At 36.9% G+C, this 69,672-nt stretch overlaps 10 protein-coding genes, 1 non-coding gene and 1 pseudogene across 20 annotated transcripts; 7 read left to right on the top strand and 5 right to left on the bottom strand.

Annotated features, from left to right (window-relative positions):
• The first annotated feature begins 2,675 nt into the window (after positions 1–2,675).
• LOC122017129 (GDP-mannose transporter GONST1-like) lies at positions 2,676–12,224 on the top strand. 3 transcript variants are annotated; one of them, XM_042574639.1, is made up of 10 exons: positions 2,676–2,718; positions 4,605–4,775; positions 5,492–5,541; positions 5,840–5,979; positions 8,144–8,273; positions 8,616–8,714; positions 9,508–9,662; positions 11,106–11,222; positions 11,602–11,699; positions 11,780–12,224. In XM_042574639.1, the coding sequence occupies exons 3-10, from the start codon at positions 5,539–5,541 to the stop codon at positions 11,821–11,823; spliced, it is 786 nt and encodes a 261-aa protein (XP_042430573.1). In that variant the 5' UTR covers positions 2,676–2,718; positions 4,605–4,775; positions 5,492–5,538; the 3' UTR covers positions 11,824–12,224. The 3 variants fall into 3 exon arrangements, with proteins under 3 accessions (XP_042430573.1, XP_042430571.1, XP_042430572.1); XM_042574637.1 differs by lacking the exon at positions 2,676–2,718 and adding an exon at positions 3,928–4,109 and having other exon boundaries at positions 5,492–5,720; XM_042574638.1 differs by lacking the exon at positions 2,676–2,718 and adding an exon at positions 4,372–4,510.
• A 2,919-nt stretch (positions 12,225–15,143) lies between these two features.
• Positions 15,144–18,356, top strand: LOC122015924 (pollen-specific protein C13-like). Its single transcript, XM_042573031.1, has 2 exons — positions 15,144–15,418; positions 17,887–18,356. Exons 1-2 carry the CDS (start codon positions 15,238–15,240, stop codon positions 18,219–18,221), a joined length of 516 nt encoding a protein of 171 aa, XP_042428965.1. The 5' UTR covers positions 15,144–15,237; the 3' UTR covers positions 18,222–18,356.
• A 1,490-nt stretch (positions 18,357–19,846) lies between these two features.
• On the bottom strand, positions 19,847–20,674 carry LOC122013456 (NDR1/HIN1-like protein 13). The gene has a single exon (XM_042569742.1). It carries the CDS (start codon positions 20,507–20,509, stop codon positions 19,847–19,849), a length of 663 nt encoding a protein of 220 aa, XP_042425676.1. The 5' UTR covers positions 20,510–20,674.
• A 9,347-nt stretch (positions 20,675–30,021) lies between these two features.
• LOC122014240 lies at positions 30,022–35,549 on the top strand. Its single transcript, XM_042570413.1, has 3 exons — positions 30,022–30,314; positions 30,632–31,041; positions 34,614–35,549. The coding sequence occupies exons 1-3, from the start codon at positions 30,099–30,101 to the stop codon at positions 34,624–34,626; spliced, it is 639 nt and encodes a 212-aa protein (XP_042426347.1). The 5' UTR covers positions 30,022–30,098; the 3' UTR covers positions 34,627–35,549.
• A 3,754-nt stretch (positions 35,550–39,303) lies between these two features.
• On the top strand, positions 39,304–39,430 carry LOC122018337. The gene has a single exon (XR_006121749.1). It is a non-coding gene; the product is annotated as a U6atac minor spliceosomal RNA (small nuclear RNA).
• A 146-nt stretch (positions 39,431–39,576) lies between these two features.
• LOC122014966 ((R)-mandelonitrile beta-glucosyltransferase-like) lies at positions 39,577–41,930 on the top strand. Its single transcript, XM_042571537.1, has 2 exons — positions 39,577–40,259; positions 40,373–41,930. Exons 1-2 carry the CDS (start codon positions 39,740–39,742, stop codon positions 41,284–41,286), a joined length of 1,434 nt encoding a protein of 477 aa, XP_042427471.1. The 5' UTR covers positions 39,577–39,739; the 3' UTR covers positions 41,287–41,930.
• On the bottom strand, positions 41,566–46,799 carry LOC122014967 (GEM-like protein 1). The gene is made up of 4 exons (XM_042571538.1): positions 46,541–46,799; positions 46,284–46,385; positions 43,530–43,801; positions 41,566–41,925 (listed from the first exon to the last, which is right to left on the bottom strand). Exons 1-4 carry the CDS (start codon positions 46,734–46,736, stop codon positions 41,749–41,751), a joined length of 747 nt encoding a protein of 248 aa, XP_042427472.1. The 5' UTR covers positions 46,737–46,799; the 3' UTR covers positions 41,566–41,748.
• A 1,083-nt stretch (positions 46,800–47,882) lies between these two features.
• LOC122013422 lies at positions 47,883–49,848 on the bottom strand. Its single transcript, XM_042569701.1, has 2 exons — positions 49,430–49,848; positions 47,883–48,492 (listed from the first exon to the last, which is right to left on the bottom strand). Exons 1-2 carry the CDS (start codon positions 49,558–49,560, stop codon positions 48,057–48,059), a joined length of 567 nt encoding a protein of 188 aa, XP_042425635.1. The 5' UTR covers positions 49,561–49,848; the 3' UTR covers positions 47,883–48,056.
• A 1,054-nt stretch (positions 49,849–50,902) lies between these two features.
• Positions 50,903–54,747, bottom strand: LOC122015127 (transcription factor SAC51-like). Of its 8 annotated transcripts, none has more exons than XM_042571840.1 (6): positions 54,598–54,746; positions 53,799–53,954; positions 53,603–53,699; positions 53,392–53,516; positions 53,157–53,299; positions 50,945–53,065 (listed from the first exon to the last, which is right to left on the bottom strand). In XM_042571840.1, exon 6 carries the CDS (start codon positions 53,040–53,042, stop codon positions 52,128–52,130), a length of 915 nt encoding a protein of 304 aa, XP_042427774.1. In that variant the 5' UTR covers positions 53,043–53,065; positions 53,157–53,299; positions 53,392–53,516; positions 53,603–53,699; positions 53,799–53,954; positions 54,598–54,746; the 3' UTR covers positions 50,945–52,127. The 8 variants fall into 8 exon arrangements, with proteins under 8 accessions (XP_042427776.1, XP_042427774.1, XP_042427775.1 ...); XM_042571841.1 differs by having other exon boundaries at positions 53,830–53,954; XM_042571842.1 differs by having other exon boundaries at positions 50,903–52,366; positions 52,485–53,065; positions 53,392–53,954; positions 54,598–54,747.
• A 3,424-nt stretch (positions 54,748–58,171) lies between these two features.
• On the top strand, positions 58,172–59,503 carry LOC122013454 (annotated as a pseudogene).
• A 1,316-nt stretch (positions 59,504–60,819) lies between these two features.
• On the bottom strand, positions 60,820–61,156 carry LOC122017606 (dolichyl-diphosphooligosaccharide--protein glycosyltransferase subunit 4A-like). The gene has a single exon (XM_042575255.1). It carries the CDS (start codon positions 61,154–61,156, stop codon positions 61,043–61,045), a length of 114 nt encoding a protein of 37 aa, XP_042431189.1. The 3' UTR covers positions 60,820–61,042.
• A 4,410-nt stretch (positions 61,157–65,566) lies between these two features.
• On the top strand, positions 65,567–69,044 carry LOC122017279. The gene is made up of 8 exons (XM_042574848.1): positions 65,567–66,082; positions 66,764–67,005; positions 67,101–67,223; positions 67,436–67,552; positions 67,656–67,838; positions 67,942–68,083; positions 68,380–68,542; positions 68,647–69,044. Exons 1-8 carry the CDS (start codon positions 65,662–65,664, stop codon positions 68,660–68,662), a joined length of 1,407 nt encoding a protein of 468 aa, XP_042430782.1. The 5' UTR covers positions 65,567–65,661; the 3' UTR covers positions 68,663–69,044.
• Positions 69,045–69,672: the final 628 nt, after the last annotated feature.

The raw sequence follows: 69,672 nt of genomic DNA, 5'->3' as shown, positions 1-69,672 counted from the left end.
CAGTCAGCTCGTCGACCTAATTGGATTTCTTGTCAGATATCCGGTCAGCTCTTCGACCTATCTGGACTCCTCCTGCACACTTAGTTAATCATTATATCATATTAAATCTAACTTAACTTACTTTGTTATTCATCAAAATCTGAGTTAGATCGTCAGCGTAACATGCACCAACAATACATTCCAAGGAAGTCATTTACCTCACAATGTGATGCAAGCATTGAGCAAGAATGGAGTATATTGCTTTATTATGCATGCCAGTGATTAAATATGCTTTTCATTAAGTCCCTTCTCATCTATAATGTATATGTGAGGTGTACATGTGAGGCCTAAATCATCACTTTGGGCCTCACCTTCTTAGACTGATAGGATGTCGTAGTCATCTGAGATATTGAGACCCAAGAAGGTGAGGCCCAAAGTGATGTCATCTTCAGCATCTCGGAAGGCAAAGAAGACATTGAAGACCTTAACAAATCCATTCAAACCTTATGCATCAATGAAAATATCTTCATGCTTGGACAGGTGGATGGAGGATACCACCCCCAAGTCAAAGTTATTGATGAACAATACATATGTAATCATGCGTGGTGACTCGACGATGAAGTATATCCTCCACAACCCATCAAGTGCGCTTGCTGTAGAAGAGAGACTATTCAGAGGGCAAGGATCCACTGCCCTAAATGTTTTATTATGGCCTGCAATCTCTGCGGACCATATTACTTCGGCAAAGAGGTACCAGTAGCCCCTGCAGCCCTTGCTCAATTCTTACCTAATAGATTTGTACAAGAACAACAATACTACATTAACTGGTGCAATGGAGAAATTGAGCATCTCCAAAAGGAGGTTGCCTACTATAAACAGAGATATGAAGAATTGCTATTGGAAAAGGACTTTGAAAGGGACTTCTCATCCTTAGAAAAAGGGAAAGGGATCATAAGAGAGTATGAAGAGGTGGAAGCTGCCAGCATGCTTTATGAAGAAGTTACCGAAAAAATTACGATGGCCCAAGAGGTCCAAGGACCCATACTAGTAAAGAACATGCTCTACAATCTACAATTAGAAATGGAAATACAAGGTATTCCAAGGTTTTCTCTAAAGGCTATTTTGGATACATGAGCTACGACTTGCTACGTGGATCAAAACTCAATTCCTAAAGAAGCATTGGAATACAACACTTTCCTAGTCCACTTCAGCGGGATAAATTCCCAACAAACTGCAAAAATGAATCTGAAGCCTGGACGAATATATATAGGGGAAAATATTTTCAGGATTCCATATACTTACAATTTCCCTATAGTACTTGGGGACAAAATCTAAATGATAATTGACTGCAATTTTATTTGGGCCATGCATGGGGGAGTTCACATAAAAGGAAACGTGGTAACCTTTTATAAGAACTTAACTATTATAAATACTTTACCCTCCGTTACTGTAACTGTAGCCATAGAAGAGCTTGACTTAGAAGAGGAAGAATATATGCAAATAAAAGATATGGTATATTATTCAGTCAGGCAACCATCTTAAAGGATTAAGGAATAATTTGAGCTCCTAATAAAGGAGATAAAGGAGCAAGGATGTATTGGTGACAATCCTCTTCAGCATTGGTCGAAAAATAAGGTTCTTTGTCAATTGAACATAAAGAACCCAGATTTTACTATTGAGGATCGACCACTCAAAAAATTAACACCTCAACAAAAGGAGGCTTTCCCCAAACACATAAAGGCCTTACTAGAATTGAAGGTAATCAGGCTAAGAAAAAGCAGACACAGAACCACAACGATAATAGTAAACTCCGGCACCACAATCGACCCAAAGACTGTCAAGGAAATCAAAGGAAAAGATAGGTTGGTCTTTAATTACAAACGCCTCAATGATCTTACCAATAAAGATCAGTATATTTTGCCGGGAATCAACACCATCCTTCAAAAGAATGGCCGGAAGGTGCTATCAACAAATTGGAGCTCGTGGCACCCGCTCTCAAGGAGATACAAAACAAGCCCAACATGGAAGCCCAGGCCCGGATGACCCAAGTCCTCTGGACCCTATTATCCTTGCTCGGTAGTACCAACAGTTGCTTCAATCTCTCCGTCAGCAACACTCAACCTCGCTTGACGACCACACCAGAGTCAGACAGCAACTGCATTTACTACAACAATAGGTTGTAGTACAAGTAGTCAACTCCCTTCAGCAGCTCAGGCTGCTTCACTCTTTGAAAAAGGAAGAATGCCAATGAAGGAGTACCCATGACAATTTGTGGGCAGACTGGTACCCTGCCACCAAACAGATGGATGAACAATTGAAAACAGCTTCAAATCTGTTACATGACGCTTTTAGACATATGGACTCCTTCCAGCTGTAAAGAAAGGAATAGCAGGAGTGGTGGGTCCAACTAACTCAACCCACATAATCTTGTCCTAGAAAATCCAAAGCAACCTAGCTGTAAAGAAGATTCGTTCTTATCCTAGGACGACCACGTGGAATAAAGGCAATGTGCATGGGTAGAGTGTGCGCTGTAAAGCATATGTATGAGTGAAGTGTGTGCTGTAAAAAAGGATTCCTTCTTATCCATAGGAGACAAGGGAACGTGACGATGGGGCCTAATGAGCACCTGACGATTCTCTCCTCTTCTATATAAGGAGACCAAAACTCTCTGCAGAGTATTCAAGCAATAATTTGAGCTCTACTCGGGAGAATGTAAAGAGTTTGAAGTTAGTGGAATCTGTGAGTTCATCTTCCCCTTATTTCCATAATTTCAACTTTGATGTTTCGATCCGTAGCACCCCCCCCCCCCCTTTTTTTTTTCTTTCTGGTATCAGAGCCTTGTTATTCTAAGATGATTATGGTAGCGTAAAACCTTAAGGTCAAAGGTATGAAAGGAAGTATTATTCCATTTTTGTTATGCCATTATTATATTGCACATTTAAATTCTTCAATCATAATAACATAGTACTATTTGTATTATACAAACCTTGTTAAGCAAAAGAACAGGATCTAACTTGGCAGAGCATGACATAGCAAAGTAAAAACATAAAACATAAATCGACAAAGAACTTAATTGTAAAGTAATTGTCCTTATCCTATAGCGTCATTTTAGAATATGATGATCCTTGTGGAAAAAGAATAAATGGAAGTAATAAGAAAGACTTTCTAAGGAAATTAGGGTTGACGACGTCATGCAACCTTCGTCAATGAGAAATAAAGATTATATTAAGATGACCTAAATAATAGATCTAGTTAGAAAATTCTACATATTAATGGTACATTTAATAATTTAAAATTTAATAATTTTAAATTAGATCATTCAAATAAATTCAATTTATATTATATTCACAACTTACAATCAAGTCCATCATATGGGATAATAATATTACATCTCCATTTATCAAATTATTCAAGGTCAATTATTTCACTTAAATAGTTGTCACGTGCAATGTTTCTTCTTATAAAGTAAAATTAATTAGGCGATAGGTAAGCTTTACATAAGTAATATTTCAATTTTCCATACTGAAGGACACGTGTTGTGTTTCCATGTGCCTTTCACGAGCTATCTTGAAAGATGGAGATTTCCCTATCCCATAACCTGTCACCCACTTTGTGGCCTTAACCCGTTACGGAACGACTCAGCGTTCCGAAATTTTATCTCGGTCCGATATAACTGAACGCTACCTGACAGCTGGACAAGTCATAACAAAATATATGTGATGCCAGTTTTGCTTTCCTGATTTATTCCGGACAGTGAAGTCGCAAAAAAAAAAAATTACGGAGAACCCTAGAAATCCTGGGACTCATGAATTGACACGTCTGGAGGACCCGCCAACCGCGTCGTCTTGACTCCCTGAAAAATATTGGTACACTGTTGGGTACAATGGCGCGAGTACGAAAGTTTTGCTCTTTAAATTTTTAGGCCTTTGTAACTGGACTAGTCAACGTTACGTGTTAGATGACTTGCGTTCTTTCGTCTTCGTCGTCGTTTCTTTTTAATGGGGGCGATTTGATTTGCTCGTATCCTTGCTGCTGCCCTCTCTCGTTTCGTTGCAAGGGGAGGGCATTGGCGTGGTTCATACTCGGATTCGTTGTTCTTTCCTTCTTTCTCGTCGGATGATGGGCTTCACGTAAGCATTGCTCCTACTCTTTGCTTAAAAGGTTGTATTGTTGATCCGCCCTGGAAGGCCGAATGACTTTATTCAGTTTGTTTCGGGGATTTATACTGATTGTGGGCCTATTTGGGGTTGATATTTGTGAATGGAGTTTGGTTGTGTTGGGGGTTTTATGTTTTACAGGATTTTTTTTTTCCTTTTTTTGGTTTGAAAATTTACTTCTTGTTAGGTTTACTAGTTTCCAGGGATCAATGAGAGATAATATTCTTTTTTGTGAGTTAGCCTTTGTGTGTGGAGAACTAGTTCTTTGTGTAAATTGTTTGTGGTGAAAGAGGAACTGGACTATCAAATGCCAAGTCGTCTTCTTCGCTTTCCCTCTAATTCTACTAGTATACGTATGGAGAATTTGAATTTAGGTGGCATTGCATCTTACTTTTTGAAGCGCACTTGTTTTTACCATGTTTGGCGAAATACCAAAACTTACTTATCCCTCTTCCCTTCAATTACCAGACATGCTCCTCTGAACTCTCCTGATGGACATCATGGAAGACTTGACTATGAAGATAACAGTAGTTTACTTTTGAATGGCGAAAGAAATGGTTTGGCGAGCCATGATCAGGATGGAAGTTTACTAGGTCCTGCAACAAGTCCTGTAGTGAGTGGAAGAAGAGACGTTAGCAGGCAAGATGATACTTATCATCTCTTTCATATATGTTAAGTATCATTTCTTTTTTTCTTTTCTTCTCGATGACTATTTTATAAGCTTATCCTACAGATATTTATTTTTGCCAACAGAAAACCATTTTGCAACTTAAAAATAACGCTTCCTTTTTTTTGCTTTCTTAATGAAAATTTCAGTTTAGTGCTTGTGTTGACGTTTGCTGTTTCAGCTTATTTCATCCATTTTTTTTGGTATTCCATACTAATTGTAAAATTGCTCATTTAACTGAGCAATCTAAGCAGTAAATGTTAATGATAGTTACTTAAAGACAATATCCATTGTTAATGCAAAAGAATTCATTGATCACTTTGTTACTTTGATATTGTGTAACTATGAAGATTATGTTTATTTCACATAATACTGATTGGACAGTTTTTTGCAATAAATTCTCTAAATTGAATAATAATTCCATACAGCTACAAAACTTTAAGTTCATAATGTTATAAATGAAGCATAGAGAATATTGATTTCTTCAATCTGGAATAAATTCATGAATATTTCTCATATGCATATATTTCTTTTATCTTGTGTGGCTATTAATTCATATTTCTTCTTTTGTTTTCTCATTTCATTTTATATTTACTACATGTTTCATGGTCTTTTGTGATCTTATGCACATATCTAAAAAGCATAGATTTCATGTATCCAATTTCTAAGCATTTATATTCATCTTCAGGCCACTATCTGGAGTAAAATCCTTTGAAGACGATGTGGACTTAGAAGATGGTAAAGTTGAAAAGGAAAGGGATAAACCTTTACGCTATGATAGACCTCTAAAGTTGAATAACCAAGCTTTTCTATCTGGTCTTGCATACTGCCTATCATCATGTAGTATGATACTTGTCAACAAGGTAGTGTTGTCTGGGTATGATTTTAATGCTGGGATATCGCTAATGCTTTACCAGGTGTAGTTGCATATAACCTTTATTTCGTTGCTTCTATCCTACATCATGATGTTTTGAATTCATTACTGCTTCAAACGACTAAAATGACTTATATTTGAATGCAACTTCTTTGCTTGCAGAATCTTGTTTCAGTCGTAGTAGTCTCCATTTTGACTTCATTTGGTGTTGTATCAACGGAACCACTCACTTGGAAATTAATCAAAGTTTGGTTACCAGTGAATATAATATTTGTTGGGATGCTTGTCACAAGCATGTTTAGGTACGACAAGTTTCTAGATGCTATTTCTTTAATATTTGTCACTTAGTTGCTTACCCTGCATCAATATTGAGAGGTAGTATTTGGATCAGTCCAGGAAATGCCATAAAGTTATCTTCTTTACTTTCATTTTCCTTCTTTGATTAGTCGCATATTGTACTTGTTCCCTTAAAAATTGTTGTTTCTTCTAGTATATTCCACCTAATTTAATTCAAGTAAAAAGAGTAGCAGCTATATATACTCTTTGTATACCTCTAGCAATTATATCAATATGATAAAGGCTATGCATGAAAGCTAATAGAAGTGTACAAATAATCCTGTATTTTTTCATCTTGTGTCAACTCTAATTACTTATCTATGCGTTAATACCAGAGGTTCTGCATCTGGGTACATTTGATATGTATGCAGGTATTAATAAAAAAAAGTATTTAACTTTATTCTGTTTGGAAAAGCATAACTTATTAACTACAGTAAGAATGCATAAGTATTTACTATAAATAAGGAAAAAAGGAAAACAAATCAGCTAAACTTTCTAGTAATTAAAATTATTGTACTTATGCAAACAAAGATATCAAGTTGATGTGCAATTTTTAATTTTAAAAATCTTTTTAGCAAGATTAGTCATTGAATTCCATGTAATCATAATTTTTCTCATTCTCTTGTATTTTCTCTCTTGTTATCTTCTATCTCTCTTGGGGTAAAATGATGAGGAATTTACTTATCTCTCATAGCATCTCTCCTTTCTCACAAGAGATGAAACCTTGATCTCACTTTCTTGTCCACAACACTTATATCAAATCTCTTTATTCGCTCTGCTTCCTTAAAATTTATATTGGGCTAATTTTCTCTTTCAATATTTGTTTTTTTTCCTCTTGTAGATGCCATAACTTATTCAACTCTCTTTTCCAAGATCTTCTTTTGACCCTTGAAAATATTAAACTTTTGTTGGATTTTCACATAATTTTCTCTTTTACATCTCAATGAATAAATATTGGTCGCCTTGTCTATCTTTTACCAGCAATCCATTGGAGTTTTCTTCAATTCAACACCTGTTTAAGGGGAGTTTTGGAAGAAGATTCTATTCAATGAGTACCCTTTTGAAGCACAAACCAAGCTGTTGAGTTCAACATCTCACCATCATAGTTAGAGGGAGTTTGTTGCACTAGTGTCATGATATCTTCAGCTAATGTATTAATCAATCTTGTTTTTTAGTTTGTGAAACTTCACCTTGAGGAAGAGCATAATAGTAGTCCCATATTAGTTATTATGGATTGTGTTGTTGTTATATAAGGTGTAAGATGCCTTGTTTCTTAGAATAAGATTGAAATATTTCTTCCAACTCACACATTGGTTTCAAACAAGTTTCTTAATGTCAATTTGAATTTTCTTGCTATCAAGACAAGAAACCATGCTATAGACATGGAGAGAAGGGAAAGAAAAAAAAGTGAGTGGAGAGAAAGGAACGGAATGAGATAAACCGGTTGTTTTTTTTGTTTTTTTTTTTGGGGGAATTTTTGCAACCAATTTGAGATTACTTGGAAACTCTTGGCTTTTCCCTCAACTAATTGGACAATATGCCCGCCTCCTATTCTCTCTTCGCTTTCATACTATTTGGCTGGAAAGAGCCAGGAAGAAAAAATTTGGTTCCTCTTTCCGTTCCAAGTAAACAAAAGAATGTTCTTCTCCCTTGTTCCTTTCCTCCACATCCTTCTTTCCTTTTAATTTCAGACAAAAATGAAGTAGCCTTTCTTTAAAGCTCTACGTTTCCACTTGAGGGCCTGAACAATGTAGGGTGTAACACTGTTATCTCCAGGCCTCTTGAAATCACTCAGTTCACATGACATGATGGATTTTGTGTCAATAAACTGGCATTGCATCTATCTCTAAATTAGGTAGTTAGCTTTCCCAGTTAGTTTTTGTTGGAAAAATTCTATCCTAGTTCTGTATTTCCTTAGACTATAAGTTTTTTTTTTTTCTAAATCTTGGCAGTACCATGTGATACAGTTCTATATCTTTCATTATTTCCATAGTAGACATTATTATTTATAGCTTACTTGCATAAGTAGTGACCCACGCTTCAACATTATCTCGTGTGACTAAATATTACTATCCCATAATCAAAGATACTTGTTCAAATAATGCTAATCGATTTTTTTTCCTGCCACAGCTTAAAATACATCAATGTTGCCATGGTAACAGTTCTTAAGAATGTTACCAATGTCATTACTGCTATCGGTGAGATGTACCTTTTCATGAAGCATCATGACAGGAAAGTGTGGACAGCTCTGATCCTAATGGTACTTCCTTGTCAAGCGCAGAAAAAATTAAGCATGCAATATATATATATATATATATATATATATATTTGAGTGGTATGAAATGATTTTATGTACATATGACTAGTCTAGGAATCTCGTTAACTGTTAAAGATGGACATAGATGGGTTGCCTGGTGATAAGCTATCAAATATTCTTAGCACTGCTTGGCATATATATTTTTTTTCATTTAGCTACTTCATTGATATTCATTTTTAAATAGATTATGCTCCCTTTCTGAATTAGTGAAATTTTTCTTTAAGAATCATGCCTTTTAGCGTAACATGCTATTTCTTCAATATCACACACTGACTATTTCTGCAGATAGTTTCGGCAATTTCTGGAGGGATAACGGACCTATCATTTAGCTCAATTGGCTATGCATGGCAAATCTTAAATTGTTTTCTGACAGCATCCTATTCGGTCAGTTTTTTATGTTTTATTTACTCTGCAGATTCAAAGATTATCCCATGTTTGTGCCAATCAGTGATTATAACGAGTCACGTCAATTCATTTCTTATTTTGTCTAAATATGTTCTTACAAATTTATAACTGTTATAGAACACTAGCGTCACAAGTTCTTGGACTTCACTTTTTCTTCTCTTTAAATTTTTCTTCATTGTCAAGGAAATATGGATTTGCAGCCAAATATGGTGTGTTGGGCACTGCTTCTTTGATTACAATAGCCAATTGAGTACAGACATAAAAGCCACTCTAGCAAAATAACTTTAAGATGAGCTAGAACTTATTAAGCAAGGTTAGCTACATGCTTTGCAAGGAGAAAAATGTTTTATATCCGTTGAGATAGTTTGTTTGATTTGTGGTATTTATATGTACTTAAACTTAGACTGATATGTGAGAGTATATTCCAAGAGTGATATACTGTTGCCATGTTGGAGCTTGTAGGTTAACACCTGAATATTGGAACTTACTACCCATACATGTTCTTTCCAAATTGCCCAATTTTCACTGGAGTCAACGTATTGCAATCCATTCATTGACTATATTGAACCTATTTGGAAAATTTTCAATAGTCTAACTACAGTATTTGAAGTGTTCTACTTTGACCTTGCTTTTTTGTTTTTTTTTTTTTGCTATCGTTTAATGTATAATAGTTGACTAACCAGGAATCTGATATTATTGATCACAATTTTTGTAAATGTGACAATTTTGTTTCTTTATTCAATGAACTAACAAAGGGTTTCCTACACCTCAGTTAACACTACGGCGAGTTATGGATACTGCAAAGCAAGTCACCAAATCAGGGAACTTAAATGAGTTTTCAATGGTTTTGCTTAATAACATCCTTTCTCTTCCTCTGGGACTTCTTCTTATATTTGCTTTCAATGAAGTTGATTATCTTTGTAAAACGTGAGTAGTTTATGTTGATTTCTTACTACATACATTGTTTGATTTTCTGTAGTAATATTTTTTATGAGCTGCTTCAGTTTTTGATTCTGGAACATGAATTATCTGAACTGTATGCTATTTTTTTTCTCATTTGACATAAAAAAAACTACAAACATTGTGATGGTAGTTTGATCATTCATCAATTGATTAACACTGATAGTTTAGTTTCGGCGGAGTGTTGTGTATTAACTCGAGCTTTCATAGAAGATAATCAAGGTCTAAAATCTTGTGCTGTGCTAGAATTTTTATCTTTAAATCGAACAATGAGTCTGGTAACATGCCGATGTACCAACTGATAGTGCTAATGGCAAATTGAAAGAGGAGAAAGAAAGGAGATGAAAAGACAACTACATAGCTTCGAACAAAGTTTAAATTATTATTTCATGTTGGTTTTTTGTCTTTGGGTGGAATAGTATAATTTTGGTACCATGTTATGCTAACACTTGATATGCTTTACTGCTGAGATGAACATAGATGAGTTTTATTCTTTTGATACCTTTTCTTTTTGTTTAATTTATTTACTTATAAAAATAAAATTGTAGCAATAAGATAGTCAATTAATTAAAACTTTCTTATTATTTTGTGCCAATACTTGAAATGATTCGGCATGTGCTAAAGAATGTCTACATAAATTTAGATGAGTTTTACTCATCTAATTGTCATTCGCTTATATTTTCTATAATTGAGTTAGAATTTTAGAGGAAATAGATTTTAAATAGTAATAAAAATTGTTGGAATTCATTTGACGTACATCACACTGTCAAAGTATATTGTCAGCCTGACATAATACTAATTGGTACAATCAACACAGGTTGGAAAGGAGGTTATTATGCATGGTATAGATTTCAGTTATTTATTGGAATGCTACTTTTCGCCCGTTCCCCCCACATGACCGTTGGTGACATAAGATTTCAAACTCTGATGATAATAGCATCCACAATAGGTTTAATTTGTTTTATTACACTTCTTGAAAAAGGAAATGAAAAATAAATATAAAAACACAAGTTAGGCATGTCATTGGGCTGACTAGTTCTCATAACCTTTGCTGCCAAGATTCCTGTCTATTGTTTTACAATTCTGTATTTCTGGGACCAACTAATCATGTTATTCAGCAAAAATACTTTGATTCTGCAATGATGTCTGAATTTTTAATGGAAAAGATTGTTTCGGAAAGATATAGTTGATAATTATTGCATATACAAAATACTTTCAGCAAATATTTAGTGTTGAAATTTAAATTGATACATGTGAATTTATGTTAGACATTTTGACTAAAAGATTTTCTTAACTAAAACCTAGTGAAATATTTTCTACTGTGAGCTGCTGCCCGTATCAATTGAAATTCATTACATTCTCTGAAGCACTCTCTTTATCAGTCTTATGAATTGTCGAATGAATTGGCAGGCCACTTTTGAAGATGCCTATGTTTTGGCTGGTGGCAACTTTAAGTGGTTTTCTAGGTCTTGCTATCAGCTTCACTTCAATGTGGTTTCTTCATCAGACAGGTGCAACTACATACAGGTAGGGCAGAAAATCCTTAATTTGCCTAACTAAATTTGTTAAATTTCATTGCCAATCCATCCTCAGTCACACTACTTATTTACTCAAATAATGACCACTTTTTATTTTAGTCTGAATATTTGTCCTGCCCACCCACCCATCCACACATGGTCTGGTCGCCATTGCTTATAGTCAGGAAAACTTAGTTTGATGATGATCCATTCTACCCTAAGACTTTTGTCTACATATTATTCAATATTCAAATTGTTGGGTTTTACGCCGTTGATTAGAGATCTCTATATTTTTCTTATATTCTATAATCCTGCTCAATGATGCATACTTCCATTTTGCATATCGTTCAAATAGCTTGAGCTAATTGTCTGCTGATGTGAGTTTGCAGCCTTGTAGGATCGCTAAATAAGATTCCGCTTTCAATTGCTGGAATCCTTCTTTTTAAAGTTCCGACCAGCTTTGAGAATCTGTTGAGCATTGTTTTTGGTAAGCTATCTTCATTTTCCGGTTCTGTGTTTTGTATGTGGCGTGCGTTTAATTGACAAGCTTAAACCCCACCTCTGCAGGTCTCTTAGCTGGTGTATTTTTTGCTAGAGCAAAAATGCGATAACATAAACATATTAACATTCCCAATCTTTAGATTTAAAACCGCTTCATTACAGTGTATCACAATCACTTCTATCAGAGAGAATTGAGAAGCGTGATAGTGAAATTATTTCATACGATGGCAACTACAAGATCACACGAGGAAACTTACGAATAGCTAGACCTTCAAGGCTAGTGAAACGTTATTGTCAGAGAATCATCATTCATGAAAGGGTTTACGTTACTCCAGGTCATCGACTTGGATGGGGCAAATAGGCATTGGATACACTAAGGATGTTATAACTCTATATATTTTTTAAATTACTTATAGAAGGAAGATGCTTCGAAGTCCTCTTGTTTAGTTTTATTTTGTCATGTATTAGCTGGCTTTAGTTATTTAATTGAAAATATTTTTAATGATTCTTATTGACTGTCAAAGTTCTTTTTTAAGGTTCCTTGGGCTACATGTTGCGTTCGGTTCTCTTCAGTAGACTCCTTTTTCAACTATTTAAGCTTTGTGTGTATGATTATTATCTTGCCATCGAGTTTTACACTTGTTTCGCTTTGACCATTACCAAAAAGGCCTCTGGGATGAACAAAGTAAATGGGCAATTGACCAGGTTATTTGTGCCGAAGAAAATAACTATTCAATAGGATATTTTTTTAAAAAAAAATAAATTGTTATTGAAAAACAATTTTTATTTGGTGCATATAGTAGGTTTATTTTAAAAATTATGTTGATAGCGCGGTATAATCTCATAAGCAAGTTTTGGTCACTTAGATCAAACATATTATTGATAAAAAAAAATATTATAATAATAATTTTGATTAAAATTATTAAAAAATATTTTAACTTTATCAAAATTAATAATATTAGTCACATAAATAAAGCTATTTATTCTAAACATATTATCATTAGCCATTGAGATCTTTAAAATAAAATATTTAGTTTTTGATAGTTAAGTATTTTATTGAAGTTTTTCTTTTAAATTTTTAATAATTTTAGTTTATTCTTTAAAAATTAGTAAATCATTTGTATCTTTTGCCATACACGTCATCCAAATTCGGGATCCTCTCGTTGAAAAATAATACTTAATCCCACATAATTACATATGTCTTCAGGATTGACTCTTTAATTATTAATTAGTTGAATCTTGATTTTGTTCGATAGTTCAGGTGACGGAAGCTGGGAACGTAGTGCTTCGATTGACCATGTGTCGACTCCTCGAGACCCTGCAACGACAATTGTATTAGTACCGAGCCAAGGAAAGGGTCCCCGACGATGACCATCCGACACTCAAGTCAGTTACCGGCGATGTATGGAAGCAGAGCAAAGTAGCGAATAGTAGCAGCAACAGTAGATTCTCGTCTATCTTTGCTGAAGCTTGGACTCCCTTTATATAGGGCTCCTGTAGCGCGCGTGTACGTCTCCCGAAGTTTTTCCTGAAAAGATGTATCAGTAAAGTATCCCTGACACAATACCTTAACAAGCCGAGCATATCTCTAAAGTGACAGTAGAAGCTTCTGTTGTACGATCTTCTGTTTGAGCCAGTCGTCGACCATGTCACCTGTGGCACATGCTCCCAAAAATATAATATCCAGCTAGTCGTGTCTTTTACTGGGCCGATCGGAATAGCCGCTCGACTCAGCTGAGTGTGTTCTCTAGCCGAGCGGGGAGGCCGCTCGACCAGCGCTTCCGTTGTCTTGAGAAAGCCGCTCGACCGATCTTCTGTTTTAGCATAGCTCGGTCGTGCATCCGCTATGTTCTCGTAGCTCTGTATAAGGCCGAGCAGGGAAGCCGCTTGACGTGCCTTTGCAGATGCATAATAGTCTTTCTGAGCGTCGGAAGCTCGGAACTTTGCCGAGCTTTTATGATTTCAGATTGGGTCTTCTTTATCCTGATCGGGCGAGCGTGCTACCCGCTCGGCTAGTGGTCTAGGGCGTTTGACCGCCTTGACCGGCTTCCACGATGGCATTGACCTCCACCATGGCAACGGGATGGGGTCCTCCCCTTGATCACCTCATCAAATCTATTATGTACACATGGAGAAAAATATACATATAAGGACTATATATATATATATATAGCATCAAGTGATGGTGCCCTTCGTCACTCGCTTGGATCTGTGGTTGATGTCGGTTTGTCTATGCGTCCGCTCTTGGTGTTATGGAAAGCAAAGCTTATCTGCTGAGGGTTGGTATTGTCAGTGTTACCCTCTTTAATGGTAAAGTTAGTAATGAACTAAGACCCACGTACATGCATGAAAAAGCAAAATAGCTCAAAGAAGAAGAAAATTTACCTTCACGTAAGAAAAAAAATTATACCTTCATCTATTTTCGCGGAATCTTATATAATCATGAATATAGGGGGGATCTAAAATTTTGGGGCTACAAAAATATATATTTTAAACTACTTAATTCAAAGGTTGTGCAACTGAGGGTTGGCATTGTCGATATTATCCTCTTTGGCGGTCAACTTATTGATGAATTGAGATTCACGTGCATGCATGAGAAAGCAAAAGAGCTTGAATAAAATGAAAAAAATTTACCTTCGCGTAAAGAAAAAAAATTATACCTTCATCCATTTTCGTGGAATCTTATATAATCATGGATCAGTGAAAAAAAATAATTATTATATATTGAATAAAAATATATTTTAAACTACTCACTTTTATTTTATTTATATAATTAAATATTAATCTTTATACATTGTTGATACTTACGTACAATCTATTAATTTTAATTAGTAAATTGGTAACGCATATGTTGAAAATACCTTGAGTAGCCTAGAATTAATAAATTTAATATGAAGATATAATTGTCTTTTATAAATTATTTTACTAACTTTGGTTAAAAAAGTTAAATATTATTTTTAAAAAACAGGAGAATAAAATAAGAAAATAGAGGGGTTAAAGATACATATCAAAGGGAATTCCAGATAGATTAATGTCTTTTCATTATCTCATTCTATCTATTTAACATTTTTCTAATTAATAATTTATACCAAATGCTCTGGCAACATACATCGAAAAATAAAAATAAAAGCATCACTTTGAATTATTTATCGAACGCGAATTAGAAAACTGTCCGTAGGAGTAAATAAAATTTCTCCACTGACTTTGACCAGCAGATTTAGAAATTGATCAAAAATAAGATATTTATTTATTTATTTATCAGAGTTATAATTTGGAAATACTGAATTCTTAACAATTACGGTGGGAAATAAAGATTTTTTACCCATCGTTGTAACCAACGACAGCTAACCTTCCATGCATCAAATCATGTCACCGACACGCGCCAGTTATCTTTCCTAATCTGACGATGTCATAATCACTAAAACCACCTCCTTTGCTGCGCTTCGCAGATCACTCCCGCCGCTCCTCCAACGCTCTTCACCTTCTCGTTTTTTCTGTCTCTTCTCTCCATCTCCGTCGCTTCCATGACCAAACACTTAATCTTGGCATCCGCTGCTCTTTTTGCAGTGGCGTGCATCCTCCCATCGATCGCGTTAGCGGCCCGCGGTGTGGCCAGCGTCAAGCCGGGATTCGTCGTCCAGGGCCGCGTCTTCTGCGACACATGCCGCGCCGGGTTCGAGACGCCGGCGTCAACCTACGTTAGAGGTGAGGGTCTCACCGTATTGCGTACGTTTCTTGGCCACCGATCTATGGTTCCTCGCTGGGGTATTTGCTAACATAGGCTATTCTGCTGGGTAGGGTTCCGTGAAATATCTTGTGCATATTATTCTTAATTTCTTTTAAATGTCTGATTGGGAAAACTATTTCTTTTCGTAGATAAGATTTGATTGTTTTGTTGCCATAAAAATTTACTGCGAAAAGATAAGTTTCTAGATAAACTCATGTTTATCTTTTGTTAATAATCTTTATCTGGATATTTATTGATACTGCCCGAAAGCGGTGAAGGTGATTGGCTGGGGATGTGACTCTTCTATTGACCAAATGAAGATTCCTCGCTATCCTGCGTAACACCGAGAGTGAAGCCATTGGGCTGATGGCCAGCTCGACTTGCAGGTCATAGTCAATAACTCGGTCTTCACTCGGCTCCTTCGTTTCCCTTGAAGGCACAGCCTGTCCGATCGATCTGTAGGTCCGATTGACAAGGGAAGTTGGTCGAGTTAGTTAGCACTTAGCCTTAAGCTCTGTCTGCCTGTCATTGATTGAGACGTGATGTCCAGCCTATTGGAAGGCTTGGTCGGTTGAGTTTCCTCGGTTCATTACACCTTTGTCTTCATGTAAAGAGACCTGAAATTAGGCTCTGTTGACCATTTGAGGTCCGATCGGCCGGTTGACCATTCAAGGTCCGCTCCTCTTGGTGATTTTGAAGGTTGACCACTTATTGACTTTGACTGCCTCGTTAGTTGATCTTCCCAGTTTTGACTTGCCTTTTAGGGGGTCCACCCTTATCACCACATCATTTATCTTTTTGTTTTATATAGTAATTTAGCTCCCGAAACAAATATGTGTTCCCTTGTTTATTGGAATTTGTGGGCTAATATTAAGGTGATTTATATAACCTTATGGCAGGTGAGCTATGATTAACTTAAGGGCATCTCCAATGGTTAGAGCATCTTTTTTGTAATCTCTAACATGTCACCTTAATGTCACCTCAATGCCGCGTCAAAAGCATAAAAACCTTTCACTCTCTCCTCCTTGTAATCTTTTTGTGGACCTACATTATCAACTTTTTTTGTGCATCTTTAATTAACCCCACCCATATTGTTAATTTTGAGATGAAAGAATGAAATTTCACTACTACTCTTATACTACAAACCTCAAACCTTGCATCCATATTGGTTAGAGTTTTTTTATTCAACTTTTTCATTTCACAAAGCTCTTTAAAAACCTCCCATTGGAAATGCCCTTAGTTTAAGCATTTGGGCCATTGATTACTAGTAACAAGTTAATGAGTAAGTTCTTTACTTGGGTGAGTTGTAACAGTAATAAGTGCACATCCAAACCTAGGGATAGGAAATGTTTGAAAAAGTGTAATGGTTGAGCTACCATGTGTCTCATTTTCATTGGTCAGAGATGATTTTAAACTATAAGATAAATTTTGAGTGCAAATGAGACCTTAAGCTGCATATGAAGAAATTTATGACAACTTATTTTAGTTCCATATTATGAGATATTTTGTTTATAGGAGATTTTATGGTCTTGACGGATCACTTCTATTAAGTTTAATTTTAACCGTTGTCTGTTTTAGGCTAGTATTTGAGGGTGGATTTGGATTTAGTTTGAAGGAAAAAAATGCACCAGCCATAATCCCACACACATTTACAGAAAAATTTCACAGCCAAAAAAGAGGCTGATGAGATTCATGTAGCTGATGGAAAATAGTCCGAACAAGTAGAACTTGATGACAGAAAAATTATATATTGTCTGCATATATAGAAGATAATGTTTGCCAGTGATTGGGTCTAATTTTAAAGCACAAGAGGGAGATCAATCTAACCCAAAATGTTATGACATATATGTGGACTGTGGAGGATCTAATGGTATTTTAAATATACTTTAATTTACCTTAATCGGAAATTTGTGACTAAGGAAATGAGTGCTTTCTCATTTGAGTTAGATTTTTGCTAAAGAATGAATAGTGTTCCTGAAAGAAAAACAGACTACTGCAAAAAAAAAAAGGTAGGTTAGTTAGATAGTATTGATTCATTTAAAGAATTTTTTTTTGTCTACAGCTAGTGTTTACAAAAATGTAGATTTAGTGGCCACAAAAACCGTATCCTCAATTCATGAGATAATTTTATTAAATTTTGAAAATTTATGAACTTTGGCATTCTTCGTAAATAGAGATTTGTTGGGATATAGACAGATATATATTTATAGATTAACTCATCACTGAGCTTTTGTGAACTTTTCTGTGAGCATGAGTTCTGACTTGAATCAATATTTACCTTCAAGGAAGAAACTTAACAAGAAAAGGCCATACATAATTGGGAACTATAATTCTCTCGTCTTATAAAGAAGAAATCATGTAAATCTAATAAGCATCTCCTCATAACAGATCGTTCTACTCTTTCAAACTATCCCCTTCACATTGCAACATTGTTTTTTTTGCACAGGTGCAAAGGTAAAAGTCGAGTGCCACCGGCAAGCCGCAGGGGAAGCAACATCCAGTTTTGAGGGTACTACTGACCACACCGGCACCTACAATATCCTAGTTGCTGGGGAACATGAGGATGAGATGTGTGAATCTATGCTCGTTAGCAGTCCTGAGAGTGGGTGCAAGGCTACACTCCAGGGCCGTGAGAAAGCTCCTGTGTTCCTCAGTAATAATAACGGTATTGCTTCAACCACCAGATATGCGAATGCCCTTGGATTCCAGAAGGACACTCCCTTACCTGTGTGCGCTCACCTGCTCAAGGCCTATGAGCTGGATGATGAAGAAGAAAATTGAGTTTACCCTTGGTTTCATTGCGTTAGTATTTCCCATGGGATGTGCCGTTTGCCTTTCCGTTTTATGCAATGTTTGCAGTATTCCTGGCACTGCTTTTGGCTAATTCTGTAAAGTTTAGAGGATTTGTCTGCTTTACTTTATGATGTGTTTTATGGTTAATTAGAATTTGAAATTAAGCAAAACTAATTGAAATTTGCGGCAGGCAACTGTGCGTAGGTAAAGGATAATTTGACGACAGGAGGTAGAAGAGAAGGGAAAATAGAGAATAGTGAGAGGGGGAGTTAAAGATAGAAAGTGTGATGTTCCACCCATCAAATTTTGGTCTAAACTTAGTGGTTTCAACAATTATTCATTTGTCCTTGTATTTTTATTTCTTTTTGGATGAACTTCATTTGTACTTCAATTGTGGAAGAAGGTGAATACGTTCGTCCTCAGCGTCTTCGTCAATCCGTCTCAAGATCAACACGGAGGAAATAAATCACGGGCGATTATTAGCCTTTGGAATAGTGACTAGCAAATAAGGAAGGTATTTACCTTGGCTTTGTCGAGATTTGAACCACAGACCTCATTGTGGCAACACCTTATGCGCTAGCCACTGGACTCATCCGAGGAGACCCTCATTTTCCTTCAAGACTTCTAGTGAGGTGGCATAGAGCGATTCAATTGAAAAAGACGAATACGCTCGTCCCCAACACCTCCGCCAACCCGTCCCAAGGTCAACACGGAGGAGGTAAATCACGGACGGCTATTAGCCTTTGGAATAGTGACTAACACATAAGGGAGGCATTTACCTCGGTTTTACCGAGATTCGAATCACAGACCTCATTGTGACAACACCTCATGCGCTAGCCACTAGACCCATCCGAGGACACTCTCATTTGTACTTCAAGACTTTTAGTGATGAGGTGGCACAGAGCGATTCAGCTCGAGATAGTTTCAGGTTGGCGCCAACATACAGATAGCTTTTACTCTCTCCTATCTTCTTAGCAGGCCCAGATCTTTTGATTCATACAAAAAGTAATTTAGGAGATAGATCATTTGTAATTATTGTTAGATTATGGTCATAATCAAGTTATAATTAGCTATAATTTCTTAATTTATAGTCCCCATGTTATAGTTTGGATCGGGACGAATGACTGAAAGTTATCCGGAGGTCACCTCCTACTCAGTGTCAGGCTGTCTGACCACTTATCCAATGTTGACGGACTTCGATCATCCGTTCTGATTCAAATTATAATCGGAGGACAGTGAATTCAAAAAAGAATCATAATCAATTATAATTGAATCATGATCATGATTCAATCGTAATTATGAGTGATCCATCCTCTTATCTATTTTCTGTTTCTTCGAAAGATCTGCTCCTTAGCTTGGGAAGGTCGTTCGACTTATGCGTGGTGTAGCCGTTCCAAAGATACGCTTTAACTTGCCCCACGGGCATTTTTGACATCATAGATCCTGTTGTCTCACAATCTTAGCATTCACATATAAACATGCACTAATTTAAGCAGATTCAAATTTGAACCGATCATGAGAAGAAGAAGAACAAAAATAGACAGCAATCCAATAATAGAAGATGAAGAAGGGTTGGTTGTTTGAAATTCAAACTTGCAATTTTGCCAGCTCAATCACAGTCGAAGCTTGGTGTTGCAATGCTGCGACAAGATGAGGGCTTCTCCGGCCAGCGCACTCGCTCCAACACCACAAGTCACCTCCATTCTCATACTCCAAAGCTTCAACTTTCCCACCTTCGGCCTCGCTCTCAACTTCGCCGTCAACTGCAACGCCGCCGCGCCCTTCGGCTGCGAGGCGTTCGATCCGCGGAGAGCCAGCGGCATCGTCGTCGTGTTCAAGGGCCCCTGGTAGAACCGCGGCGTCTTTCCAGCCGCGATCTCGGCTACGTTCGTGACGGACACGAGCACCACGCTCCCCAATTCGTGACTAGGGTTTCTAACGCTCAAGGTCAGATCGTACTCTGTTTTATTGGGATCGGTGGTGCCCCGGACGGAGAGGCTTCGGACAGCGAAGGCGTGCGACGCGGGACGCGAAATGAAGTACAAGGCGACGGCAGTGGTAGCGACGAAGAGGAGGAGGAGGAAGGCGACGGCGAGGATCCAGATGAGGCAGCGGAAGCAGGGGTTGCGGCGGCGGATTTTACTCCGTTTGCGGTAGCGCTCGACGAGGTCGGCATTCTCCGGCGGGGGGACGCGGTAGATCTGGTCCTTGGCGACTTGGACGACGAAGGTCCCGAGCTCGGGCGCAGGGACGGGTGAGACGTCGGTGGTGGACATGGGAAGTGGGGGTTCGGTGAGGGAAGAAGGGGAGCAAGAGGAATGAAGTGAGGGGATGACATTGGGAGAGGATCGGAAAACGGGAACACCCGCACACGTTGTAGCGGAGACAGCTTCGTTCTAGCCACGGTCATGGCGGTTTGTTTGATGCGTTGGCAGTTTGGTTTTCATACTCCAATCCTTCTCTTTTAGAATATAATTTATTCAACGGTTTGGTGGTATCAGTCAATCCTCGCTATAATCCAGCTGCCATAGATCGTGAAAAAGATCGACCGAGTTTCGTATATCTGAAGGAAAAATTATCGGACAGAAGGTGAAAGACCTGCTGTGTTATTCTACGAGCAGTCCATAGAAAGGTAAGAAATCATCTACCAAAACAAGTGACACGTTGTGTTTCTTTGCCGCCCCACGGGGTTATCTCGGCTGGTAAAGGCGTGGAAGTTTGCCACTGAGAACATGGGTTCGAGTCCGCAGGGCAACGGGGATTTATTCCCTATCCCTGTGCAAAAAAAGTCTTGGCCCACTGCGTACTTGCCACCGAGCTACCGTGATTTACCTCCCTCGTGATGACCCTGGACAGGGTGCGGCAGGGGCCCTGAGGGCGAGGATTTCGCCTTTTGCCACGTTGTGTTTCTTTGCCATCAACAGCCAACTAAGGAAGGCAATTGTGGAAATCATGCCACTAGAGCCCTTATCCTCATATCTCCACAGGAACTGCATTAGAAAAATATAAATTCTTCTTGTATATGTATGTCAAATAACTCAAAACTCATGTTAAATTCTTAACTTAGTGGACTACTGTTCATGTTTAAATCTGTATTCTTGAATAGTTTCTGGACCCAGTACAGAAATTTAAGAGGAATCAACTGACACTGGCTCATTCAATCAAGGTCTTGCATGAAAACCAATATGTCAAATAGAAATCTCGAACATGTTACAAAATTCCAACTAGTATCTTTTTCTTCTTGCCCCCATTTCATCTCTAAGGAAACAAAGTGATTCAAGAGTCTTCCTTTCAGCTGTACTGTCTTTGTTGCGCAAAGAAAGGGATAACACCTCTCACTCTCTAAAATGAAAGAAGAGAAAGAGAGAAAGAGATCGCGCAAAGTAACAAGATAAAGACGCACAAAAGAAGAGCAAACACGAGGAAGGAGAAGGAGAGAAAGAAGAAGAGTTACCGTGGTTCGGTGGCGTGCCTACTCCACAAAAACGGCCGAAGCTTTATTAGAATTTTTTTTACACAAGAGAATCGCATTACATGATTCTTGTGATTGTTGATCAATAGGTTTACAATGATCCTTATAAATAGTGCATAAACCCCAGACCCAGTAAAATCGTAACAGAATTTTATTATGAAAAATCGTAACAGAATTATGTTATATAAAATCGTAACAGAATTTTATTACGAAAAATCTTAATAGATTTTTCTTCCATAGTATCCATCGCATTGACCTTCATTCAAATATAAGCTACCCGTTAACAATCTCCACCTTGGTGAATATTCACCCCTTCGAAGAGCACGAGTATCTGAATAAAACTCCATCTGGATTTCTGGGTCTGGGCTTCCTTCCTCTAACATCTAGAGATATGGATTAAGTTCAAGCAATGCTTGACTTCTCTAGGGTCACTGGCTTTGTCAGCATGTCTACAACATTGTTTGCAGTGTGAACCTTCTTAAGTTGAATTTCCCTGGTAGCAATCAACTCTCTAATCTTATGAAACCTCACATCAATGTGTTTGGTTCTCCATGATACACCTGATTTTTCGTCAAATTGATAGTACTCTAACTATTGAATAACAACTTGACTCCACCTTGCTGAACACCCAGTTCTCTAAATAACCCTGTAAGCCATAAAGCTTCCTTTACCGCTTCAGCTGCTGCCATGTACTCTGACTCCATAGTAGACAATGCAACAATAGATTGTATCATAGATTTCCAACAAATAGGTCCTCCTGTCACAGTGAACATGTATTCTATAGTAGACCTCCTATTATCTAAATCTTCTGCATAGTCCACATCTACGTACCCAGCAACTGAAGAATCTTCCGGTTGTCTGCTGAACATGAAGTCATAATCAGTTGTATTTCTCAAGTATCTGAAAATCACTTCACTGCATCCCAATGTGGTCAACCAGGATTTGAGAAAAACTTCCTTATCATACTAACTGCTTGTGTCAAATCTGGTCTCGTTCAAACTATAACATACATCAGACAACCAATTGCACTAACATAAGGAACCTTTGACATCTCTGGGATCTCGTTATCCGTCTTTAGACACTGTGTACTAGATAACTTGAAATGATGTGTCAAGGGCGTGCTCATCGACTTTGCATTCTTCATGTTGGATCTATCCAACATCTTCTTCACATAGCTACGTTGAGACAACCATAATCTCCCTGCAGCTCTATACCTGTGAATCTCCATCCCAAAAATCTCCTTAGTCTCTCTCAAATCTTTCATGTCAAATTCCTTACTCAGTAGCCTCTTTAATTTGTTAACCTCTTTTATTTTCTTCGCAACAATGAGCATGTCATCTACGTATAGTAATAAGAAAATCAGTAATTCATCTTCAAGGCTCTTCACATATATACAACAGTCATACTTACATCTTCTATATCCGTTTTGAATCATGTATGAATCAAAACGTTTGTACAATTACTTAGGAGATTGTTTCAATCCATAGAGTGATTTCTTCAACTTGCAAACCAACGCTCTTGTTCGGGCTGACTAAATCCCTCAGGTTGTGACATAAAAATCTGCTCCTCCAAATTTCTATGAAGAAATGTCGTCTTCACATCTATTTGCTCCAGCTGCAAATCGTGATGTGCCACTAAAGACAACACCGCTCTAATTAATATATGTCTTAGTACTAGAGAGAAAATTTCTTCATAGTCAATCCCCTTTCCCTATGAATACCCCTTTGCTACCAACCGAGCCTTGAACTTCACTTCTTCTCCCTCTGACATTGCTTCTTTCGTCTTGAATATCCACTTGCACCCTATAAGTTTCTCTCCTTAAAAAAGTTTCACTAGATCCCACGTTTGGTTCTTTTGCAATGACTCCATATCCTCTGTCATAACACCCGTCCACCTGTCCTTCTCAGAGTTGTGTATTACCTCCTGAAAAGATGTAGGGTCTCCGCTACTAGTCATAAGCGTATAAGATATCAAGTCTTCAAATCCGCATCTGGTAGGTAGTTTTATGACTCGTCTCGTTCTGCCACCAACTATAGTGCGATGTTCTGTGTGCTCTGATCTAGAATCATCGGAGTCATGAGTCTCTAGCTCCTCCTGCATAACATATTTCTCTATGTTGCTCTGTGGTGTTTCCTTTCCTTCTTCTTGAGTACGCTATAGTATAGTTTTCTCGTCAAACACCACATCTTTACTGATCACCACCTTGTTTGTCTTAGAGTTCCAAAGCTTAAAGCCTTTAAATCCTTTCTGATATCCTCAGAAAAATGCACTGCTTTGACTTCGGATCCAACTTTGATCTTTCCTCACTAGATATGTGCATATAGGCTGGACATGTAAAAACTCGAAGATGAGAGTAATCTACTTGATTTCCTGTCCATACTTCCTCTGATACTTTGCCTTCTAATGTTGCCTTTGGTGATTTATTAATGAGATAACATGTCATGTTAATCGCTTTTGCCCAGAAATTCTTTGCAAGCCCTACATTCAGCTTGAGACATCTTGCCTTCTCAATGATTGTCCTATGCAACCTTTCCGCTACCCCATTCTACTGAGGTACTATTCTGCGAACCAAGAAATGTCTCATTATCCCATGTCGCTCACAAAATTCCTAAAACTTTAAATCTATGTACTCAGTCTCATTGTCTGACCTAAGATATTTGATCTTCCTTCTGGTCTAATTCTCCACTTCAGTTTTTCACAGTTTAAAGTTTACAAAAGTTTCTGACTTGTGACACATAAAGTATACTTAGACCTTTCGTGAGAAATCATTAATAAACTCACAAAATACAAGTGCTCTCCACGTGATGTTACACTGGTTGGTCCCTAGAGATCTATATGTACGTAGTCCAGAATTCTCTCCATCTTATTTGTTATCGTTTTGAATTACACTTTCCTCTGTTTACCAATAACACAGAATTTACAGAATTCAAAAAATATGGAACCACTACATCAGTGGCCTCCTAGAGTCGGTCCCATATAGAGCTGTCAGACGGGTCAACCCATGGTGGGGCGGGTCGGCCCGTGGCGGGCCAACCATTTGGCGGGGCGGGGCGGGGCGGGCCGTCAACTTGGCGGGTTGGGAAATTTCCAACCCAACCCAATTCAAGGCGGGTCGTGGGTTTGGCGGGCCAACCCGCGGGCCTATCAAATTTTTTTTTTTAAAAAAAAAAATAGTTCATATGTTCAATGTTTTACTTCGAAAATATTTTATCAATCAAATGTATTCATAAACAAATATTTTAAATATAAATGGACATAAATAAGTACTTATGTTGGGTCAAAAGTACTATTTTTATTTTTAAATTATAACAAAGAAAAATAATAAACTGGCATAAAATTATGCAACGAAGAGGAATAGTAATTAGGACTTCTGGCTATACGTCGAGCGGTTTAGATCAGTGGTACCCTGACTGTGCGTGCGTAAACGAATCAAATAAGAATATCATCTACTTTTAAGAAGGTCATCTAGTTTGGATACACACACCAAGCTCTTCATTGTGCATAATGTATATTTCAGATTTATCCCATAAATGAATCAAATAAGAAGATCATCTACTTTTAAGATTAATCGACTCTGTGTGCATATATATTTCTGTAACTTTTGTCTATCACACTAAACTTCACAAGTATAAGCTTTTCCTAATTAGTATTCCTCTCAACGAAGAAGATAATGAAATGCTATAATTTAACCCTTGGTACTCTCGTAGTTGTAGCATTGACTACTGATATAAACTGCTTACATGTGTTTCTCAACCCGCGGGCCAACCCAAGCCCATCGCGGCCCGACCCGCGCGGGTCACGGGCCTAGGCGGGTCGGCCCGCTGCGGACTTGGGTTATTAAAATTCCAACTTAACCCGCTTAAATTGTTTGGCGGGGTGGGCCAACCCGACGAGCCTAACCCAAATTGACGGCTCTAGTCCCATAGATATGGAGGGAGGTAAATGCAGGTACACAGTTGAAAGCGCATGGCCGGGATGCTAATCCCAAGTATTGACACAGCATTTGCAGAATTCAAGCTTACACGTCTTGACACCCTTTAACAAATCTTTCTTGTAAAGTTTTAGCATCCCATGTTCACTTATATGTCCTAGCCGCATATGCTACAAGACAGTACTGTCTTATTCAGACTCTACCGAGGTAACTCCACCTATAACTGTAGTCCCTATCAACTTGTAGATGTTTCTTGCTACCTTTTATCCTTTCATTATCGTCAGAACTTTCTTGTTGACCTTCATTACCCCACTCACTGATTTGTAATTGCAACCAATACGATCCAGTGTGTCTAGTGAGATCAAGTTCTTCCTTAGCTTTTGTATATATCTAACATCACATAGGGTTCTGATCATACCATCAAACATCTTGATTCTGACATTCCTATGCCGATAACTCTGCATGACACATCATTTCCCATCAACACTGAATCAGAATCCACTACCCTATAAGTGTCAAACCACTCCTTATTTAGAGTCATGTAATATGAACATACAGAGTCTAAAATTCATGCATCCATCAGTTGCTCCGAACTCGACCTAACTGATAGCATATCTCCATCACCGCTCTCTGAATTTTCTTCTTCAACTATGTTTACAAACTTTGCCTAACTACCTTTGTTCTCTGCAATATATTTTTTTTATCTCTGGACAATCTCTCTTGATATGACCTTTGCCTCCACACTTGTAGCACATAATCACTTTCTTCCTTCTCGACTTAGAACGAGACTTGTTGTTGTTATCCGATCCATATCGAGATTTGCTTCTACCACGCTCTTGGTTGTTATTTACCACAAGTCCTTCTCCTTGAGAAAGTTTATCGCTTGTTTTATTCCTTTGGTGAAAACCTAGTAATGCACCTGTGACTCCTCCAATTTGAGAGTTTCCTTACCTCACATCAAAGTAGTAACTAAATTATCATACGTAGAATATGAAGGTAGAGAATTCAACAACACCAACGCTTTGTCTTCATCTTCGATCATCACATCAATCCGCTTCAGATCACTTATAATTTGGTTGAATACGTTGATGTGTTAGCTCAGATCAATTCCTTCTGTCATCTTCAGCCCGAATAATTTTTACTTGAGATACAACTTGTTTGTCAATGACTTTGACATGTACCGACTTTCCAACTTTTGCCAAACTGTCATCGGTGACTCCTTGTTCATGACATGGTACATTACATCATCCATAAGACAAAACATGATTGTTACCATTGTCTTCGCCTGAAGTTCTTCCCAATCTAATATCTCCATTCCTTCCGGTTTCCTTTATCCTAGCGCCTTCACCATGCCTTGTTGTACCAACAAGTCCTTGACTCTTCTCTGCCATAATCCGAAATCTTCAGTTCCGTCAAACTTCACCATATCAAACTTCGTAGAAGTCGTCCCCGACATGTTGAAAAAATCTGCCAAAACTTATAACTCTGATATCAATTGTTGTGCAATGAAGGGGGCAACACCTCTCAACCTCTAAAGCGGAAGAAGAGGAAGAGAGAAAGAAATCAAACGGAGCAACAAGACAAAGACTCACAAAAGAAAAGTAAACACGAGGAAGGAGAAGAAGAACAGTTACCATGGTTCGGCGGTGTGCCTACTCCATAAAAACGGCCGAAGTTTTATTAGAATTCTCTCTGCACAAGAGAATTACATTACATGTGGCAAAAGGCGAAATCGCTCGCCCCCGCCGCACCCGACCCAAGGCCATCACGAGGGAGGTAAATCACAGCATCCTGAGCGAGCATGTGGCAGGTGGGGTGAGTTGCACAGGGACCGGGGATTTATGCCCCGACTACCCTGAGTTTCGACCCTGCGACCTCATGTGGCAAGCATCCCACCACATACCAACTCGGATGACCTGTGGGGTCAAGAGAATTACATTACATGATTCTTGTGAGTGTCGTTCAATAGGTTTACAATGATCCCTATAAATATTGCATAAACCTAGATCCGGTAAAATTGTAACAAAATTTTATTATGAAAAATCGTAATAGAATTTTTTATGAAAAATCGTAATAGAATTCTATTATATAAAATCGTAACAGAATTTCATTAAAAAAATCTTAATAGATTTTTCTTCCATAATATTCATCGCATTGATCTTCATCTAAATATGAGTCACCCATCAACACTCTTGTATTTCCAAAGTTAACATACACTTAACATTTTTCTGACATGGACAACGAGCTTCAAGCAACCAGAACAGAAGCCCTTCATAATTGATATTTATTTGAATGCACCACTGTAACTTCTTTTTACCCAAATGGCATTTCAGGAGTCTTGTCTTTTCCCATTACAACTCCGATTTTTTCTTTAAAAGACGACACAAGATGATTTGCAAACTGTTTTTGAGTTGTAAAGCAACTTGTAAGACGGTACTATTTTTCATAGCACAAGGTGATATGTGCATCAGCTTGTACTATGAAAATAACATACCTATCCCATGGTTTTGTTTTGAGACAACCTATGTTGAACTTTCAAACTTCCAAGTCCTCAGACATATTTTTTTTTTTACTCTAAATCTCTCTACAGGTTGATTTTCAAATTAACTTGTGACACTTATAGGAGTTCATTTTAGTAAATACCAACCATGAAGAACAGCTTTTGGTAAAATTCTCTATCATTTATGAACCTATGTTGGACCATACAAATTCTACAGGGAAGTTTGTTCTTGGATGTCACCCTACGATTATCTAAACAACTTCAAGAAAAGTATCAGGTTGTTAATGCTAAGAATCCTTTCGTGCTCACCTTGTCTTATCATTTGTTTGAAGATATCATTAATTTCGACTCTCCTCTGCTTTAGTTTCCTGTTCATAACATAAATTTCCTGGCAGACTCCGTCTATGTCAGTGTTATCTATCTATATATAACAATCAAATGAATTATTACTTTTCAGGTACATGGTGTATCGATCAACATTTTCCCAGTCGAGAAATTTGATTTTCACTTAATCAATTCATGTTTTAATTTCCCACCAGATTAGTTGGAGAACAATGAATATCTTCTTAAATGCACTAGCGACTTGAACCTGCTCATCAAATTAGTGTTCTTTGACACATGTCTTGCATGATATGGCTACTGAAATCGCTCTACTCAGGTCAGTCTCAAGCTCAGAGTCAACAGTAGATGAACGCTACACAGTCCTTTTTCTTGCTAATCGGCCTCTTCATGAATTTATGCTGCATTAATTCCCTGATATCTTATCGTTGTGTGTTAATTAAATCCTTTAAATTGCATGCATAAAGAGCAGAAGAGGTAGGAGATGGCATTTAACAGGAACTGGTGGCAGATTGATGGCGCTGTGGTTGTGAGAGCAAAGAAGCAGCATTCAAGGCAATTGAAAGAGGAGAGTTAATGGTGGCAGGTGTGGCTCAAACTTATGAACTGTGACCTTTTTCTTCCTGCTTTTAATGTCAAGGGATTTTTCCCCCCTTGAGGATCAATCTCCTCAATAAGCTTCAATTCTGCTGAATGCCATAAAATGCCTTGCTAAGCAGGTGTTAGCTAGACAGTCTTCCTGCATCACCCAGCATTCAATTCATGAAGTACTTTTGGATTTGCTTAAGGATCACAACTTCCATTAGCTCTAAGTGGAGGTCTCTTATTATAATTCTAGTTCTCTATAAGATTTGGAAAATGAATACATAAGACTTTCATTCCAGCAGGTTTTATCAATACCACAGCCAAAACCTGTTATACCCAAGAGTTATTGTAGGCTCCATAATGAATCCAAGCAAAAGAAGAAAACTAGGAATTTATTGATGAGTCACTGATCCATGGCTGAATATCTGAGTATCTTGGCAAAGTGGTCACAGGAATTGGAGTAGGTTCAGAAGATCAGCAGGAGGCGAGGGGTTGCTACTTGACCAGCAATAAGTGATTGATTACAATTATCGCTTAAAAATGGGTTTTGATGTGCTTTAAATTTGGTGAACTAAATAAGGAAGGTGGAGTTAATGAAGGAGGGTGCATTTAATGCATTGCTTCTTCCTCTTCAGTTATTACCACCACTCATTTATCACCTCTACAAGCCACGCCAACCATCAACACATGAAAAACTGTTATCTTTTAAGCTGATAATTACAGATTAAAATGATTTAACGTGTGACAATATTTAATGTTAATTATCTTTGCCAAAAAGATACATTCCCCCCGTAACTCCCTTATCGGGTGTGCTGATGCGGTGGGCGCCATTAATACATGATAAAAAAGAAGGATAAGCATGTGAATATTATTTATATATATTACAGTATGGTGTGTTAGATCCTTGATTGCAGTTGTGTTCCTTTCAAATTTAATGATCGATCCATTCCCTATATAAGCAAGTTTAAAGTCCCTGCAAGTCACAGAAGAAAAAGAGAGTTTGGTGCTCAAGAATTGACTCAATCTCCTCCTCCATTCATGGTGTCCTTGCAAGCAGCCCGTCCTCTCGAGGAGAAGAAAAGGCCTTGTCCTAAAGTTGAAAATTTGCTGTCAAAAAAGAGGAAGAACAAGAATGATGGAGAAGAGGAAGAAGAACGGCTCACCAAAGAGATGAAATCAGGGAAAAAAGAAGAGATTGAGCTTAATCTTGATGCTCCTTTGCCTATGGATTGGCAACAGTGTCTTGATATCAAGGTGACAACTAAAATGAAAACAAAAAAAATCAATTAAGTGTTTTCTTCGTGATATTTATTTCTGTACGTTGTGTCTTAATCTGTTTTTTTTTTAATGATGCATAAAGATTTCAAAACCAGGGCATGCTGGCAATTTTTGCGATTTCTCAAAATTAGAGAGCTTTTATGGTTAAAAGCAAAAGTGTAGCATTATGTTGTAAAAGTATTGATGATGGAATGTTTTATAGGCAAACGGCCTTTTTTTAAAAAAAAACAAAAAAAATTGAATTCTAAAATCTAAATAACCGCAGAGAAACACTGGCTGCGTTTATTTTGCAGTCCGGCCGAATCCACTTCTACAACACGAAGACTCACCGTCGGACGTCGACGGATCCTCGGCTGGGCTTGGATCCGCCGCTGCGCTCGGCGTTGAGCCTCGATCTCGAGCTCAACCTGGCCTGCCGCGAGCCACCACCAATTAGGGTATCGGCGCTGCTTCAAGAGAAGGCCAAGACGGACCATGCGTGCTCCAAATCGCCGTGCGACGGGGAAGGAACCCCCTTGTCTTGGGTTTCTCCTGTCTCCGATGCCCAGGAGATGGTGGCGGCGGTCTGTGCGCGCTGTCACATGCTGGTGATGATGAGCAAGGCGGCTTTGTCTTGCCCTAACTGCAAGTTCGTGAATCGGCCGGAACGCCTCTTTTCAACGGAGATAAAGTCAACGGTGAATTTCTTGTGCTGCAAGGATTTGTAAGTGTTCGATAGGATCTCATGGAAGCTTGTTTATCCCCTCACCATTAATATATGAATCTTACACTTAGATCCGAGTTATGTAAATAATACCAGATGTAGTCGTCCTGTTTGATATATTTAGCTTCGCCTTGCTATATGTAGACGCATGGTTGTATGCCAAATCCTTCATATCTCTATGCTTGTAACTCTAAGCATACTTATTTAAAAAACTTAGTTTAAGGGATTTTCTGTCTATTGGTTCCTAAACAATTTGCTTGCTTATTATATCAGTTAAATGACATAGAAGTGGATGAAGTCTTCTTTCTGATGCATATATTCAAGATAGGGTTGTCCGCTTGCTTTCGATATATTTAGTTTCTCCTTGTTTATATCTTAACTGTAGATGCATGGTTATTGGCAAAATATATGCATCTCTTTGCTTGTAGCTTTAAATTTTGCTAGTAAATTGAAGAGCTATTTTAAGAGGGTTGGTATTTACTAGTCGTTGCTAATTTATTCTTTTAACAAATTTGTTGCTGTTTGTCTCAGTTGAGTGATAGTGGACCACCTAGTTTGTAGTGGTCTTCCTGGCATTTAATTTCTCATCGTTAATTGGGATTGAAAAGTTGACACATGAAGACAAATGTAGACGTGAATAAGGGCTTCTTGAAGGTGCAAGAACTATGGATGCAGTAGCGCTGTCTGATAGATTTAGTCTCTCAGTTTTAGTAGAAAGCTGTGGTGCATGGTTGTGTGCTAAATTTGTATCACGGACGCCCATGCTGGAAACTTTATATCGAAACAAGAACAGGGTTTGCCATATATTGGATAATTATGGTTCCTAGTAGAACTGCAGACCCACACATTTGCCCTATAGTGATGTACCGAGTTTTCAGAGAAGAGCCTACCCTGGTAGGAAGGGAACCAAAAACTTGCTTAGCTGCTGGATTGAATGGTTATGGGTAACCTTGTTGGAACCTATTCGTGTTGGTGCAATTTTCTCTTAGTCAAGGTTGATCAGGTTGACTAAGTTTGAGTTGGTTTAATCTTGAGTCTTGATGTTTGACAATGTATGGAGATTGTAGGTGCAATTGTCCATACGGGATATTGACAGTCAAAGGTTGATCGGATACTTAACTGAGAAGTCCTAACTGGAGGTTAGGCAATGACAAAACCAACGGGAAGGTTGAAATAAGAAGAAAATTCAAGTGGGTCAGTGTTGACTAAACATTTAGTGTGAAAGTCCTGGTAGTGAAGTTAGGCAACTGGAAAGTCCTGGTGAGTGAAGCTAGGTCGTTGGAAAGCCCTAGTGAGTGAAGTTAGGCAGATGAAAGTTCTGGTGAGTGAAGTCAGGCAATTAGGAAAGTCCTGATGAGTGAAGTCAGACAATTAGGAAAGTCCTGGTGAGTGAAGCTAAGTGAAAAGCCTTAGTGAGTGAAGTTAGGCAGTGTCGAAATCCTAGTGAGTGAAGTCAGGTGAAAAACTCTAATGAGTGAAGCTAAGCAGTGAGAAAATCCTGGTCAGTGAAGTCAGGTGGTGAGAAGTCCTGGTGAGTGAAGCCAGACAGTAGAAATTCAGGTGGGTCAAGGTTGACCGGACACTTGCTGTTTGGAAGTTCAAGTGGGTCATGGAGGACCAGACACTTGGCACGAGAAGATAAATCCATGTGAGTTAAGATTGACTGGACATCTGGTATTGGGAAGTTCAAGTGAGTCATGGAAGACCGAACACTTGGCATGAGGTCGTAAGTTCAAGTGGGTTAAAGGATTGACCCAACACTTGGTGACAAAGTCCCAGCAGATTAAGGTTGATTGGATGCTAGATATGAGGAAGTCCCAACAGGTCACGGTTGACCGGATGTTGGGCAAGGATACCTTAGACTTAAGTTAGGGCTGGGAGTGTCATCGCGAAGAGAGAAGGTGAATTGATCAATCGATCGATTCAGCCAGAGCTCCATCGATCAGATGATCAATTGAGGCACTTCGTAAGAGAGCACAGTGTGCTCTCGATTGGGACATTCCAATTGATCAGTCGATCGATTGGGGAAGGTTTTCTCACGATATTACGAGGCAGCGGGAATCGATTGGTCAATCGATTTTGGGACTTTTCTCGAGAACATAGAAGCCATTTAGATCGATCAGCTGATCGATCTAGATGCCCCAATTGATTAGCCGATCGATTGGAATATGACTGTTGGCGCAGGTTGAAGGTAAAAGCGCTTTGATGGCTTCAAACAGGAAGACTTCTTCTCCTCACATCTTCATTCTTCTTCATCGATTCTCTCCAACTCCCCACCAGAGTTCTTGAAGACTTAGAAGAAAGTGTTTTTGCATTTCCAAGTTGATCAAGAGGTGGATAAGTAAGAAGGAGCAAGCTAGAGTTTTAATGTTGTAAATCTTATAAGATTTGTTTGTATTAGCTTCTCCTTTTTCTTCTTGTTGTATTGGAGTCTTGTACGAGATTTTTTCGCCTCCGGAGTGTTTCCGAAAATGAGTGTTTTAATAGTGGATGTGTGAAAGACGGCCGAATTCTTGGATTAGTCACCTCATCTTGAGGTGAATACCAAGTAAATCCTTATGTTAATATTGGAGGAGTTCGCTTCGAGATTATCCGTTGCAAATCATCTTGGACGAAGTTTACATATCATCAAATTGTTATCTGCTTATAATAAATTGGATTATGTCCTGTATATATACTAAGGAAAAGTTAACTAATTGCTAAGTTTATATATTGTCAAATTGTTATCTGCGTATGCATTAATCTGTAGAAGTCTCGTGAAAGATACTTCTACATTAGGCATTAAACAGAAAGAGGTAGAGCCGTGGGAGTGTTGGTCCCACGGATATACATGGAGGTAAATGTACATGTATATGTGTTAGACATATGATGAGTTAATCATAGATCGTCAATTTATAAGAATCGACCTCTGATCATTACGTTAAAATATCATTTGTCCGCCATCTGGATCTGTGCTACATCCTGGAACCTACGTTAGGCATTTAAACGGTAGAAGTCATCCAATTGATATTCTTGAAATTCAATTTGTTGCAAAAAGAAGTGAATGAGTGAAAAAATATGGTCCAAAAATAAATTGTCAAAAGGTTGATGGTTTTGTTGCTATTATGAATGATTGGAAAGCACAATCTTAGCACAATTTAATTAATATACCGTTCCACTATTAAAACATAGATTTAGATGCATGGCTCCATGCTATATATCTCTGTGCTTGTAACTTTACCAATTTATAAACGATAAATTTGTCTATTTGTTAATGCTAATTTGTCTTGTGATAAATTTATAATGTTTTTGTTGAATGCTAAAACTATTGTCACATTGGCCTTCCAAACATTTACCAACAATCAACAAGATGGCTACAGGAAGTGATTGAAAACAGTTCCAAAGAAAATGAGTGATTCTCGAGGTAAACATTATGGTTAAGCAGGTAACGAAATACAAAATCGATTTGACCTTATTATTAGATGCCTATAGATCCTTGGGTGTAGACAAAAATCTTCTCTGTGCTTCCAATTTAATATTTCTGAATCAGAAAGTGTTAAGCTTGGTAGTTTAATGTCTAATCATGCTTTTAGGCATTGCCAGTGATTTTTTGGCCCTCGCAAAGTAGCAGCTCAGATGAAAAGAATATTATAACAAATATGCATTCATGGGGGAACCGCTGAAGTTAGAAAATACTTAAAGCATGACTACGAGAGCTAGGTGAGTCCATTAAATACTTCACTTTCATCTGTATTATTAAATAAATGTTCTATTAATTTATGTATCTTTTGTATATCCAAAGTAAAATTATTTTTTAACATATCATATTTTTTTACTGAATTTTTAATTGATGATGCAAATCCCTAGTGTATATCTTAGCAGGTAGCATTGTACTTGCCTATCATAAATGCATGGTAGCTTAATAATTGGATGTAGCTTAACTGATGGTATGACATCTATGATTAGGCTATTACTGGATCTGGTATGAAGCATGTGAAATTATTGATTAGGCATTCTTTTTGTGTTTTGCGAACTGTAGTTCTGAAAACTTGGAACCCACTAGTCTAACATAGTTATTTTGATGCCAAATTCATTGTTTTATTTTTAACTACAGTTCCTGAACAGATATTAGAGTACTACCTGGAGTTCATTTTTATAGGTGATCCTTTGGTATAACTGGATTCTATCTGTTGCTGCCATAGTCCCCACCTTTGGTATAGGTCTGTTATATAGATGTTAATTCTTTAGAGCTATATGCAGATCTCTATATGGCATTTAATTTTTAGCAATTCTGTCATAGTATATCAGATTTATATAACGTTGCTAAGTTTCACTGCCTATGATAGTGGGCCTAACGCGAGCCCATGAATCCTACATAGAATGCGACGTGGTATTGCATGGACTTGAAACTCCAGTTATAAGTATTGGAATTTTTCTAAGTAATCTCGAAGGATTGTGTTTTGGTTGAAAAGTAATGGGGAATACTAATTAATAGTGATTCTTTTTTGAAGTGCTAATTTACTTGCGAGCATTTCTTTGTTGAAACGCTAACACCACGTGTTGTGTTTTTTATAATTCTATTTAGTAGTTTTTAATGATTAGCACTACAAATTGCTTTAGTTTTTCTTTAGAAATGAATGAAAAATATAATTCATTTCTTTCGTTTTTCTTTCCTTGCATAAAGTTTTTAGCTATACAATAAATTGAAAAAAGAAAATCTTGATGAATTAGCATAAACATAAACTAATGCTTGTTTTATCTCCATCAACATGGAGACAAACAAGCTTGATTTGTTATCTCCATCAACTAATGCTTCACATAAACATAACTAGGACAGAATTTATTTTATGTTTCCTTTTTGCTAGCCAATGCTATTATGATTGAAAAGCCTAGCCAAGGACAAAATTTAAATTCATTCAACAACTATCAAAAAGATCTTTATCTATCTTTATTAAAAGTAATAGGGTAAATTAAATTTATCATTTGATTTTTTAAATTAATAATTATCATATATTTATTAAATTCATTGTCTATTATATGTGTATCTTAATACTAGTTATTGGCATTAACATATTAGTATATGACATTATCAATCTAGTTACCTCATAATATATCACTTTCTCAATCAATTATATTATATTTATATATATATATGGCTATGAAATAAATATCTTAGACACGATTATAAAATTTTACAAAATTTAAACTGGAATTTGCCAAATATAAACTACTTACATATAGTTTTCAAAAAAAAAAATCATACAAAATATGAATTTTTATTTAATATATATATTTTGAATATTAATTCTAATTCTCTAAAATTATTATAAATGTGGATGGACAAAAGATAGTAAGATACATACAATTTATTAGAAGCACACTTTTGGTAACTTCAAAATTCAGGGTATTTATGTTTAAAATCTGGAGCTCTTTGAAATTTATCCTATTTACTTTATACTTCATTTTGCCAACTATTTCATTACCATCGAAACACATTTCTTATTTTTGTCTGTGTAGTTCTTCTTCTAGGTCTTGTTATTGAATTTAATTTCCAAAAACCATCCATTTTTATCAAATATAAAAATAGACGCTCCTAATAATTTTTATTATGGTTGAAAGGTTCCATTCATTCTTTCTCTGTCTGACACTGAATAGTTGCTGGCGTATATGGATTACATTATAAAATGTATAGTTTTAAAATATCATTCAATTATATTGTAAGTAATAATAATTTCTTTATATTCAATTATTATGGGACAAAGTATTATTAGAAAATATATATAATTTTAATTGAAAGATTTGCTAAGACAATAATATATTGTCTAAAATTTAGAATATTTATTTTTTGAAATCAAGTATTCCTTTTAAATTAAAACATATATATATATATATATATTCTATCCTACATTATTAAATTTGATTTTGTAAAATCTAAAATTAAGTTATATTAATATTTCTTTTACATCAAAAATAATTCCAATTCTTATTAGTAATTTTAACTTCTTTTCATCGTCTCAATCCTTATCAATTTTGATTGTTCTCTCCTTCCCCCCCTCTCTCTCATTTTTACTATAGATCATCTCTTTGTATATCAATATAGTCATATCAATTCATATGTATTTTATCAATTTTTTTTGAAAAAAAAACATATCCGTATCTATCTATATTTGTTATTTTATCGATTTTTGGAATGATATAAAATATTCGTGCCACATAATTTAGGTATAATTAATAATCTTTTTTAAAAAATTTCAAATTAATTTGTTATAAAATAAATTATACTAATATTAAATAATTGACTATAAATATTTATTTTATATAATTTATACGTGCGCTAGTATTTAAAGAGTAAGTACACATTTTAATAATAATTCGACCTGTCGCATAGCGGTATGTAATTTAACGCTGCGACCAACTTTCAATGCGCTGCTCCGATCTGGTTTAATCCATGCACCGACTTTTATTCTTTCAATAAATTTCACGGATCGATATTAACTCGTCAGTATCATGCTCGCACATTCCCATTACACGCCAACCGACACACGTACGCTTATCGGCCTCTCACTTGCCGGCAATTCTACGCTTCCTTCTCCTAATCAATCTCCTTCCTCGCCTTCGTACTAGAACCTGTCGCACTCTGCCCTGCTTTACAGGAAAAAGACGGTTTCCCTATCATCTCTTCTGTGAGATTCATCAGCGCGCTTCAGTCTGCTTTTTCCATTTTTCCTTTCTGTGATCATTAATTAGATCTTCTAAAAATTATTCCTCGAGAGGAGTTTCAAGCCCCATTTTCTTGATTTCTGTGGAGCTAATTTGAGGATTAATTGGACGGTCTTCTCTGTCTCTATTTCTCTCTATCAATCCTACTAGGCACAGAAAAAGGCCTGATGGTTGATGTGTGATGGAGATAAGGCCGAACTAAGAACTTCATCCTTTTCACTGCTACTCAGAGCCAGATGGTCTTGCAGGGACGGCAATCCTTAGGGACCCGTGGCCTAATTGTTTCTTGTGGAGTAAATAATAATAATAATAATAATAATAAATAATTGTGATTGTTTGTCACACAGGACACTTCTAGCTCACACCTGCTGAGTTTGTGTCGATGAAGTTTTTTTAATAAATAAATATATAATAACTTTCAAGTCAAAAAGTAAATTAATTATAAAATTTGAAATATATTTTATCTGATAAAATCTATAATGAATTTATTTTTAAAATATTATAATTGTGTGATAGAAATTAAATAAAAGTTCAGTTGTTTTTTTATTTCTTTTAATTAAAGAAAATATTTTATTATCTTCCTATTATTTTATAGTTCATTTGTTAAAATCAGGGTTGAAGTCGACGTCAAAGTCGACATCGGTGTTAAAGTCAATCAACGTCGACGGAGTGCGAGCATCGGGCGATGGAAATCGAGCGGTATAAATATTTTTCGTTACATCGTAAAGAATATCTAAAATAATAATTTTAAAAATTAATATAATAAAATAGAGATAAAATTAAAATATAATTTTTTTAATCCACTTATATATATATATGCTTTCTTACACCTCTAATATAAATGTAATAAATTCTTTCATTTCATGTATAAAAAAGATTAAAATTTATCCTCTCTTATCTTTCCTTTCCTTGCACCCTAAATTAAGATTTCCTTCCCTCTCCTTTTCTTACCTCCTCCCAACCATTTATCACTAGCGATTATTAAAAGTTGTTGATCATAGAACATACTTACAAAACTGCACACCGCATTATTAGCTATTTGAGATCATCAATTTTGCCATCACCTACACCTTCTCAGTTTCTTTTTAATATTAAATAAATCAGTCTAAAAATTTATTCACTTTCCTCCCCTCCTTAAGTCCAGTGGCTTGACTGAACTCGCCGGCCATGCAATTACAATTAGTGAATTTATAAAGATTTTTTCTTTCAAACGACGTATAATCATGAGATCCTAAGTTTTTAAATTATTCATCGTGAACACTTTTCAACGAATAAGAAATTTTTATAGATCTGATTTATTAAAATTTTTAATAACTTACTGAGTTGTTACTATAAGGTATAATTATAGAATCAAGTCAATGATAGAATTATCAAATAAAACTAATAGAATTATCAAATTAAATAAGGATCGATATTTCTGATGAAGCTAGAAAAAATATCTTTTCATACAGTAGTACTGACATGTTCAATCTACCGATTTACTATTATATAAAGATGGTGGCAAAAATGATTATATTTTATTTTACAAAGATGACTTTTGCTAAATCTTAATAAAAATTTACTGTGTTCGTAGGGAGGAGAGGCGGCTGGCATGTCCCATGACAGGACGGGAACGGCTTTCGGGCTTTCCTGCTAATAAAACGTTTACTCGAAAGGTTGTCTCTCCAAATAAACAAAACCTTAAGTATTTCTCTACCTCTAGATGGAATAAGATCCTTTTATCTTTGGCCAAATAGCTTGCGTCTTCTTTAATTAATTATTATGTCGATCAATCCCACATTTTGATATTAGAAAATATTAGATGTCAATTTGAAAAATAAATTATGAGTTCGTTTTTAGTAAAACTCTTCGAAAGATCATTTAACTGTCAAGCTTCGATTGTTGTCGGCATTAATAAGCAGATATTTGTGCGAGAGATAACGTGTCAGTGCTCGACTGAAATGTTAATCATAGCGAACGACGACGCTGCCGGCCAGTAGCGATTGGAATCTAAAAATCGATGGCTTCTCCGACGGTGGCCGAGCCACAACCCCACGCCGTTCTCGTCCCCTTTCCGATGCAAGGCCACATCACCCCGTTCCTGCGGCTGGCCACCCTCCTCCTCGCCCGCGGCTTCCACGTCACCTTCGTCCTCACGGAGTACAACGCCCGCCGCATGGAGCGCGCCCGGGGTCACCGCTGGGACGCCGCCGCCAGCCCATCCTTCCGCGTCGAGACCATCCCCGACGGCCTCCCCGAACCGCCTCCGGACCAGCGAGACGAGACGCAGGACGTCCTGGCTTTGTGCTCGTCCGTGCGCTACACCTGCCTGGCCCCCTTCAGGGATCTCATGGCCCACCTCGGCCGCGCGCCCGACACGCCGCCGGTGACGAGCATCGTCTCCGACAGCGGGATGGGGTTCACCGTCGACGAGGACTTCGGCGTGCCCGTGTTCTTCTTCGTCACGCACAGCGCTTGCGGATGCTGGAGCTACCTACAATTTCCGGACCTCGTCGCCAGAGGCTACACGCCTCTCAAAGGTACAAAATAACTAGTTTCCAAAATATATATAGACTTTTTTATTTATTTATTTATTTATTTATTTTTGAGAGAGAGAGAGAGATCGCTTGACAATTTTGCAAGCATTTGGTAGACGCAAACTGCTTGATCAACGGCTACCTGGACACGCCCATCGACTGGATCCCTGGCCTGGAAAACCTCCGCCTCCGCGACTTCCCTTCCTTCGTCCGTACCACCGACCCAGCCGACGTCTTGCTCAATCTCAACGTCCGCCGTGCCATCGTCGACGTCGCTCGCAGCGCGGGTCTCATCTTCAACACCTTCGCCGCCCTAGAGGATCCGGTGCTCGCCGCGATCCGCTCCAAGTACCCCAACCTCTACGCCATAGGCCCGCTCGCATCCTCCTCCGTCTCCTCCTCCCTCTGGAAGGAGGACGCGGAGTGCCTCCGGTGGCTGGACGCCCAGCCCTCCGCCTCCGTCCTCTACGTCAACTTCGGTAGCATCACGATGGTCACGACGTCGCAGCTGGCGGAGTTCGCATGCGGCCTGGAGCGGAGCGGGCACCGGTTCCTGTGGGCGGTGCGGCCGGATCTGATGCGGGATGGCGGTGCGGCGGAGATAGTCGGGGACTTGGCGGCGAAAGCGGGCGATCGGGGCTCGGTGGTGGGTTGGTGCGACCAGCGGAGGGTTTTGGCGCACCCGGCGACGGCAGCATTCCTGTCGCATTGCGGCTGGAACTCGACGCTGGAGAGTGTGGTCGAGGGCAGGCCCATGATATGCTGGCCGTTCTTCGCGGAGCAGCACACCAACTGCCGGTTCCTGTGCACCACGTGGCGTATAGGCGTGGAGATTAGTGGCGAGGTGACGCGGGAGGCGGTGGAACGGTCCGTGCGGGAGGTGATGGCGGACGAGGACTTGAGGCGCAGGGCGGCGGAGTGGAAGCGGAAGGCGAGGGAGGCTGTCGGTCCGGATGGTTCCTCCACCGCCGATCTCGATAGGTTGGTGGTGGACTTGAAGCCGACGACGAAGAAGCGGCTGTTGTCTTGAATTCAATTCCATCTCGGTTCGCTGGATGTCCCAATCATCTTATCCAATCTGTCCTTCAATTATTTCCAATTTGTTGTTAAACGCATCGTGTGCTGTTTTATTTTGTTAATGAATCGTGTTAATCACAATGCCCATTGCAAACGGACGGATTGTGGAAGAAGATTTGCTGATTAAAGTTGGCGATTTACTTTATATACAAACAAGCTTCAGTCCAACTGAACGGCTTAATAATTTACGTACATAAAATGACAATTGGACAAAAGCTTCCCATCCTTTTCAGCTATCTGGGACAAATACATGATGCAAATACGTATGCATGGTGGGGCACAACGACAACAAGTGGAAAACTGTCTACATACAAACAGCTGAATTAAATACGCAATCTTATTCAAACCATACAATCATGCATCGAGACAATCATTCGAGGTGCAAGTCCGATTTCATTAACACCAGCAAGGTTGGTTAATGGCCACTTTGCACTGCTCCTTGTAGATATTTAACGGCACTGTCGTAGTTGACAAAACCCATGAACCAGAACTCATGATTGTCGACAGACACGACCTGGATGTACTTTTCTCCTGCATTTGCTGTGCTTGTTACAGGAGTAATTGATCTTAGTTGATGAACAGGAACTGCTACCTGTATCGGCATCATGATAAAGGGGGGGGGGAATCAGTATTTTAAGAATGACAGGCTGAACTCATAGTAATGTCACAAAATGGACCAACAAGATGCATGATAACAATTTCTAGATATCTTGACACAAGTTATTAATTTGTTCAGGACTCCAAACAAAATAAATATTAAATTTCAACTCATTGTAGCAAATGAGTTACGTCTGCTCACATCGTAAATGGTTGCTGATCCAACAAATTCAGAGTAGTTGAGACCAAATGTTTATCAGTGTATATCATGAAACAGCAAAAGTTTAGATCCTTAGCATACTTATTTTTATCAGTTTTACTACTGGAGGTAAAACTTCTCAGTTATGCCCGAGGTCTCGATAAATCAACTCATTTTTGTCAAGATCACACCAAACTGGATGTTTAGTTCGCTTACCACAATCAGCATGAAATTAAGAGGATAGGTTAAAAGACTAAGCCAGAACTTGGAATAGATAGTAAAAATAAATCCCTTTGAGGTCTCGTTCCATGCCAATTTTGGTGTCTAGAGAATTGAGACTATGCTTGAGTCAACTAAGATTTAAATTACCACTCTATGTTGGACTTTCCTTTTCTAATTGGGATGAAACAATTTTAATATCATGCCAGACAAAGCTCAACACGCTTCAAAGTGTGCTATAATTCACTTCTATTTAGCTCGTAACCACCACCACATATAAGCATCCCAAGTAATGATTATACTTAATTAATATCAATATGAGTGTGAAAATGTTATTTCTCATAGAATCCTAATGATATCAACCCCATAATTTTCAAAAGTCCATATTAAATAATACTCACACAATCCGCCCATGATCCATGATATCTAGTATTGAAATTAATTTCTTCACGTGTCCATACATTTAACTCGCTTCATTCCTAATAGTTGAGCTTAAACTAGCATAATTGAAACCGAAACAACCATAGCTACAAGATATGGATATATCACGTTATTTTCAACTTTAGCATCACTGTTTATTGTTCCTGCTGTTGCACAGATTGGTGCTTCTTCCCCTCTCTCTCCTTCCACTGTTTTTATAGTGTTTTATCTTCACTTTGTGTCCAACAAATGAAACCAAAGGTTGATTCACAAGGTGATGTGCTCTTTCAGTCGGTTCCAAATGGTACCAGCTGAGATATGCATCATCTCCATTGATACAATAAAACCCTATCGGCATGGCAACCACATTTGCGCCATATATTGGTAAAAAAGAGGTATTCTTTGACAACAAGGAGGATAGGAGAATGATGAAACATTAACTTGTCAACCCCGACCACCAGCCCAAATTGTTTAACCCCACAGTTAACACTAAATTATTCATCTAAGCTTATAATGCTTGTTTATCAGTCCAACACACTGAAGCCACAAGCCAAATCTTCCTCATTTGCCACAAGTTAATGTGGTTGCACTTCTCAACATTTTGACAGATTGTTATATGGTGGCATGGACTTAAGACCTCACAATGCATGCTGTGAACTTGATCAATTGATGAAAATGTTTGACAAAAGAAAAGGCAACTTTGTCATTTCCGCAGAAAAAACTAACAATCTGCCTTAAATCAAGAGAGAAGATCAGGGCACCTTATAATAGCTCCATTCAGTTTTATCTCCAACTTTATATGAGAGAGGATTGTCACTGCAGAATGCAAGTTTGGCAGTTGAGAGATATAAAACTCCCATAACAGGGCCGGCGGATGTTGACAAGTAGCAAGCATACGTCTTTTTCAGTTTTTCTTCTGGAAGAACTTCAAAAGATTGTACGAAAACTTGTTCATAACCTCCTTCAGCTATGACTTTGGATATCTGCCCAACCCTTCCCATTGCTACATTAGCGACACTAGGGCCCGTCTTCACTGGAATAAGAGAAAAAAAAATATATGCATATTATTGTTCAAACATGATCCAATAAAAGCCATTCCACGACCAACTAGAACAACTGAAACATAGACAAATAAATTTAGAAAGAACTTGTTAGCTCATAATATTTTCCTTCTACATTAAAACGAATGAATTTCCCACTCTCTCCGCGTTAAATAGAATGCGTTAATTTTGTTAACAGGTCTTTTGTCTTTCCGGATCTATCTTTTCTTCTCTGTTAATTGACTTTAATTTTGGTAAATTGTGCATTTATTATTCCACATCTTGCGATTTGGCCGAGGCACAAAACTATGATTTGAGGATGCCTATCACATCTTGCGAAGTGGCGGGGAGGTACTAGCCATGAAAGGTAATGCCGCCTAGACGAGGCATCAATGAAGTCTCTTCTGCTTCTGCCAGCATTTTTTCAACTAGATTTGAATTAAATCATGTAAATGTGTCAGAGCATGTCAGTCTTATAGCTTCCACTACCTTTCTCGAATTGACACATTAGAGTGATTGCAACGGCAACTTTAAAGCTATCCTTAGGACATCTCCAATATTAGAGCATCTCCAATGCAAAGTTTTTAAAGAGGTTTGTGAAATGAGAAAGTTGAACAAAAAAATTCTAACCATTGTGGGTAAAAGGTTTGAAGTTTAGTGAAATTTCAAAGCTACTTTTTTATCTTGAAACTGATGTAATATGCATGTAGTCAAGCAATTACATGTTATGAATTTGACTACACAAAAAATATTTAGAGCTCTAACTATCGGAGATGTTTCAATAGGCTTTTAGAATGTTGATGTGGCATATTGCGATCATAAAAAAAGTTTTTGTAGAACTCTAACCATTGGAGATGCCCTAAGGTTTGTGAGATCTTTGTAGAATCAAAAAAGCTAAATAAAAATGTTTGAATCATTGTAGAGGTGAGGTTTGAGGTTTGTAGTTTAAGGGCATCTCCAATGGTTAGAGTTCTACAAAAGTTTTTTTTTATGATCCCAATATGTCACATCAACATTCTAAAAACCTATTGCAACATCTCCAATAGCTAGAACTCTAAATGATTTTTATGTGGTCCCATTCATAACATGTAATTGCATGGCTACATGCATATTACATCAATTTCAAGAAAAAAAAATAGCTTTGAAATTTCACTACTGCTCTTGAACTATAAACTTAAAATCTTGTATCCACAATGGTTAAAACTTTTTTATTCAGCTTTTTCATTTCACAAACCTATTCAAAAGCTAGGGTTGTAAACAAGTCCAGTTGAGCCAAACAGTAAGAGACTCGAGCTCGGGCTCGGGCTCGGTGTGTTACCCCTATGCTTGAGCTCAGCTTGAGTTCGATTCGAGCTTTAGTTCTTAAGCTCGAGTTCGGCTCGTAATAAAATTAAATAGCTCGAGTTCGGCTCGAGCTTGGCTAAAAAAAAGCTCATTTAAAAATTAAACGTTAGCACTAAAATACTCCAATCCATACACCAAATTCCACATCAAATATGGTGTGGTGAATAGTGCAACACCATCACCATATTTGGTGTGGGAGAGGGTTTTTATTTTTTAATTTTATTATATAATTAATAAAATCAAAAGTAATTAATTTGTAATTATTATTTTCTTTGTCTTTATTTATAGGATATTTAAATGTAATTAAATGTAATTATTATTTATTATAAATTTAAATTAAGTGTATTTAGTAGCATATTTAAATTTTATTATGTATATTTTTATAGTTTTAATTTATTAAAATTATTATTTTTTATTTATTTAATATATATTAATTATAATTACATTTATAAAATATATCACTAATTTCATTAAAAAAAATACAATAAAATATTAAACTTTTTGATATGCATAAATATAAAATACATTACCCATTACTCTAGCATACAAAATAAAAATAATAACAACACTAAATCAAAATATTACTAATATAAACTTAAAAACATGAGTAACTAAACGTAACAAACAAAAACAAATAAAAACGATACTAAGAAAGCACACATAAACTTAAAATGACTTCAATAATATTATAATACTAATATTCGGGAAGATCACTCCCCATTCCGCTAAAATAATTATGAAATTATCTGAAAATATTCATAGGATTATGAGATTATTGATCTTCACCGTGATATTGATTATAAGAATATTCCTTTTTGGTGTGATATGATGTGGGTGGGTTGGAGCTGAAATAGTGTTTGGTACTAACGTGTTATGGGTTGGAGATGGTCTAAGGGAGAGTTTATGGGGATGAACTCACTGCGAAGACAAAGAAGATAAGATCAGGAGTGACCTTGACTTGACGATATGTCAGAGGATTCGGTTCCACCGGGCAAAAATTTGCCAAGAGAAAAATTAGATCTTCACTCAATCTAAGTAAATACCAAAAGGCAAGTAAGATATAACTTAACAATTGCTGCAAACCATAAAAATGCATCTTTTACACATAATCAAGATAGATGATGCACTCACAGTGCTGCCAAACATCCCCAGCGAGGCCCTCAGTCTTCTTCGCTGCGTCGCTGACCCTCTTCCCAAAATTCCCGAGAGCTTCCCTCACTGTATCCATCGTACCTATTAATCCCAACCGAAAGAATAAAAAATTTCGGTATTAGAAACCAACCCCCAAATAAGTCCAATGGTGCGGATTAAACAAGGAAGAAGCTGGATAAAAGGAACAAAAAAAAAAAAAACACAGGCCCGTGCAAGGAGAACAAGTCTACGCATACTCTTGCTAACAGGAGAAGAGGTGATATAGGGATTAGACTCCGCCGGCATGGAGGTGGCATCGCGAGGATCAACCACGACCGAGGGCGGAGGCGGAGGCGCGACGTCCTCAGCGGTGAGCGTGGGGTAGGGGGCGTACTCGGTAGATCGCTCGCCTTCAGATCTCTTATCCTCGGCGCGATCGGCGGAGGAATCCATTTTTGGTGAAGCGCTTCGACTCCTCGCCGCCCCCACGCCGGTGTTAGTGTCTTCTTACTTCATGAAGAGGTTGGTAAACCATCCCAAATAAAATTAAATATGTAAATAAAATCTTACAAGGTCCATATCTACCGTCAAATTTCCCGCATTAACATCTCAACCGCCAGATGGGTAAGTGACAGATTCGGGTTGGGATGTTTGATATACCTTGCTTCTACGGTTTAGATTTGTAGTTGTAGTAAAAGAATGTACGCTTGTGTTGGAGAGAAACCTCTCAACGACACGTGTTTGCGGACGCGGGATCGCCAGCGATGTATAAGACGCGTTTCTGCTACATATTTAGAACGGCATGAATGTATAACGGTTATCATAAGTCGGCAATCGTAACCTGCCCGGCGTTATAAATTCGATCGCGACATGCAACTAATCCAAAAGATATCGTAGATGGTCTATTTTAGGTGATCCACATGCGGATACACTTTAAAAAAAAATTAAGTAAAAATTATAAGTCCGCATTTTTTTTAATTATTATTTTAAAAAATTATAAGAAATATCAAAATAGCACTCTAATATTTTTTTACTCCAAAAATACGTTTATTCCACACTTGTAGATTTTTATATGTTTTTTGTTTGCCTTGTTTTTACAAATTTTGCTTAGGATTAGTTTCTCATAATGTGATATACATATTTCAAAATTAATTTAAATTTGAAAGGACATAAAAATACTTTATTTAAAATTACAATAAAAATCACAAACTTATGTTTAAAAATTGATGTTCAGCACAGCCTATTTCCATTTTTTACTATTTTGTAAATAATGATAAAAAAAATCAATTTATTTGATATGTTTTTATTGATGAAATGAAAAGGCCTCATTATTTATTTTATTAATTTTCATAAAAACTATTTTCATTAATTTTATTCTTAAAGATTACACATATTTATATATATTGATTATCCATAAAGATGCGAATTATTCAAATGTCATATTTAACAAAAAAAATAAAGAATATCAATAAATACAAAATAATATTATTAATATAAATTTAAAAATAATTGAAGATAAATTAAAATGTGTAATAATCTCTATCCTAAAAAATTCGAGGACATAATTTGAGTAGTTATAATGAGAATTATATATATATATAAAACCAAACAACATGCTTTGAAGTTTAGATATACTATGAAGAAATCCTATAACATATTCATTACATATAATTAATGTTGATGAAATAAAATTATAAAAATCTTAGAACATTGCAACATACATATATAATACTATAATGAGTCTACGTACACAGACTCTCTCTTTTTGTTACATTAACTAGAGACCTCTTCTAAAAGCTTATACCTTCTTACTTTGCCCTTGAAGACTTGTCTTGCCTTGCCCAATTTAGGGGAGATCTCTCTTGGCGATCGGACTCGGTGATCAGTGACATCGGAGGCCGACCTATTCAACATCCTTGGTTTCTTGACTGGATTATCGAGTTGCGATGTGAAAGGAACTCGATGAAGCTTAAAACCCGTGCTAGGACTGCTAGTATTAGTAGTAGTGCTTGTGTTGTTATTGTTAACATCTAAATTGACATTATCAACATGGATGTTGTTGTTGTTGGAGGAGGAGGAGAAAGGCATGGCATTAATGCTAGAATATCCTTTGTTAATTTCTTTGGTCGAAGAATTCGATTCTTCTTCTCTCAAACACCAATTGCAAAGTCGGTAAAATTCGACTTTAGGGTACAGATTACTACAGTATCTGCCAATACAAAAAATAGGTCTGATCAAGGTACTAATTCATGAGGTCATTGTGAATAAATCATCATTATTATCTTTAATAGTTAAAGTTTTAAAATACAACATCTAATCTTGAAAATAAGCTTTAATTAATAAGCTTGTTATAAATGAACATATTAATACAACATTAATATGATAGCCGAAAACAAGCATGTGACGAAGGTATCACCTACCTCATTGATGATAATTTATGTAGCATGTAAACGTGCATTTCCTATGTATGGCTTATAAATTAATACGAGAACTAAACTCAATAGCAAAAAAATATATATATTTATGCTTATAAATAATTTGTTTAAAATTTAGTCTTCCTGCATGTATTTAAATTAAGGCATTAATAGGGAAAGAAAAAGAAAGTAATATTAGATGTAATTTTCTAATATTGCAGTTTTTTATTCCAAGAGATTGAGCAATGGAATAAGGAATTGCCTATCAATTGCACCTTTTTTCTTTTTCTTTTATTTAATAATATTAATTATATATGGAGCAAATATATGTTATCTGAAGTATTGTCCATGTATCCTCAAGATAACCACAAGAATCTCTCTCTCTCTCTTTCTCATTAGAGGACTAACAACGAGTTGGGAATCATATCTTTTTTTGTGGTGAGGAATAGAATTCCAAATTATATCTTAAAACATTAAATTGGATCCACATCGTAATTAAATTAATTACTAGATCAAGATATATATGTCGGCAGACAGTAAAATTACTGTATTGCTAAGCAGAGATTCTTGGATCGGCAAATGAATACGATCTCGCAGATGGATCTGACTAATGTTGCGGAAAAAGAAAATCAAATCTTGTTCGTTTGATCCGGTTTTATTCCATTTAATTCTGTTTTTGATATGATAAAAACATGAACTCGCCAGAAATATTAGAAGGCAGACGTAGAGTACCTGTGCTGCGACCTCACGAGGCAGAGCTTGCACCGGAAAAGCTCCTGGGTCAACCCCTGATCACCGCACATGCAGCAGACCGCCAGTGGCTGTGCCGGCGCCGGAGAAGACGGCCCTCCCTTGTTCGCCATCCGTGAAAGATCAGGAAATTTAGTTAAAAATCCGATCTTGGAAGCGGAGAAGAGTTGAAAATCTGATCTTTTTGTTGCTTGGAGAGGAACAGAGGAGGCAGAGGAAAGGATGAAAAGAGAGGAAGAGAGGGATGGGGGTGGATTATCTGGCCATTCTTCATTGGGACTTCAAGGGGAGGTAGCTTTCAGAGATGGGAGACTGGAATTTTTGGCCAAGTTTGTGGATTATTGATTTTGCGAAGTAGAAGAATATGCCTTTTATTTTTAAAGAAAGGAAAAAAAATAAATAAACTAGGAGATTGAGATTCGGGTGGAATCAAATGGCTTGTTTGTGGCGAACAAAATTAACTACAACAAACTCAAAAGTGCCTAATTTTTTAGTAGATCATTTTAAAAAAAAAAAAATTATTGTCAATCCTAGACTAGTTGAGGTTCGCCTTTTAAGTTGAGAATTAAAATAAGAACAATTATTTTAAAGATGTGTCAAAGTCTAAATCTCTCACTAGTTTAACATTTTGCATGCCATTTAAAAAAAAATAACAAGGATTATTCTGCATTTCTGCTGTCGATGAGCTTGGAGCCCATCAGTTAAACACTTCCGAAAATTAAACTTCATTTCTTTTGTTTGGAAAAGAAAAAGGACTAATTTAAGAGTGCGGCAATTGGAGATTTATTGGATGCGATAAGAATAGATTCCTGGACAAAAATCTTCTTCGAAGTTGCATTGAGACAACTCATAGATTTGGCTTTCCAGAGCAATATAATTATATAATTGAAAAAAAAAACACACGATACAATTGTGCTCGGTTGGAAGCAGCGCAATGACGGTTGTCTTAATTTATTTGTTGGCTTCTTGGCTGACAATGCACGGGCAATAGAGTGACAACATCTGGAGATTTATGATTCGAATGCCACCCCACCTCAATGAGACATTTCGCCTCTGTTAATTTAATTAAATTAAAATTAACTAATGCGTTGGCACAGTCGTGGAGCTGACGAAAAACCAGGCTGTGTCGCCAATGAATTCGACTCCATACTGTTCATGACACCTTATCAAACACCGCAAGCTTGCTGATGTTAAAATCTATTCAATTTTTTTAATAAGCTTATTCATTTTTTTTAAAAAAATAATAATAAAGCTTGACTGTTTATATTGAGAATAAAACATTATTTATCACACGAAAGCTATATCACCTTTTTTAAATTTGTAATACAATTGATAAATTAATGTACTAAAATATATTTAAATAAAAAAATAAACTGTATTTACAGAAATGCTCCTAAAAACTTTTTATTTAGACCTTGTAGGAAGGATCCCATAATTCACAATTCATGCAGTACATAAACTAAAAATATTTGCTTGCCATCGCAGGAAGCATGAAGAATCAGTAATATCAGTATGACCCACTTGAGGGCTGAAGTAGATAATGCTTTTTGTTAAAGATTCAATACAAACTCAGTCACAAACCATTCTTTTCCTTGATAACAATTATCATGCAACAAACCATATGCAAAGACCCATGACCGTAAATGACTGAAGGCCAATACATGTCTTCATCCAGGGAGATGCCAACAGAAAGTTCATATGAAAGAAGAGCTGGTAACAGCTCGAGCTGATAAGATGACTGCTAAAGCTGGTGAGAGACCACGGCCAACACCCAACAATATGTGGCATGATTACCTCGAGTCCTGGTAAGAAACGCTCATGGGTTGAGACAGTCGACAATGACCACTAAGGGGGAAAAAACAAACCAAGGGTTCGAGACTAGAGGATGTAACAGGAGATCCACAGAGACCACGCCCTCAAAAAGTCATTTCCCAGAGCACTCAGAAATTTGCCGTAGAACTAGCTGACCAGAACCAGAACTTCCAACAGGACAGCGACATCCACTAGAGAAAAAGGAACCAATCAGTGGGCCACACATCCATATCCACTCATCATCCAACCAAATACCTTTTCTTCGAAAATATTCCAACAATGACCCGTAGAAGGTAAAAATAATGAGTGAGTGAACCTGCCTCCACCATTTTAACAAAAAGCAACCCATCCTCAATAACTCACAGAAAATCATTAAAGTCGCACTGCATAACCAGACATCATTCTTTCACTGCATTTCTATTCTACTGTCTAAACCAGCCCACTGACTGAGATAAAGTTACAATCACCACAAAACATAACTGGTACGTGGTGGCCTGCCTTCTATAGGCCCATGCCTTCTGTAGACCCATCCCACACGCGCACTCCTAGCATAACCCATCATTTCCTTTTGGTCAAAATAAGCTTTGCGACAATTTGGAATCCTCCCTCACACAAACAAACATTAAAGCACAGCCTTGGCTTATTGGACCATCATATATATATCCTGCGCCCCCCACCATCAAAACCCAAAATTCTTTCGAACCTCCAGAGTTTTGATTCGAGTCTTCAGTCACTAGAATTTTGCAGCTAAATGCACTTAACTCTCCTCTCTTTCTCATAGCACCTAAGGGGCGTAGCTCCATCAAAGTGATACTGCCAGTATTGCTACAACTAAAGTGAAGGGTAAACGCTCATATAGATATCGATGCTAAGGAAAACTTTCCAACAATTGAGCCTTCAGCTTAAGTGAGTTGAGATAGTTGATGGCCTCATCCAGGACTGTAATTGCATCCTTGCAATTCCCACCAGGGATGATCTTTCTCAGTATGCCAAGTGTTTCCTGAATTTTGGCTCTTTTGAATACCCTGTTCTCTTCATTCTGATCAGGATATACTGCTTTAAAGCAGCTAGATGCAGAATTGTTATCATCCTGTTTGTTCCTGTGATCTGTAAGTATATCAGAGCAATGGAGTACTTGTGAGCTAGCAGTATTGAACAGTGATACATCGAATTCATCATTCACATCAATTCTCCGCCGCTTTGCCGGAAGAATAGAGCTAGCTACCTCAGAAAAAGTCCTCTCCACTACCTCAGGCTCAGCTGGAGAATGTCCTGTGCTGGTTTCTTCATCGCCATTATTGAAGTCGGAATCTGAGTATAACAGTGCATCAATTTCTTCCGTGTCTTCACGCATCTCATCAGCTCCATGTCCATTGGCTACACTTGTGACAGTGTTTCCCTGCAGGTCAAAACCTGGGTTCACAGAGTCGATGCATGGATCAGGGACACTAGCTGAGTTACAGATGAAGCTCCTTCCATCTCTTATCTGATCAAAAACTAAGTGTCTTTTATTTGAGTCCAATTCAAGAACTCCATGAGATGAAAACGGAGGAATGAGGGGTGATGTCTTCTGAATATAAGTATAGGTGTAGAAACCAGGGAAAGGTATTGCAGAAGTTACTGGAAAGAGACTAGCAGATGGATTAACAAATGCAGAGGAGAGCATTGAAATGGAGTCCTGAGGCATGGTAGCAAATTGTGTATTATTTCTAGCAGATACCATGTTACTAAATTGCCACGGTAGGCACTGGGAATTGATGGGGGGATTATTTCTTTGGTCCATCAACAAATACCCAAATCAATCACCTGAGAGCAAGTATAAGTTGATTTAAATAGATCCATGAATTAACTATGATGGACGAGATGGATCATAAACGAATAAAAACTCATGTTTTACCTCAGGCAAATGGTAATTCCAAATTATTCCCGAAACTCTACCAAAAGAAGAAGATAAGAAAACCAAGATTTTGATTGAAGATAAACTGCAAGCGAGAGAATAATTTACGTAACAGGCTTCAGGAGGTGGCGGAAGTATTCAGCCTGTTGAAAATGCAAAAATTAGTCAAGCCAGTGAAAATAGCTTTTTTCTGTTCTCAATACCACAGCAGGCCATGGCGGGTTTTCAATTTTACCTGGCAATCTTGCAATGGTTGGAAACAAGCGATGACCCTAATGATTATAGTGGTGCTACCAGCGATTCCATTCTCATGTTTCAAAGCTCGGAATGCGGTTCTTGTTGCTGCTTGACACACCATTCCTACAATTCTTTCCTCTAATATACGAACCAGTCCAATAAACCAACAAAGCACAAAGAAATCGAGATGAATGAAACACAAACGATACCTAAACAAGCAAAGTACAGATTAAGATGGAAGAGGAGCGCAAGGCATTAGAAAACATTGGGGTTGCTGCTATCTCAAATAAAAGAGAGCTTTGATGCCTGAACCAGAAAAGTATAACCAATTCAAGAGAGCATTCCAAAGAAAGGGAGTTTTAATACCAGAACCAGAAAGGAGAGGGAACGTTAGAAGGAAAGAACCATGGGCGGAAGAAATGAGTTACAGAATCACCCTACAATACAAGTTCAAAGAAATCACTCTGCGGTAAACATCAACAGATAGACTCAGCCGCCGCATATTGTTCTAAATCGTTTATCACCAAAATTTATTTTTCCACCTCTCACAGCTTGGAATTCCTGCAACAACAAAAATCAATATCAAAGCCCAAACATGAGATTGGCTGTCCTGAAGTACAGTGAGTTATCAATTCTTCTAAAAGTAAACGAAAACTTTAAAAGGAAAAAAGGTGTAAACTTGCAACTGAGACTCCATAATCTAGCAATATAACCGATAATGTTTGATAAATTCTTTTTACCAAAAAAAAAAACGATAGATGCGGTCGAACCTAGATAACCTTGGAAGTAGCTTCCGGGTAACAAATGCGCTCCTGCGACTCGTCAAGTCACATACAAAGATCTCCACTGAAAGCAATTGCCGGAATGAAACCGAAGTCTAAGTTGATTTGTTGCATGAGCTACTGCGAAGAGTTCTAACTTTAATGTGCGCAAAGCCGGCAAAGGGAGAACCCCCTCGAGGAGAAAGAAAGCGGAAAACTAGAAGCTCCCAAATCAAAGCAACAAGACACATGATGCCACGAAAAATGCGAATAAAGACTCGATCTTAAGCATGATACAATATCATAGAAAAACCAAATCCCAAGACTCCAAAAATCGCCTATCAGATGAAAACTGAATCAAGAACCACAACCGAGATAACTTCAAGTAGCCCAACATACACTAACGAAAAACACAATTCCTCGGGGAACACCACGGATCTTACCCCTCCACGTCGATGCCGAACACCAAAAAGACCGAATCGCACGCGCTGGAGGGAAGAGCACGAGCGAGCGAGGCAACGATCGCGAGGGAGGGAGAGGACGAATCTTTCCTTCTTGGGCACCGAGCGATCACGAGGGGAGGAAGCCCAGAGGCGTGGCTCTTTATGGAACTCTTCGGACTAAAATACCCTCACTGGTCACGCCAATTTACTAGTACCTTAATTGTACTACGATGTAGTTCTTGATTATTAATTGCCCTTCGAGGGCATAATGCTTCATAAATGCGACGCTGTCAAAGAATATGTTGACCCGAGTTGAGTTTGCTGCCACGAACCATAGTTTGAACGATATAGTTCCATTCCACCCTCGCCATTTTGTTGTATTGCAGAATTGCCCACTACCAAATGAACAAAAAATATATATAATTATAGGCTTCCATTTTTTATTACATTTTGTAAAATTTCTAACATAATGTGATTTAGTTTCACATTATATTTTGATAAAATATTTTTTTCCTCTTTTTAATGCGTATTTAATATTGCATCAGATTTCCACTTAGAACGAGAAAGGAAGGAATATGAGGCACAAGAAGATACAAAGCATCAAAGGAAGTGAGGACGCATGAACATAAATAAATTAAGAAAAATTATTTAAAAAATTGATCATTAAGCAGCAACAAAAAAAGCTTCAAAAGTCAATAACACTACTTTAAATGCACTTTAAGAAAAGCCGTATATTCTTCTTGCCCTTGTTCTTTTTATTAGTCATGAAGCATTTTTTTTTTCTTCTTGCCCTTGTTCTTGCCCGTATATTATAACAAAAGATGTACACAGACCCAGGGATGTTAAGAAAGCACGCTATGATACCAAATCTTGAGGTCTCAAGGTGAAAGATTTGCTCACAGTTTGTTTAGTCCCTCAAGGATTGGACAAAGTAGCTTTAAGTCTTCTTTCGGGGTCATGCTGCCTTTGCTTAGGGTTGAGGGAACAAAAGGAAAGAGGGATTAAGGGAAGGGCTCTCCTGCGGTCCACTCGTTAAGTAGCGTGGGGTATATGTGCCCTGCTTTTGGGTTAAGGGATGAGGATTATATTAGGGAGGGTAGTTCTTTTGTTGCTTTAGGTAAAGTGGGGGTTTTGTGGCATAATTAAGGCCATGCTAATCATGGTTAGTGTGGTCATAGGTCAAGGAACATGTGTCGTGTGGAGGATCGACAGTTTAGAAGACTTCGGATTGATGGCTGGTTCATTTGGATTTGTATACCAAGTCAACCCCAACACAAACATTGACAATGCTTTTTCATACAACAGCGACAATGTTTGTGCGGTTGAAGGATTCATAATGGAGGAGACTCGAAGGGAGGGCCCTATGGTGTGCACGCAAACAAAGGACGCACACTCCTTCAAGCTTTGCAAGCATGGTTTGTGGATTCTCCAACAGAGACACCACATCTTATTATTATTATAATTTTTTCTTTTACAAAAAAAAAAAAAGAGGGGGAAAGAGAGTAGGAAAATTAAATGCACCCACCATCACCATGCACCTTTCTTGGTCGCCATGGAAAGAGAGGAAGAAAGCCAAAAGTTCTTTGTAATAAACTTAGGAAGGAGTGAGGAATGGGAATCCATGCTACTATGCGTAATGCCTGGAGTAGTGCAACCCCACCGAGTCGAATGACTACCACCACAGTTGATGTTTAAAGTTTATGTGGGATTAGTTTCAATTTGGTCCATACTGTTTATTTGGTTGAGTTAAATGTTAGATTGCTTGATTGTGTTTTTTTGCAAAGCCATTTGAGTGGATAAAAAGTTTGGGTGAGTTAAGATGATTTTAAATGAAACAATAAAAATAAGATCAAGTGTTATCATCTTCAGGGGTGTCGTTTCTTTATTCAAATTGGTGATAGAACTCTTCAAATTCGATGAAAAAAATATTATTCTTAGCTTGTTACAGATAGTGGACATTCGACAACTTCTGTTCTGGATTAAGCAGTGGCTCGAACCGAGATTCTTATGCTCAACTCAAACCCTCCTTTTGTCTTTTCATCACACAGGTGTGAGTGTTTGGTTGGACGAGGTAAATTTCTTCGGGCATAATTGCTTGATTTTTTATAAAATAAATAAATAAACAAAACGAAATATTTAAAATTAACTATTTAACATGTTTAAATTTGTTAAAGAATGATGCAACATTTTTTTTTTATTTTTCTATAACTATTAAATAAGGCCTAAATATACTTGTAACATAATAGCTAGTTAGGGCATCTCCAATCCATCATCAAAACATCAAATTTGATGTCAATTTGACACCAAATTACTCCAACCCATACACCAAAACTCATCCCAAATATGGTGATGTGAATAGTGCAACACCAAATATGGTGTTGCACTATTCACATCACCATATTTGGTGATGGAGAGATTTTTTATTTTTATTATATTATTATAAAATCAAATGTAATTAATTAATAATTATTATTTTCTTTTTCTTTATTTATAGTATAATTAAATGTAATTATTATTTATTATAAATTTAAATTAAGTGCATTTAATAGAATATTTAAATTTTATTATGTATATTTGTAAATATTTAATTTATTAAAATTATTATTTTAATTTTATTTAATATATTTTAATTATAATTATATTTATAAATTATCACTAATTTCATAAACATAATCACAACTTGTCCCGATGTTGTCATTGTTGTGTCACGTCATCTGTGCATATTTGTCCAAATGTGTTCATTGTTAGGTCACATCATCTGGGCACACAAAAATGTGTGTTCAATGCCCGGTCACGTCGTCTGCCAAACTTGTCCCGATGTTGTCATTGTTGTGTCACGTCATCTGTGCATATTTGTCCAAATGTGTTCATTGTTAGGTCACGTCATCTGGGCACACAAAAATATGTGTTCAATGCCCGGTCACGTCGCCTGCCAAACTTGTCCCGATCTTGTCATTGTTGTGTCACGTCATCTGTGATATTTGTCCAAATGTGTTCATTGTTAGGTCACGTCATCTGGGCACACAAAAATGTGTGTTCAATGCCCGGTCACGTCGCCTGCTAAACTTGTCCCGATGTTGTCATTGTTGTGTCATGTCATCTGTGCATATTTGTCCAAATGTGTTCATTGTTAGGTCATGTCATCTGGGCACACAAAATATGTGTTCAATGCCCGGTCACGTCGCCTGCCAAACTTGTCCTGATGTTGTCATTGTTGTGTCACGTCATCTGTGATATTTGTCCAAATGTGTTCATTGTTAGGTCACGTCATCTGGGCACAAAAAAATGTGTGTTTAATGCCCGGTCACGTCGCCTGCCAAAATTGTCCCGATGTCATTGTTGTGTCACGTCATCTGTGCATATTTGTCCAAATGTGTTCATTGTTAGGTCGCATCATCTGGCACACAAAAATGTGTTTTCAATGCCCGGTCATGTCGCCTGCTAAACTTGTCTCGATGTTGTCATTGTTGTGTCATGTCATATGTGCATATTTGTCCAAATGTGTTTATAACATACATTATAAATACATACCCCATAAGCAACATGTACCTCAATCATTCAATTATCTCAGAAAATGGATAACAATATTGAAGGTTCATCAAATTTATCATCTTCAAGCTCTGATGATGATAACTATGCAGAAAGTTTTAGTGCAAGGCAACAACTGATCGCTCAGGTGATTTCTACCAATAATCAAATTGTCTTAAATTATCTCAATGAAGGAAGCAACAAAAGCAGGCATCGAGGTTCAATTCCTGGTCATAAGATGATCAATCGTAATCGTGAAGCTGCTGATCGTAATCTATTCAATGATTATTTCGCCGAAAATGCATTGTATAATGATGCAATGTTTCGAAGAAGATTCAGAATGGGACGGAATTTATTTATGCGTATATGTGATGCTGTTACTAATCATGACAACTATTTTATACAGAGAAGAGATGGGCTTGGAAGACTTGGTTTGTCAAGCTTACAAAAAATAACAGCTGCATTTCGGATATTAGCATACGGTGTACCAGCAGATGCTACTGATGAGTACATTAAAATAGGGGAATCAACTGCTATTGAAAGTGTGAAACGATTTTGTCGTGCCGTTGTTGAAGTTTTTGGAGGGCAGTACCTACGATCTCCAAATGCTCACGATGTTGCTAGGCTACTTCATATTGGTGAGCTACGAGGTTTTCCAGGTATGTTAGGTAGCCTAGATTGCATGCATTGGAGATGGCAAAATTGTCCAACAGCTTGGGCAGGACAATATTCTGGTCGTAGTGGAAAGCCAACAACTATTCTAGAAGCTGTAGCCGATTATGATCTGTGGATTTGGCATGCATATTTTGGGTTGCCAGGATCGAACAATGATATTAATGTACTTGAGTCTTCTCATCTTTTTGCTAATCTTGCTGCAGGTATTACAATTCCTGCTCATTATGTCATTCAAGGAAAAGAGTACAATATGGGTTAGTATTTAGCTGATGGTATATATCTAAAATGGTCAACACTTGTTCAAACGATTCATGCTCCACAAGGTCGAAAGAATAAATTATTTGCAATGAAGCAAGAAGCGTGTAGAAAGGATGTTGAGCGAGCATTTGGCGTGCTCCAATCACGCTTTGCAATTGTTGCAGGACCTTCACGTTTCTGGCAGAATAATATTTTACATGATATACTGACATCATGTATTATTATGCATAATATGATAATTGAAGATGAACGTGATTTAAATGCACCAATCGTGGAACACTTTGAGGTGCCGACTCCAGATGTTGAGCCCGCAAGAGATGATGGTACTCGATTTGAAGAGTTTCTAGCTCGATACAGACAAATCAAAGACAAAGAAGCTCATATTGCCCTTCGAAATGCATTAATTGAGCATTTATGGGAACAATATAGTAATTCTGAAAGTTAAAGTCTTGTAATATTATATTTTCAATTAAGTATCCTTGTTTGTTTTAAATATAAAATAGCAAAATATTTTATCCTAATTGTGTGTGATTTTATAATATTTTTAAAATATATTTATGCCTGAGTAATTATATAATAAAATTAAAAATAAAAATTATATATATATATATATATATATATTAATTAGTTGGATACTAAATTTTAAAAAATTTAAAATATCAAATATTAAGAAGTATTAATTTTAAATATAATAATTATCATATAAAAAAAATTAATAAGAATTATAAAATATTCTAAAGAATATTCCTTTTTGGTGTGATATGGTGATGATGGGTTGGAGTTGAAATAGTGTTTGGTGTTGAAATAGCACCATTTTGGTGTGAAGATTGCACCAAATTTAGTGATGTGCATTGGAGATGGTCTTAAGCAGCAAAAGTCATAATTCCTACAGGACTTTCCTATACTAGAAGGTAATTTAGTGTTAGTCCTGAGACGAATTATCAAAAATATTAGGATGAACATATTCATCTTTTATCATCATGAAATGAAGATAAATTAAGGGCTTGATAAATTAAGTAGAGCTTCACACACACACACACACACACACACACACACACACACACACACACACACACACACACACAAACCTGGATCATTTCCGTACATCCCAATTTACCTCAATCATGGAAATGAGGTGCGGAAGTGAGTCAGACACCCTATCAAACTCCTAGTTTAAAAATGCATGATAATAACTATATCAAGAAGAGTGGTTTGAGAATCAAACTAAATCATTAATTAATTTACCCGTACCAACCCAACTTGAAAGGAGAGAACCATAGCACTAGTGAATAGATAGATATCAAACGCATGTCAGGACATACAAAACATTGTTTGGACTAAACGGGTTTATATATATATATATATATATATAAACTCTTCATTTTAATGAGACTTTGGCAAATCATAGCACAAAAGTGTGGATAGGATAACTTGCATCAAGGTGTTGTGCATGCGGCAATGATGAAACTGGTCCAACAAGACCAACTTTACTTGCAGGATCATGAAGCAGCAGGGAAACGACAAGCATGCACAATTAGGAGGTAATGTGCAGTGGCGAGTAAAGGTGTCACCAAAGGTTTCTTGATATGTTTCTATGCATCATAGATACTTCATGTGCTTTACATAATGCTAAACATGTAAATGAAAAATTATTGCTGCTGATGCTGACAAGATAAGTATTCATCGAGTAATGATCAAAAGGTGACAAAAAGCTTGTTGTTTCTCATTATGAAGCAGATGACAAATTCTTGCAAGGTTGTCTTAAAAAGACATTTATAAGTTATAACCATAGCAAAATATAAATCATTCTTGTGAAGACTGTCATTTAAGTACAAGTCCCATAGAAATACTAATAAGTCTTAAAACACCATTACCTCTAGCACTAGTTTCCTTCACATTTTGGTATGCCATTACATATTGATAAATGATTACAAAAACAACGACATCAGCGATGGCAAGGAAATTGGACCTTTACCTCAAATCACTAGTTTCCTTCATACTTTGGGTCTGCCACTACATAGTGATAAGCGATTACCAAAACAAATATAAAGATGCCAAGAAAATTGGCAAAGAATCCCAAGTCTTGATCGTCAATCATCTGCAAGAAAGATAAAGGAAATTATCCAGGTTGGAGGGACAATATTACATGTTAGCTTGTAGCAATCTGTCAAGGTAACCATGGGACCATAAGAATTACTGCAACTCTCAAAAGGCACACTGAATTTGATTTAGTATTATGGTCTTTCTGACCCATACCAATTAAAACAGGCAACAACACACCACATTACAATCATAAGAATAAGTAACGCACAGTAAAAAATTTAGGGAACAGGGAATTATCATGATTGAAGGGTAAGTCTAAATATTCTTTGGGTCATCTAGACGATACAAGGCGAACCCTGTGGAACAGTTGTTCTATTGAGATCAGGATCTCATGAAATAATGAGTTCCAAGCCACAAGTCATGAGGTTGTTCTCCACTCCAATCCACCAATCTCAGGTCCTATTTTAAGCAATCTTATGATCACGACCGGACCAAGACTGATTTTGGGGAAATGCAACATCAATTTCTAGTAAAACAGTCATTGTTTAATATTTTAAACTGCTGTTCCAAAAAATCTTGAAAAAAAAAAGTTGGCACGGTAAACAAGCAGAAAAATTGAAAGTTTATCGAAATAGAAAGATTATAGTGGCGAGAGTGCTACTTGGTTCTTTTCTAGAATACGATTATAGTAAAGCTTCCAGCCATTTATTTTGTAGAATAAGTATATCACATTCCTATTACATAGGATCAAGATTACCATGCTTTAGTAGTGCCAACTCTGAATACTTATAATTCCTGTTTAGTTGTACAAATGTTGGTGTAGAGAATATTAGATAAGGAATCCAAACCACTCTAAGCTCGGAATGGTAGGTATAATATAGGAAGGGCACCTCATTAGTCTGGGTAATTTATTTCAAGCGAGTCAATCTATTTTGTTTCATAAATCTACTCTGATTACTTGACTTTTTCATCATTTCCCGCATATTTTTATCAGCAATTACCACATTCACATTAGATAGATCATAAAATATTGGTACTATGAAGCAGTAGAGATCCCACCTTCGGCAGAGTGATATAACACTTTCTAGTTTGCATTCTGGCAATTTCTTCCATCCTGTTCTCAAATCTTGGAGACTCTCTTTAATTAAAAAAAATGAATGCACACTTATATTCAGGACATTTGCTAGTTCTTGACATCTACACTAGGTTTAAATATCAAAGTAAATGATCCAATACAAGTTATCCTTTATGTAGATGCACACGATCTATTTCTTGGTACAAAGAATTTCAAAGCATAGATCAGGTGGCAGGACTATGTGAAGTTTGCAATTACTACTTGTATATGACAACGCATTCTCTCAGAAACACAATCATAAACATTAAAAAAAAGTGCACACTTATTTGCTATTTCTTGACATCAACTAAGGGACCTAAACTATGTTTACAAATGCAACTAAGGGACCTCAATCATGTCCCTTTTCAGCTGATGAAAGGTAATATCGGTGAAATCCTAACTCCTTGGCCAATCTTGGAACTCCACTGAGGTTCCCGACAATAACTTCAACACAAGACCCAACAGCCTTAGCGTCCTCCCGTGTGTTGATGGACGTACAAACAGCGATTATTCACAAGATAAATTTTACCATTCACCTCATATTTAAGGCTAAGGAAGCAATGCTTCTGCATCTTATGAATATCTTGGTAAGTCCAATGCCAAGGATGACAGTTGCTGAACTCGCATATCCCTTTTCTTCTGAGTTTTACCAACTCTGCCATAGTTGAGAGTCTAAATGCCCTTGTTCCCCGGTGTTGGCTTTGCAGGTCGAGAGCCTTGTGGATCCAACCTCTCAATCTGCCACCTTGGGATGGGATCACAGCTTGGTTCATTCAAAACCATTTTTTCTTCAGAATCATTGAGGCACACAGGCTCAGACCTTACCATGAAGCCCACACATCACGAATATTCTAGCTATAATGATTAATAAGATCACCAAGCATGAGTAAAAATATGTTTTTTTATAGGTTCTTCTCCATAATAATCGCCTTCCTAGACCGCTAAGGACCTTACCTCTGCACATTATCATCAATCCAAAAGAGGAACGAAATAAGTCAATTTACACATGTTGATCATAGAATTGACATCCACACGCACATCCTTATCGTCGTGGAGTAGTAGGATCTGCTAAATTACACCAATCTAGGTTACCTAGATCTCCAGTGGGAATGCATAACCAACTCCTCCTAACCTGACTCGGATCTTAAGATCCAAGGAGAAATCGAGGTGCCCGTAGCAGCAAGCGTTTCGTAAATAAAGCAAATTTTTTAAAAGAAAATAAAAACTCAAAAAAAAAATGAATCCTAATAATCAACAATACATCAAGTTTTGTTCAACATAATAAGAAAGCAAATCGATCCAGGGTTTCGAAGTAGAATAAAGATAAATGAATAAATCAGAAACTAGGACAGAAGAGATGAGAAAGAGGCACCTCCGGTTGGGGGCTGAGGGATCAGGAGCTGTAACTTTAGAGACGACGGAGCAGCCGAGGGAAGCGACGGCAAATTTTCCTTGCCGGTATTAAAAAGGCTGAAGCCCTAAACGGCCACGATTGACAAATGACAATACCCGTCACCCGTGCGTATCTACCCGAACCATGCTTTAAGATTCGCGTGAACTGATTGGCTAATAATCAAAAAGTCCAGTATTCAGTAACACTGGACATAAAAATAGAATAAATTAAATTTTTTTAACCGGTCGAAAAAAAAATTCTATGAAAATTATACCAACAGAACAACCGAAATTCGATTTTAAACCGAATTAATTAAAATTTTAAAATCTTATTATTAATTTAACTTTAAAAAATAAGATTTTATTTAATTAGTTATATTTTAAAATAAAAAATAATTAAATTAATATTTCTATTAAATTTAACTAAATTATAAAATTTTAAATTGAAATTGAACCGAATTAATAAAAAAATTGAATCAAATTTTAAAAAAAATCAAAAATTTAATTAACTTAATCGAATTTCTAAATAGGTTCAATTTGATTAATTTAATTTTAGCAAATTTTTACTCACCCTAAATAGAATGAAAAAAAAATAGTACTATAATTATCAATTAAGCCCTCCCCACTGGAAAATGTAGAGCACTTATTTCATAAATTATTCACTGTCATTTTATAAAACAACTTAGTTCCATCCATCTTAGTTGCCTTAGCATCCATATCAACTTTTTTAGATGTAAAATTTATCTTAAATTTTATATTTTATTTAAATTTTTTTATATCAATTATCCTATTCATTTTCTAAATTTAAATTCCATCAATAATTCTTTTCTCAATTTAGAAAATAAAATTAATTTTTAAAATATTAAAATATCATTCAATTTAGGAAAGAGGAAATAAAAGAAATAAATTGAATAATGAAAAATAGATATTCTATAGGAAATAAAAAGTAATAAAAAATTAAAAATAATAAAATAATAATAATAATAATAATTTATGGTTAATTGATTTATCTAAATTTAATAAAATAAATAATTTATCTTTAAAATTTAAAAATATTATAAAAAATTAATATGGATGGTCTGTCTTTTACTTTTAAATGGATTAAATTAAAAAGAAGATTCTATTTATTATTAAAATAAATATTTTATTGTTGAATATCAAATTTATTATTGGAAAAGGGCTTTCTAGATCCATTTAAGTTTATTTTGTTGAATGACTAAATTCACCAGCGTTAGTATGAAACATCTCATGACTTAATGCTGAATATCTGATAGCCAAGTTTTTTTTCCTTATTTTAAAGAAATTTTAAATCTAGAAACATAAACTTTGGCTAATATCACATTAATAGTGCATGCCACTTCTAACTAAAGAATAATGACTTTCAATTCTTAATTGTACAGCTTGGACCGGTCCATCCGGTCCAATCAAATGCCGAACCTCTCCCGGCGCCTAAAAGCATATAAAACTGGTATGTTTAAATTGTTCAGCCGGAGACCATATTCGTCCAATTTGATTCAATTCAAACAAATAATTTCACAAGAATGAGAAGAAAAAAATTTTCAAATAGACAATAAAAAATAATTAATGAGCATCCACAGATTATTAATGATTTTGTGAGAAAATAGAAATACTCAAAAGCGTGTTCTTTCTTCTATATTACTTTGGTTGAGAAATTTAAATTACTTGGAAGCACATTTCAACTTTCAAACAATGAAACTCGCAGTTTAATAAATTAAATACCTTGTTAAAAAATAAAAAACACGTGAATTGCAAGGGCCTTGGAATCTTAAAACTTATTATCGAACTTATTTTTAAAATCTTATTTATTTGTAAAAATATTCAATTCTTTATTATTTAAGATATTTATTTATGAAATTCGCAGTCCACTTGACACGGCGGTATCTCCCTCCCCCAAATTCACGTGTTAATTTTTTTTTTTAAAAAAAAACCCTTATTTTATTGCGGAGGCATCTCCTTCTCTTTCCCACCTGCTATTGTTTCCCTCGCCGACTCCCGGCGAACACCTTCACGCCTTTCGCCGGAGGATCGAGGCGATGCACTCCACCGCTTCCTCCTCCAGGTGGATTTGGTCTTCTAAGACCTCCATGATCTCGCATCTCACCACTTCAACTGTTTCCTCCACCTGTTCCTTCTCGATCTATAAAGCTAGGAGAAGAGACCGAGTCGCTAGGTGCTCGCTGAATGGAGATTCTTCTTCTCGTCAGCAAACTTCGGTTGGTCCTGCCGAGGTTTCTTTTCCTATTACTGATGAGCTTGAGAGCAGCGCTGTGGATAAGAAGGAGCCGGTTAGGTTTGCCTTCGTCGAAGACCAGAGATTCACTCCTCTTAGTCGGAGGCCGAGGTTTAGGCTGCGCTCCAAGTCCTCTAGTAAGCGTCGGTTGTGGTCGAGAATTTTTTTTGCTTCCAAGAAGGTCAGGAGCATCATCATGCTCAACGTCCTCACTGTCATCTATGGTACACATCTCAGCGCTCCTAATTTCGTAGTGGCTATGTTTTATCCGTGATATTCTCCTGATAGTAATAATTTTCCAGGTAGTAAGACTTTTTGTTGGGAGCAACATAAATGAGAATGCATTTTTTTATGTGAATAATGTGCTTAGGTTTCTGGATAAGAATTTCTAGACATCAACTATAATCCTGAGGGCAATATATTAGAGGCAGTTTACTTTAAAAATTGCCGGCTTAATCTGACAGCATTCTAAACTCAAACCAATGCAGGCCTCGGGCTTTCATGGGTTGAAGCCAATATAGAAATTCCACCTTTTTCCTACTTCCTGATTAATTGAATGGATTTTGAGCGTACATAATACTTGACATTTTCATTATAATCCTCATTCTCATCAATTCATCATCAAGTTGTCGTGTTCTGACACCTTCCTTTATTACATTAACTAGTGTTTTCTTAATACTTTCTAATAATTTCGCATCTCTTTTAGAATTTCCATCTCTGCTAGATTAACTTTTTGTGCACTCTGATCCATAATATATATCTGTTCTAAACAAGCAACAGAGTGCTATTGTCATAGTTGCTTGATTGAATGAGACTTTCAGAGTTCTATATAACACAGTTCTCTAATAGTGTTATATTAATTAATGGCTATGGTTAACAGAATCTTAAAATCAACTATTTTTCAGCCAGTGATATTCCAGTCCTCAAAGAAGTTGAAGCAGTTATGGAGCCATCATTCTTTAATATGGTGCGATTTTCTATCACAGCCATTCCCTTCCTACCATTTATCCTCAGAGATTGGAGGGATGGTCATATTAGATCTGCTGGGACAGAACTTGGATTTTGGGTAAGCTGTGGCTACCTTAGTCAAGCTCTTGGGTTACTAACTTCTGAAGCTGGACATGCATCTTTCATCTCTGCTTTCACAGTAAGTAATGCTATGTTGCTTGTCACACAATTTTCTCAACTGAAAGACCAATATAAGCTAGAATGAATCTCTTAAAAGTACTTTATGATGAGCAGGTGGTCATTGTTCCCTTTGTAGATGGAATGCTTGGAGCACGGATTCCTCCGTTTATATGGTTCGGGGCAATTGTATCTCTCATCGGGGTAGCATTGCTAGAATGTGGCGGCACACCTCCTTGCGTATGGTTCATGTTTTTTTCCAAATCTAAATTTAATACTGCGTCATCTTTCTTTTTTATGCATTTTACTGATGAATTGGTCTAGATGGTATATCCAGTCATTTTGATTTGCTTGGTAGGATTTATATTTATTAAAATAAGACAACTGAGTAGCATACTCAAGATGGGTGCTTGATATTGTTTTCTGTCTGATAGACCCTTTTGTTTCAAAAGGTTGGTGATATCTTGAACTTATTAAGTGCAATCTTCTTTGGGATCCATATGCTGAGGACTGAGCACATAACAAGATCTACAAGAAAAGAGAAAGTTATGGCACTCCTTGGCTATGAGGTTGGTCTTACTGATGAGTATATAAATTAAAATATCTTTTCGGTTCTTCATACCATTACAATTTACATGGATTCACAAACTAAACTTGGTGTTCATTATCTAGGTCTGCACTGTGGCTTTATCAACAGTTATCTGGTTCATGCTGAAAAATATATTTGGCAACATGCATCAGGAAAATTTAGAATCATGGTCATTGTCGAATATGTGGGATCAGATGAGTTCATTCCCATGGATACCCACATTGTATACAGGTGTATTCTCCACTGGTTTATGCTTATGGGCTGAGGTTGGTATTCTTTTTTATCTTTAGTTATAGTTATAAATTAAGATTTTTATTTTAAAATTTGATATAGAGAAAACAAATTGATTAAAGGATTTAACTTCTTCAGATGAATGCTATGAATGATATATCGGCAACTGAAACTGCAATAGTATATGGGTTGGAACCGGTGTGGGGTGCTGCTTTTGCATGGTTTTTGCTGGGAGAGAGGTGGGGAAGTACTGAATGGATTGGAGCTTCTCTTGTATTATGTATGTATTTCACCTCTCACTGTTGGAGGGATTTGTATGTTGAATCACATAATTATGAAATATACCTTTTTGAACCATATGCTAGAAGAAAACCGGAAAATTTTAAGACAATATCTTCATGATTAACATTTCATGTGAATAAAATATCTCATCCTAGATTCTCTAATGCCTACGGTTTCTATGGTTGGAAAAGAAATTGTCCTGAATCTTTTGAACTATATTTGTATATTTTCTGTGGCATTACATTTTCTTCTCTTCCTTGCTTGCCCTTCTGAAATGTTCTATTTCTTTTTTAGGTGGCAGCTTAGCAGTCCAGATACTCAGTTCAATATCTGAAAGTTTCAATGATGAAATTAGTGATGAGCAAATTCACTTGAATGCACCACGGAAACAAAATGATCTCTCTTTTTCAGCTGTTGTAGTCAATCAGAAAAAGAACCTAAGCAACTTGATCAGGAAGTAAGCCAGCTTTTGATGATCAGCCTTTTGTGATGATTTGAATTTTTTTATTACATTTATTAAATATTTGCATCATAATGTCTGAATGTTGTGTGGTCAAATAGGCAGGACAAGTTATAATTATATGCATTTTGTGGGAAGAGGTTCACTTGCTGCCATTATGTAATACAAGAGGACCATACAAGAATCAAACTTTTGTTATATGTTGTTGCCTGTAAACAATTGTGGAGAACGAATCTGTTGGCAACTGGCAAGTAATCTTGCAAGGGCATGCCTGATTCGAGAATTAAAATTCGAAAAGCCTATACAAGATTCTGGTTTGGTGCAGCCGCTACTCGGTTCACAGGATTATCACAGATGGAGAAGCATGCCAACTGCTGTATATTTTGTTCAAGGCGTTCATCTTGCAAATTGATGCCATTGAGGAAATAAATATGTACAGAATGTGTGTATATATATTTTTGGAAAATCTATGGTACTATTTGGTACCTTGCAAATCTAAGAAGCATTTTGCTTGCTATTTATTTTCTGTTACCTGTCCAATATTGCATCTGAAGTAATTGGGAAAGTGATTCTTGCTCGCATTTTCAAGGAAAATTGACGCAAGCTGGTGTAGTATCACTTGGTCTTTGTTTCTTAGGGGAGAAAGGAAATAAAATAAGTTGGGAAAAAATTTAAGTAGGGGTGAATAAAATCCGCGAAAAATCATTGCAATGGCGTGTTCCCTTTGAGAGGGAAAAAAATTGACTCACTTCCCTTGATTCGTCTCTTCCTTTACTGATATATTCCTATTTTCTTTTCTTATGGTAAAAGGTAAAACGCGTATCAATGCATCTGCCAGTCTATTTCAGGATCAATACAGATGAAAAATAGAAAATTAATATGAAGAAGATAAATTATAATGATTGAGAAGGCAAATAGATGCGGTGAGTTACATGAGGTGTAAGAATTTATATCTTATCAATTCTGAGATTCGATCCCGATACCCATGTGGTAAACAATCGTCCATTTACCATCTCAGTTATGCTCGTGGGAGCTCCATCTTTCTTTTCTTGATCACACCATTGAAGGGTCATCTTACATCGTTGTTTGCGTTAGGAATCTTAGAATTAGAGTCTCTTTCACCTCCT

This window comes from Zingiber officinale, chromosome 8B, assembly GCF_018446385.1.
Source record: "Zingiber officinale cultivar Zhangliang chromosome 8B, Zo_v1.1, whole genome shotgun sequence".
Taxonomy (NCBI): Eukaryota; Viridiplantae; Streptophyta; class Magnoliopsida; order Zingiberales; family Zingiberaceae; genus Zingiber; species Zingiber officinale.
Note: the sequence above shows the minus strand (reverse complement) of the source record. Positions and strands in the feature narration are given on the sequence as shown.

Bases quoted from the DNA above. Each gene is read 5' to 3' on its own strand.
- LOC122017129 (XM_042574637.1), top strand. The intron at 4,776-5,491 runs GCAAGATGATAC...ATTCATCTTCAG, and splicing joins GGAAGAAGAGACGTTAGCAG to GCCACTATCTGGAGTAAAAT. The intron at 8,274-8,615 runs GTACTTCCTTGT...CTATTTCTGCAG, and splicing joins GGACAGCTCTGATCCTAATG to ATAGTTTCGGCAATTTCTGG.
- LOC122015924 (XM_042573031.1), top strand. From the start codon at position 15,238: ATGACCAAACACTTAATCTTGGCATCCGCTGCTCTTTTTGCAGTGGCG. The intron at 15,419-17,886 runs GTGAGGGTCTCA...TTTTTTGCACAG, and splicing joins GGCGTCAACCTACGTTAGAG to GTGCAAAGGTAAAAGTCGAG.
- LOC122013456 (XM_042569742.1), bottom strand. From the start codon at position 20,509: ATGTCCACCACCGACGTCTCACCCGTCCCTGCGCCCGAGCTCGGGACC.
- LOC122014240 (XM_042570413.1), top strand. From the start codon at position 30,099: ATGGTGTCCTTGCAAGCAGCCCGTCCTCTCGAGGAGAAGAAAAGGCCT. The intron at 30,315-30,631 runs GTGACAACTAAA...TTTATTTTGCAG, and splicing joins AACAGTGTCTTGATATCAAG to TCCGGCCGAATCCACTTCTA.
- LOC122014966 (XM_042571537.1), top strand. From the start codon at position 39,740: ATGGCTTCTCCGACGGTGGCCGAGCCACAACCCCACGCCGTTCTCGTC. The intron at 40,260-40,372 runs GTACAAAATAAC...AGCATTTGGTAG, and splicing joins AGGCTACACGCCTCTCAAAG to ACGCAAACTGCTTGATCAAC.
- LOC122014967 (XM_042571538.1), bottom strand. From the start codon at position 46,736: ATGGATTCCTCCGCCGATCGCGCCGAGGATAAGAGATCTGAAGGCGAG. The intron at 43,802-46,283 runs GTGAGTGCATCA...CTCTTATTCCAG, and splicing joins TGGGGATGTTTGGCAGCACT to TGAAGACGGGCCCTAGTGTC. The intron at 41,926-43,529 runs GTGCCCTGATCT...ATGCCGATACAG, and splicing joins CTGAATGGAGCTATTATAAG to GTAGCAGTTCCTGTTCATCA.
- LOC122013422 (XM_042569701.1), bottom strand. From the start codon at position 49,560: ATGGCGAACAAGGGAGGGCCGTCTTCTCCGGCGCCGGCACAGCCACTG. The intron at 48,493-49,429 runs GTACTCTACGTC...TTGTATTGGCAG, and splicing joins CTCGTGAGGTCGCAGCACAG to ATACTGTAGTAATCTGTACC.
- LOC122015127 (XM_042571835.1), bottom strand. From the start codon at position 53,042: ATGGACCAAAGAAATAATCCCCCCATCAATTCCCAGTGCCTACCGTGG.
- LOC122017606 (XM_042575255.1), bottom strand. From the start codon at position 61,156: ATGATTGACGATCAAGACTTGGGATTCTTTGCCAATTTTCTTGGCATC.
- LOC122017279 (XM_042574848.1), top strand. From the start codon at position 65,662: ATGCACTCCACCGCTTCCTCCTCCAGGTGGATTTGGTCTTCTAAGACC. The intron at 66,083-66,763 runs GTACACATCTCA...ACTATTTTTCAG, and splicing joins CGTCCTCACTGTCATCTATG to CCAGTGATATTCCAGTCCTC. The intron at 67,006-67,100 runs GTAAGTAATGCT...TATGATGAGCAG, and splicing joins CTTTCATCTCTGCTTTCACA to GTGGTCATTGTTCCCTTTGT.